Here is a 71,096-nt window from a genome sequence, read left to right on the forward strand (position 1 = left end):
AACTAGATTTTGTTTCCTGAATATCATTTGTGCCAGAGCTTTGACTTGTAAAATTAATAGAATACCATACCCTCAACCCCACAGCTTAGAGGTGTTTCCTTTCCTTCCCCTTCCATCCCCAAGCTTGAAATCATAAAAATGAACATTAAATGGCAACTAAAGAAAAAATATTTTTTTATTCTCTTTGAAAGAGTTGTTTAAGCTTCATGGCATCACTGTACATGAAATTTTCTCACTACAGCCCCAAGAGAAACATTAATTGCTTTGTTAAATGATTTCCAGTCTCACTGAGGATTACCAGACATGTCCTCCCTGTCTGAGATGTGATAGGAGCTTGCTGCTCCCAGCTTATCCCCATTTGTCTGCCCCATACTGCTTGCAAGAATCTGCAAGGCAACTTTAAATGTAGCTATTGCCTAATCCTTTGTTGCCAAAATCATCTACTTTAGTTGAAGTATTTTTTTTTTGCTGGCCCCTCCTCCCCACCACACATTGGACAGATGCAGGACCTGCTGTCCTTGCAGATGGAAAGGGCAAGAGATGCTTGTAGATAGGATAAGAATAAAATGTAGGTTGATGACTTCTTAGCCTGTTTTAGCTGCAACCCTCAGCTATTTGAAATTAGTGTCAGGATTGGTAATGCTCTTCAGAAATGATGACTCTCCTCACTGCCCTCCTCACAGACTACTCCGTGGGTCTTTTCCCAGGACTCTTTTTTGGGAAGCACATGATGCTGAGGACCTGTTGGATCACACAGCCAAAGCCAAGGCGATACCTTGTGGGTTCATCCCATCATCAAGTGCATTATAAGCAAACCAATAAAAGGTCACATCTGTTAGTCACAACTCTTGTGGTTAGGCTCCTATTGAACAGCAGGCTGTGTGACAGCAGGGCGTGTGTGCGCTCAGTCCCGCTGTAGAGCGTGCTGCAGAGAGGATGTGTGGTGTTAAGGCAGAGTGGCAAAAACAAAATTAAGGCTGTAGCTATTTTTCACATGGCTGTTCATTATAGAAATGTCTGTGGCAACATTGTTGATGCTGTCAGTTTGCCTGCTGTTCAGTTCTCGGAGACGATGCTGTAGGACAAGGCCGTAGAAGAGCCCGTTCCTCTCACAGAAAGCACACAGCCGTGCATCTGCACCACACATTGTCTTTGGGGCAGGGAACAGACACCTGTGAATTAGCACTTGTCTGTGTAAGGCAGAGTTTTCTTTGAAAACCATGTTCTTCTTTTCTTGCTCAAACCACAGCTAAAAGGGGAAAAGGAGCAATTCAATTTTCTCATCTGTCAACCTGAACACAAGTCTTTTGTCTTCAGATCCCTTTTACTGCTACCTTATTCCACTTGGGCAAGCTGTAGGGCAGGATTTACCTTATCTAATTATGAAAGCTAGGTGTGTTTTGCATGGACTCAGATAGCTAAAGTTAGGTAAAATTAATCCCATCTAATTCTTTTATCTCTTTCTGCTGGGCTAATATTTCTAGTTGTCTTTTTTTGCCTGCCCTTGCCATATATTAAAGTCTTCCCAGTAGCTGTGCTCCTGCATAACATATCTGGAGGCCCTCACTCTCAAAGACTATTTTCTTTCCACAGAATCCTCACTTCTTCCTAATGAGGAAATTAAAGAGGACCTCCCCTTTCCTTCTGGTGTGGTGGCAGGGGTCTCTTCAGCTCTTTCCTTCCTCTCCTCCCACAAATGAGAGTCCAGCCATACATCAGGATGGTCACAGTAAATCTGTGCTGTGGCAGTGATGTCCCTCAGTGGTAGTCCTGAAGCTAGAACCACATGGGTACGACAATGACCTTTTCTTTCAAAAACCTTATGCAGGAATTTGTCCCACACCTGAAATGTCTTGTCAAATTTTGATTCATAAGTATGTGAGTAAAAGTTTGGGGAAAGATGCCAGCTTGTAGGATAGTGTTTTAGTTTTTTTTAGAAAACCTGGGAATTTCACTTAAATGGAGCATGCCACCTGAACAAATATGTCAGGTCACCAGACCCTTCACCTGAAAATTCCTTAGGATTTTTGCTGGCCCGTGGCAAACAGCTGAAGTACAGTAAGTCCCATCCTTGCTTTGCAGCCCATCTACCCACAGTGATGGTCACTGCCCAGCTATACCATGAGTCACAGCTTGGGATCACCACTCAAACTCCACTTCAGCAACGCTCTCTCTGAAAAATAACTAACTGTTGGCTTGAAAAGCAGGTGCACAATGAATGACAATATGCACTTTTAATTATTCATAGATTAACCAATTTTGTATTTTGGGTAGGTATCGCACTCATCGTGCGACACATGAGTCTGGGACAGGAAATATGTTTTTGTATGTGTTCATAAGCTTGCAGTAAAGTCTTGTCTGCAATCTCTAGGTAATGATTTCATGTTCATAATAGTAAATCCAAACTAGTAGAAGCACTGGGCAGCAGGTAAGGTTCGCAGTACCCCAGTGAGTCTTTGTTTTAAACATCTGGAGACAGAAAAAAGAGACGCGAGAATACCTCTCCTACAAACACATATGGCAGCTGTTCTTATCTAAGCTTACTATGGATATTGACACAACTTAAAAGTGTTAAAGGATCCCAGCATGAGCTAATGAATTTACATACTGGTTTCAGAGTAGCATCAGCTTTTTCCATTCTGAGACCAGATGCAACTTGGTTGTAAAGTTACAATTTGAATTCTCTTAACAAGGAGTGCATCAGGTTACCAAGCTTCACCAGTATAGTGAGTGCATAATTCACAAAACGCTCTTAAACAGTTTAAGAAAATTTCACTATTTTACCAGTTTGGTTTGTCTCCTTTAAGCACTTAAAAGTCTCAAGTGTTTTCAATTAATGAGTAGCTCTCCAAAAGACAGCGTAACTATTTGACTTACATGTTCCATGCGACTGCTCCCTGATTGCAACTAATTGCGGCTTTTAATGTCTTTAAGGACCCCGAATTACACGTGGTTTTGTTCAGCAGTTTCCTGTCTGATACCTGCTGTAGGCTGTGACAGCAGAACAGAGCAAACTGCACGGCGCTGCGGCTGCCAGAGGAACCTTGAACCGTGAGATCAAAATAAAATAAACCCCAACTTTAACCGGCACATCCCTTCCCCCGTGCTACAAGACCCGTTGTTTGGGCCGGGTGCGCCCCGAGCCGGGCCAGCGTCTCCCGGCCGAGCCGGGACCGGGAGCGCCCCGCGGGACCAGGGCCGGCCGCCCGTCCCCGGCAAGGGCCTCCCGAGCTCCTCCATCCTCCCCACTGCCTTTCTTTCGCTCAAGGTCAGAAGAATTTAAACTTCCTGACTCCGCGGGACGGGAGGGGTACCCCGGGCGGAGCGGGCCGGGAGCCGGGGAAGGCAGGAGGGCTGGCCCCGCTCCACCCGGCCCGGCCCGGCCGGCTCTTGTCTCGGCGGGGAGGAGCCAGCCCGGGGCAGGCTGCAGCAGCAAGGGCTGGCCGGCCGCCAGGAAGTGTAAAATCCTGGCCGGTGGGTGGCAAATTTGGCCAGATCGCGGCGAGGAGGCAGCGCGTCCGTGCGTCCGTCCGTGCGTCTGTCCGTCCGTCCGTGCGTGCGGGCAGCGGCAGCCCGGAGCCCGGAGCCCGGCCCGGGGTGAGTGCGAGCCGCGAGCTCGGGCGCCGGCCCCGCTCGGCCGGGGGGCTCGGGCCGGCGGCGGTGCCGCCGGGGATGGATGTTTGCCGGGGGGCGGCTGCGGAAGGGAGCGGGCTGGGCCGGCTCCCCGCGCTCCGCCGTGCCTCCGGAGCGCAGTGCAGGCAGGAGACCTGGGTAAGTTCTCCATTTGAAAATATTAAAAATAGACCCTCCGGCTCCATAGCGCTGCCGAGTGAGTCATTTCCAAACCAAATGTCTTAGTCTAACCCTTCCCCCCAGGAGATGCAATAATTCTGAAACCGGGTGGAGGGAAAGAGATTCTTCTCCCGTCTCTCTCTAAACAAATTGAATTAGCACGTAGAGACAGAAGCCAAAAGAGTAGCTGGCCACCTGTTTAACAAAGTGAAGCGTAGCTCCATCCCTTTCTCTCTTCCCTTGTACCTCTGCCGTGCTGTCGCCGCCCATTTTTCCTCAACGTGCACTCGCAGCCCCTCTGCCCTAGGAATATTTACAGTGCTTTCCAATTTCGTGGGCATAATCTACTTTCCGGTTCCTTCCACTGCCAAACACATTCACTGCCACCGTCTTCTCCATGGGACATCAGCCACAGCCTCGCATCATTCCAGCAGTCCCCCAGTCAGTGCAGCTCCTGGCTGTCTATGCTGAAGAGAGTAGTCCAAAGCACAGCTATTTTTTTCCGCCTTTTCCAGTCATATGATGATTTGTTCATGTAAGTGAGCTGTCTTGACTAGAGGGATGTTTCATTTGTCAAAAACAAGTGCTGAGCGTATTTATAGGCGATGCTGCAATTTTGTGGTGTGAAAGACCTCGGTTATGCAGAGCTCGCTGGTACCTGGATCAGCATGCAGGACCTGTTCACATCTCGCCTGTAGTGCTCTCTGTGTGTGCATATTTCATGTATATACCCACAGATCGTATTTCATGGTGAGGCAGCATGCACAAAACACAGGAACTGGCACACAGGTTGCATATTTCTTTTTCTTAAACAGATGCCACAGTCCAGCTGTGCAGTAGCTCCTGACCGTATAGCTCTAAATCAGAGGAGACGACGCTGTGGTCTACTAATGAACTGACTGTCCTGAAAACCCCCTAGCTGCAAGTAAAATCCTATCCTCTTCCCTCTGTGAAGAACTTTGTTAGCAAAAATTTTGATGACCAAAGTTTTTTTTGTCTCAGGACAAAAAATGACCTACAGTTGAAAATCTGTGCAGTAAATTATGTCGGCTGTTTTACAGCCATGACAAGGATGTTAGATTTGAGAACGTGATCTGTGGCAGCAACCCAAAACTTAATGGCATGTCTGTGTAGGAGAATTGTGATGTAAAAGCACTGGCATTCTTTTTTTACTGCTTAGATTAAAGTTCTCCTATTAAAGCTACGTATACCTTTTACAGCCAAGAGAGACCATTGTGATTGATGGACCTGTCACAAAGGTGAAGAGTGCTAAGAAATTCCTGCAGAAGGCATGCAGCTTTTCTCTTAGCTGTAACATAGAAGAGATTCATTAACTTTGGGATGCTACCAAAGTACTGAACTTAAAAAATGAAAGGGTATTATCTTGTGCTCCAAAACACAAGAAGAAGTAGACTTCAAATCTCAAGTAAATGCAAATTTCACAGCAATCGAGGATGAGGTATGCTCTTCATGCACAATTCATTAGCATTCAGAATGGCATTCTTGCTAAGATACAACATCTGAGGGAGCAAAGTTCTTGGGCTTGGGTCAAAAAACATGTGCATTTTGATGAAGCTAGGAGGAAACTTTTCCAGAGGTGGATTATTCTTGGTCATCCATGAAGGGGGTATCCTAAATCTCTGGCTGAAGTAGCTGTGATGTCAGCTGTGGTGTGCTGCACTGGCTTCTGCATGGATGGCCCTGGCAAGCTGGAGTGACAGGGGTGGGCAGCGAAGTACGAGTGCACTCAGGCCCTTATTGGGAGTCTTTTTTGATATGTCAGCTTAATAGTAATATCTCCTTTTGGCAGTTTTACAGCACAGTTAAGGTGACAGTTTCGCATTTGTCTTCCGCCTTCAAGATAAAATTCTTTGTAATAACTTCATGCAGTGTGTTTATGGGTTGTCTGATATCACCTGAAACTCCGATAAGGCTTTCAACGTTCGCTTTCAAAGTTCAGCTGGAACACAGGTAGTGTTTACTGAGTCCTTACTCCCTTTTGGAGGAATTTCAATTCCTTAAATTTCCGGCAACCAAAGACAGAATAGGTGAGATATTTAACCTTCTCTTTGATGTAGCCTCCGTTCTTATGAAAAGAGTGGAGGGATGGGACTTGCATGCATCAGCAAGGATTTAAAAGTAGCACACACATAAGTACTAGAATTCTATCCTTCTTGTAACTCATATTCAGTGAGTTCAGTTTTCATGTGACTTTTTTAGGCGCCTGTAGTATTTGTGGATTTTTTTTGCCCATAATGTATGGCCTTTTGTACTCATTGTTTCTACTGATGTGAGTTCAAGCATAAATATACACTGACTAAATATGTGCTGGGTTCCAGGGCCTATTCAGTAGAGCATAACAACCTGTTTGTACTGCACAAGATGAGTTTAAGTGCAGCTCAGAAGATGGACTGAGGATTTTAGCAAAACCCCAGTTACACTACAGCTGGCTGAGGATGGGCTGTGATGTATAAGCAGCTGCTTAACTGCCACGTTTTGTAGCCCCAGGGTTAAAAATGAGGGGCATACTTAGGTTTTTAATAACAACAACAGGAATTTGAAAATAAAAATCAAACAAAAAGGAGTAAGAATGAAGGGCAAGAAAGCACAAAGATAATAGATACTCATTCTAGTTGCAGTAGAGATAGTTCTGAAGTCATTTTGGTGGCTGACTTATTGTTTGGTTAAAGTATATCTTGCATGCTTCTGATTAACATTCCTAGAAAATTAAACATGTCATTGCATTTAGAGTGATAATGACCTTTTTGCTTCTGAAATGACCTTTTTCGCTCACTCCATACTTTTGCCTGGCATACAATCATAGAAACATAGGATTAGAAACACTGGATTAGAAGGGGCCTTAAAGATGATCTAGTTCCAAGCCCCAGGCATGGGCAAGTATGCCTTGCAGTAGATCAGGTTGCTCAGAGCCCTATGCAACCTGGCCTTGAACAATTCCAGCTTCTCTAGGCAACCTGTTCAGTGTTTCATCACCCTCACAGTACAAAGTTTCTTCCTAATGTCTAATCTAAAGCTATTTTCTTTAAAGCCATTCCCCCTTCACCTATCACTGCATGCCCTTGAACACAGTTCCTCTCCAGCTCTCTTGTGAAGCCACCTTTAAGTTCTGGAAGGTGCTCTAGCTCTCCCTGGAGCCGTCTCTTCCCCAGGGTGAACACCCCCAACTCTCTCCCACCCTGGTCCGCTGCTCTGATCATCTTCATGGCCCTCCTCTGGATTCCTTCCAACAGGTTCTTATTGTGCTGGGGCTCCAGAGCTGGATGCAGCACTCCAGGTGGGGTCTCAGGAGAACAGAGTGGAGCGGGAGAATCCCCGCCACTGGCCTGCAGGCCCCGCTGCTTTGGGTGCAGCCCAGGATGTGGTTGTCTTTCCGGGCTGCAGCTGCACATTGCTGGTCATGTCAAGCTTCTGGTTCACCAGCAGCCCCAAGTCCTTCTCCTCAGGGCTGCTCTCAATCCATCCCCGGCCCAGCCTGTATTTGTGCCTGGGATTGCTTTGACCCGGGTGCAGAACTCTGCACTTTTCCTTGTTCAGCTTCATGTTCAGGATCTAAACCTGTCTAGGTCCCACTGGATGGCATCCCTTCCCTCCCTGTGGTGTTGGTTGCACACAAGCTTGGTGTCATCAGTGAATTTGCTGAGGACGTGCCCAGTGCCGCTGTCCTGGTCACTGACGTTAAAGATGTTAAACGGTGCCTATCCCAGGACTGGCCACTGCTGTCCACTTGGATAATGAGCCATTCACCGCAACTCCTTGAGTGTGGCCACCTTTAAGAAAGCATCCTGTGGCTTGTCTGTTCCTCTCTTGGGAATTCCCTTAGGAATTTGTTTGTGAATTTCACCACATTTGACCAAGGAAGGAATGGTCTAAAAGGTCAAACTGTCTAAATGGTCAAAGTTTGTCTGAGATTTGTGAAAATATTTTTAGAGCCTGTGCTGAAGGAATGGCTCTTCACTTCCCATGTGGGTGAAATTCAGAAGGGAGAGCAATGCTAAGTTAGTTTCTGGGTTTGAAAACATATTTGTCAATTCAGTCCAAGGGCCTTTTCTACAGAAAGAGTTTGATAGCTTACTCATACTTGTGTCATTCAAGTGATACATTCTTGGGCTGTTTTTCTCCAGTAGGGGTGCATTTACTAGGGCATCTGTTGAATGCAGGAATACTGCCAGTGGAAGGAAACAACTGTGTGTGTTTCATCTTCCTTGTTTTCATGTGTGTTCTCATTTAGCTGTATTCCTTGAAAATCACCTGCTAATCAAATTAGTTTAAGACTGGTAGGAACAGCATGAGGGGGCCTGAGATGCTTGGAGCACTGCTTTGCTATTAAATCAGCTGTGTTTTTGGAGTGTTAACAGCTTGAGTAAAGCCTTGCTATAGAATTGGAGATGAAGCAGTGGTGATTTTGCATTTGCCATGTGTTGGTGGGTGAAACTCAAAAAACAGTTGCAGGTAAGTTTGGTGCTGTGGATGACGATAGCACCGCAGTGATCCATTTTGAAAGGGTGGTTGCTCCAACTGTCACAGATGCAACTTAAAATACCCTAAAGCTTTCAGTTGATCAGAAAATGATGATAGATCTTATATTTCCCCCTTCTTATCCATTCCTCCTCTCTGCTGGATTGTTTTTTCATTGTACCAAAGGGGTAAGTGTATTTTTTCATTCTCAAACCACTCCAACAGTTTTATTTTTCTCAGCCTGTGTGACATTTTTGCTTCTTGCCTTTCATAGCTAGGTTTTGGTGTTGTAATTCCTCATTAGGGATATACAATTTATTTTAACCAGATTAAATAATCTGTTAGTGCATTTAATTCAAATTTGTCTCTACCTTCATTCTGGTCAGCTAAGTGATTCTAATGAGCTCTTATTCTCACCCATGCACGTCATAGTGTTTTACAACCATATCGTGCCTTTTAATAGCCATAAAAATTTGCTCCAATTTTTGAATTATGTGAGTCCTAGGAATTAAAATTTCTTTGAAATAACAGAGAACATCTATGATAGAAAACAAAATTACTTTGCTGTCTTAGATGCTAGTCCTGTATAAGATATTTATTTTTCTTGTGTTCTTTACTCTGAGCAGATCTCTTTAGTTCACATTGAACTGGCTTGCTCTGTGTTATTATAGATTTCTTACATTTTTAAATGAGTAGTTGTACTGTCATGTATATAGATGTGAAGTAGCAGTCTTGCTTTGAACTGGCTGTAAACTCCAAGGGGACTGCAGGGGTCTCTCTGCTACCGAGAAGGTTTCTCAGACCATGGTGGGGTATGCACAAAGGTTTTTTCCCCTCCTCATATATTTACTCTCACTCTTAAGCAGAGTTTCACTTTGAGTTTCAGGTTTGATTTAACCTCAGAAACTCAGAGCACAACTGAGTGAATACCACTGAATGTCTTCATAAATGGTTCTGTTATCAAAGCCAAGTTAGATCTGTTTGTGAAGTTGTTTGAGATGTATGGTGAATAAAGGCATCGTATGGGTCAAATTGGAAGAAGGAATATGCAAAAGGTGGGGATGGAAAAGAGGGATGCTGTTGTCTCTGTTGTGGAGATGGGTGTGTACTAGGAAGATAAGGAAGGGGAGATCTTGTTTTGGGTAGCCAGTGTTTTGTGCCAGTAAAATTGTTGATTATATGATTGCATACCAGAGTGTGAACTTTGTATCAAGAGGGCTGTTTTCCCCAGTTCTGTTGATGTCTCTTTGATAACACATTTAAGCTCAATAGTTAAAATCTATCCATTTTAATTACAGATATATCAGGCCAGTGGAACACCTCAGGACTATTTATGGGACATCAAGTTGCTGCCTTTGTGGTGGTGAAGCCAGGGCAAAAAAAATAAAAGACACCTTTTGGTATTCAATCAGCTTAGGAAGGGAGAGGTAAGGAGAGGTAGATCAGATTCATACTTTTCTCTCCAACCCTGTCAAATAATTTGAAAGGTTCATTAAAGCAGCTTAGAGGGATATTTTTGTTTGATGAATAGGATCCTGGCTTGCAAGGTTGAAGACCAGGCTAAGTCACTTCACTTGCTTAGCAACTTTTATTTCCTCAGCCAGAAAATTGAGCTAATTATTTTTAGTCTTATTAGCATGCCTCCAAGAGCTCTTGATGAAAGGAGTGATTTGCAGGACTGAGTGGCCCATCTGCCTGGGGCTGAGCCTCCCTGGGATCCCTCAGGGCTTTCCCATGGTGCAGGGAGGGGTGATGATTTTTGGGATTCAGAAACAAATGCCATTAATTTATGGGTGGAAGAAGCTGTCTGTTAAAGTTTGCGACTTGGATCAATCCTATTGACAAGACTGAGAGACCTGAAGGCTGGTCTCACACTCTTCCAGTTACCTTCCTGAACTGGGAATGTCTCCTAGCATGGGCTGTGCTCCTGGTGCTGGCATGAGCACACCTGGAGATTAACTTTTCCCTATTTGAGGAGCTGCTCACAAGACAAAGGGTCACCACTTTTCCATGCTGATTCAAGACTTGATTCAAATCATATTAAGATCAATATGTAGTTCAATTCCCGTTGTTTTCTGGGCTGTAGATTAAGCACTAAACTTTTCATGGGTCAGATAGCCAAAGCTGTGAAGGCATGAAAGCATGAGGGTGTAGGAAGGAGTATGTCTTGAAACTGGACCCTAGACTGCTTGAACATTTTTGAAACTGTTTCAATAGCTTCTGACAGGTTTCTAAGACACAGCTTCTGATCATTGTTGACCAGAAATAACCTCTGTTAATTATTGAGTGAATCTCAATTTTATCATCTTCTCTCCTAGAAAGTAGGCGAGATGATGATCAAACTTCTTTTAAGAAACTGAGCAATTGGGAGCTATAAGAGGAGCTGAATGTGCTGTTAATGTAGTATTGGCAAATACTGCCTGTGTAAGAATATAAATGAAGTTCATTCATGTGCCATGTGTAATTATGATGAGCTACAAGGCTCAAAGTTACAGGTTGTGATCTGCTTTTCCACTTCTCAGTGTGGCTGCATAGCAGGTAAATGAGGGATTTTTGTCAGAAGTGGTGTCTTCAGATCTTGTCAGCTGAACTCTCATCAAGGGTTTTGCCAATCACATACTTTGTTAAAGATTTATTGGGCTGGAAGAAGAATCAGCTAACAAGAATCTGGTTAGCTTTCTGCATACTTTTTGTGTCTGAGGCAGGATGGGACTGCTCATTAAGCACTGTAGGCTCAGTACAGTGGGGCATTTTTCTAAAGATTATGTGTCTTCTACACTCAAAATGATTACAAAACACTTAAGTGCATGTTGCAGTGTCCAGTTTGTGTATTTTATGATCATAGGTCATCAATGTCACAACTGCATGAAGCATATGAGAGGCAAATATAAGCAAGTGTGTATTTTTCTCCTTGAAGGGGCTATTTTTAACACTAAAAATAATTAAATGGCAAAACATCAGTTATGTCAGGATAACCCATCATTCTCTATTGGTCTGTTTCATTCTCCACTATTTCTTTCCCTCCTGTTTTAAAGTTACTTTTGGACCTGTGGCTTTTTGGTGTGAATTTGTTGTGAAGTAATATTGGTGAAAATTTTCTTCTAAGAAGCAAAAACAGTTGTAGATTTTTCTGCCATGTCACTTCTGTTAGCAGTTGTTGCTCTGAGTTTCACAGAGAAGACATCAGAGGAATTTTAAAAGGTCTGTTCTGTTAAATCTCAGTTACTACGGGCCTTTTGTTTGTTTGGCCCAAGATTATCATGAAGACTCATAATTTGGAGACCTTGGTGCCAATTTTTACTTTGGGTTCTTCTTTCTTTAGTAGAGATGTTGAAGTAGGGGTGGCTCCTGGTCTTGCTTTTCCTCCAGACAGTCAGATATATTATGGTCTGTTGGGAGGGAGAGGTCAGTTCATGAAATCATTTTATAATGATTTCTCTGTTGTTTTTCATGGCTAACAGAAAACAAATAATAAAAGTTTCCTAGCTTCATGACTGTAATGTTTTTATAAATGTCCGTATCTATGTGTGTTGGAAAAGGATTTGTCTCGATGCTCAGTTATTTTCTTTGAAGATTCGTATTAATCCTAAAAGTGTTTACTCAGATGTGGTGAATTACAAGTGGATGAAATTACATTGTTGTCAGATTGACTCATGGTCCTGCTGTGCCTCAGTTGGGGACATTGACTTTCATCTTTGCAGAGTTAGCTCCCTTGGAGACCTGAGTTTTACACAGATGACATTTCTGCCGTGTTAGAGCTCTAGAGGGTTTTGGTAGCTGGACTTTGAGATGATAATCAAGGCTAAGGAAAACAAAAGAACTGGGGGATAGGATATCTGGAAGGGAAGGAAGAGCAATACCCATCTCTCTGACTTAGTCATGACAAGTGTCTTGCCAAAAAAGGCGTGCAGGGTCACTAAGCAAGATGAGGAGAGTGGGGAATGTTTTAGGATATATCAGCTGGCAAACAGTCTGAAATCCCCTGATGCCATGTAAAGCATTATCCCAGCAGATGAACCACGTGGCACTGAGAAATTATGTGGTGTGGCTGTATGTTTATGCTGTCACTGCACTTCAGTCTCTGGCTCTTAATGTCTTTTATAATTGATGGAGAGAATGTTGCTTGGTGCCTGGAACATCCTGGTGTCTCCTATCATTCTGTGTAAAAGGGGAAAAGTATTTGCTTTTCTGTAAAGCTTTTTCAAGTTCTGTGACTGCTAATAGGATTGTGATTATTAGAAGTTGTTTTATTTTGTAGCCTTCTAAACCACTTTAATACCAGCAAGAAGAAAATGCAGATGTGAAGGAGTGAAAGCCTCTAGAAGAACAGTGTGTTTCTGAACATTTCTGCATAATTCTGTGAGAGTTTTCACAGCAAGATGAAATTGTTCCTTGCTCAGCATTTTGCTAAATGCTGTTTGTTCCCAATAGCTCAAATAGCCTGAATACCACGAGAGCTTCTCACTAACCTATAACTATGTTAATGCCTTTCTTGCCACAGGGGTAGTTTCTCCCAGTAAAAAGCCAAAAAATTGCACACTGCAGAATGCACACCACAGATATTGCCAAGAAACTGCTGCTGCAACCTCCCTGTGAAAATGAAGCATTATTTACAAGGCTTCCTTGCTTTGGGGAAAACATTCAGTGGAAGCTAGTTGCTGTGACAGGAAAATCTGGAGTGATGGAAGGGTTTGCTTGGGTTCAGGTGCTTTGTTGTACTGTCAGGTAGGTGCACAGGATCTGCAGAGTACATGTTACAAAAGTCAGTTTTTTAGTAAACACTCTGTTAGTTTGGGCTTTTTGTGCCTCTGAAAACAGTTTAAATGGGCTGTGGGCATGGGGAGAGAATGGTCCTTCTCACAGACTGGCATTTCCAGTTCTGGTAACACCAAGGTCAGTTGTGCTTGGATACCATTTAGGGTTAGCCTGCCTTCAGAGTAAGAGTTTGGTGTGCCTGCCATTTAATACTTACTGGGTTTAGATAAGATAGGAGAGATTTGAGTCTTTGAGTCCTGAAGAAATAAGACCATTAATCAAGTCCTAAAGCTGAAGATCTTGCTTTAAATTCCTAATGAGATTCTAAAGTAAGGTTGACTTGACAGTAACACAGATTGCAGGCTGGGTTGGGAAAGGAAGGCTTGGGGTGTCTTATCTGCTCTTCCCAGGCAAGAGCTTGTTTTTATCTGTCCTGGTGACTTTTAACAGAGATAAGGAAAACAGCACGTATGTTTCAATGAGTTTAAGCACATTCCCTAGGTAACCAGTGCTCAGGAAATTCATCATGGGGCCCAGTGTAATGCCATGGTTCTGCTGTGTGGAATCAGTCTTGAAAATCCCTAGCCCAAGCTCAGAAGAGACCTTCCTCACTGTGCTGTTTTACTGTTTGCACAGAACAGGTCAAAGAATTTCCTACTCATACCTGAATTTATATATGTTAAGGCACAGAGGTTGTTATATTGTTTTACATTTCTGAATTTAAGCTTTCCCCTTGCAACTTAATTTAATTCAAATGAATATGAATGCATCCTACAAAATGATTTCATTGTTGGGGAGAAGGGTGCTTGCATGCCTTTGTGGCACCTGGGGTAGTGGTAAGAGGAGGCTTGTGGGTTAGCACATCTTAACCACTGCTTTCTAGCCCTGTTCAATGCCTGCTAGAAATAATGCTTATATTGCATTTTACACCTCTGAAAGTGAAAGGTGTCTCTGCCTATGGCAGGGGGGCTGGAACCAGATGGTCTCTAAGGTCTCTTCCAACCCAAATAATTTTGTGTTTCTATGTGTAAAGATTGTTAAGTGAGAATTTTTACAGTGCTGCCAGGAGAAGTGATCTGTCACTCATTCAGCTCCTCATGCTCTCAGCTTTGGAACTTGTAGACAAACATTGGCAGGAGCTCTTGTTTTGCAACAGAAGCAGCCTCTATGCTTGGGCTGTGCCTTGTGGCCACCCTTCGGTCTGCTATGAAAAGAACCTGCCTTGGCTCTCCAAGGTGCTGTAGCTTTTCCTCTGGTGCTTTCTGATGTCGTTACAGTTGTCAATGGAGAAATTGCTGGCAGATTGAAAATGTGTGGGCAATGTCAAATGAACTGGTGCTACAAAATGCACACAAAAGATCCTGCTGATGTGGTTGTACTACTTTACGTTTAGTCTTAATGTCTAAAAGTTATGACTTTGTTTTTGTTTTTATTTTAATTGTAACAGAGCAGGCAAAGAATCAACTGACTGCTGCCCTTTCAAGCAACAACAGTTAAGGCTAAGCTTGTGTCACCAAAGACTGTCTGGGCTTTGTCATCTCTGAAGACAGCCAGTTGTTGTCTAAAGGAAGGAAAAAGTTGCACTTGTAGTCATGTTCCAGTTCCACAGAGATCTCTGCAAACTGTATTTAGCTTGTGAGGGTATAACAATGGTATTTATTTCTTGAATAGCACCAAGAATGATAGTACAGTGTGTTTCAGTGCCTAAAAAGTGGAGTGTTTTCTCCATTAGCCTCGTCATTGGCAGGGCATGGGGTGTCCATGGCACAGCAAAGGCGTTGCAAAGGCTTCGTGGTGATTGATCAGAATCTGCCAAAGCTGTGCAGAACTGGGGTAGCAAAGTGAGCTCAGCATAAAATGGCGCTGGCCAGGTGGGAAGAAAGCTTTTTCTTATATGTAAGAGTTAATTATAGTTTGGGCAGTGGAAAGATTTTCCTGGGGCTGAACACCAGTCAAATTAGTGCACACACATAGCATTGTTTTTGTCTGACCATCTCTCTTTTCACCTCGTTCTGTAGATGTAGTAGAAAAGAGGTTTTGCTTTACATCTTTCAGTTACACAACTCTTTTGTTTGTTTCTTTTCCCCTCTGCTCTCCTGTGTCCCACATCTCATTCTCAAAACTGCCAACTACATCTATTGCTTGTATTCATCTAAAGTGGGAGGATTTCAAAGTACAGAAGCTTTGCCAAAGTTTTTTTTGTGGCTTTTATTCAAGCTTGCTTCTTCTATTTCTGTGGTTTACTTGGGGCTACACAGTCATCTACACAGAGATGGTGATCAGAGTGGAAAATACGGGCATTTCGTAATTGGCCTAGCAATTACTTCTCATGCTGTAGAAAAACCAGAAACATAAAAGCCCTGCTCATGCTCAAAATATCTGCATGTTAGAACTCTTTTGAAGAAGCTCCTTATTATATTCTTTTTGTAGTGAACTGATAGCAAGTGGGTTTATTCCCTTGCACAACACTTCTCAAAAAAAAAAAGCACTGTGTTAGTCTATTCATCTTTTTTTCTGTTGTTCATCTTTTGTGCCTCTCTAGTGGAATAGTTTTCTCTTTCTCCTATTTCTCTTTCTACTATTTTATATACAAGCTGAGTGGCTAACTGTATTTAAAGGTATTTTCAAGTACCTCTGGCAGAAGAGTTGAGGCATCTTGCAGCTCTGCTAATTGAAGCCAAAAGAGAGACCATGCTTGCATTTCTGACTGGCTCTGTTGGGTCATTGTTTAAGGGCCAAGATGGGAAATAGGGCTCTTGAAGAACTCTGGAATTCCAGAGTCTTCCCAAAGCTGCTGTTAATGGCACAGGATATTTTCATCCCTCCCTTCTGTTCCTTACTCTTTTCTTTTCTCTTTGCATTGCAGGACTGCTTCAGTTCCTTCATCATGCAGCGCATGTCACAGCCCGGCACGGTGGGGAATTGCTAGTCCAGGGCTGACCCTTGGGTTTTGGCTGAGTCCTTGGGCTTGAAGACTCATGTACATTGCTGAGGTTGATGCTTGACCCTTGGAGAGAAGAGCCTTTCTGATGGTCCTGCTCCGCTGCACCTGACCCTATGAAAGGAGGGTTCACCGTAGCTCTGTCCTTGGCGCTGCAGCTCCACAGGATGGGCTCGTTCCGAAGGCCCCGGCCGCGCTTCATGAGCTCCCCTGTGCTCAGCGATCTGCCTCGCTTCCAGGCCGCCCGGCAGGCCATGCAGCTCAGCTCCAACTCTGCCTGGAACAGGTCAGCTCTCGCCCTGCAGCAGCTCCTCAGTGAGGGTTACGTGTATCTTACGCTTGTGCCTCTGTTGAAGCGAGGGGAGAACGACCAATCCTTTGATGCATCGAACTCGGTTTATTGATCGATCAGCCAGTTTAAATAATAGTGTTAACGAACTCCATGCATATTCCAAAATCCAGGTTTATGATAGGCTAACAGAGAAAACTCTAACCACACCTTTTGTTTTACTACACCGTTGATTGTTTACACAAAACAAAACCAGTGTTCCCACTGTGATATGAACGGTTCCCAAAACTTCCACATCTGTTCTCAGGGTGCCATCTTTTCCCAGAGAGGGTGTTATACTTGCTATGGGAAGACTGCCTGAGAACCTTATTGTTTATAAAGTGATGCCTGAGAGAGTCTAATTGTTTATAGAAGTCAGGCTGGGAACTGCTTTGGAACTGCTTTGCAACTACCTTTTACTTTTCTCTCAATTGTATGCCTTCATGGCCTTTTTCTTTAAGCCATGCTTGAACTAAACTCCCGACATGCCTCACACCATTTAAGACTAAGCTCATCTGTTTATAAGCATGCAGAAATTTTTGGCATGTCCAGGCTTTGCTGGCATTGAAAGCATCTGTGGAGATGAAAAATTTAGACCTACTAGTGCTCAGTTGTTTTTCAGCCATACTGTCCTGAAAAGCAAAATTGCTTTTTGTAAACAGTTGCATCTTTTAAGTACCATTTAGGAAAGCACAATCCTAGTACTGTAATAAATGCCAGTTTATTAATTCACAAAGGCATGTATTTGCATATTATGAAGCTTTTATCACAGTCAAGTTCCTCTGACAACTACTAAGTTCGTAGCTTCAATCAGCATTTCCTACTGATAGCTAAATCTTGTCTGCTATGTGTGTCATGCAGCAATGGCAACTGGAAAAACAGTGTGAAAGGTGAAGAGTCCTGTGTCTTGATCTGCTGTAATGGTGTGCTGCTACCAGAAATGGGTGTTCCCACCTTCCCTTCTGCCACATGGCACCAGCTCTGTGCTCTGCAGACTGTTCTTACTTGCTGACCTAGCTCAGTTTACCAATGTCACACAAAAGTAGCCTGGCAAAAACACTGCAGTTTTGTGCCATGATAGTGAGCTGAGGTCTGTGAAGCATGCAGATGCCATAACTAGCCCACAGAAAGGAATGTCTGCTTAGAGAATGACATATGCCCTTGTTAGCCATGGCAAGATTTAGAACTGCTAAACCTTCTTGTCTGCTGTCACTTTATTACTTCCTCTGTGCTGGTGAGAGAATTAGAAGATACTCCAGCAGCATCTTACAGGCATTAACAGTGCTCAGACTGGGATCTGACTGAGGTGATGCTGGCTGCAGAACATCTCCAGCATGGCCAGGGTCTCGCCAGATGCTGCAGCGTGGGTGGCTCATGGCAGGATCACTGGATAATGCAGTGTGATGTGTTTGGCAGATATTACCAAAAATCCTATGTCTCCTCATAGCAACTAGCCTGCAGCACCCAGCAAAGATCCCCCAAACAGTTGTGTTCAAGAGACATCTGGCACGAGCAGGACCCATGTGACAACTTTCCCTTGCTTACCCTATGCAGAACTTGAGGTTGGTTCTGCTCTGTCTCCCAGGGGAGATGCAGGTAATTAAGAGTAACAATTTCAAGGTGAGATAGAGTGGAATTATTTCAGGGCAATTATCTCCACCTGCTTGTAATCTCTCTGCTTTTGGTGCCTTGCTCATGGTGTGCTGTGTGGTAAATCACACTGTTATTCATGGATGTTGTCCTGTCTCATTTCTTTTTTTTGGCAGCGTACAAACAGCAGTGATAAATGTGTTCAAAGGGGGAGGATTGCAGAACAATGAACTTTACACTCTCAATGAAAATATCAGGTAGGTTGCTGAGATGCATGAAAATGGATTTTTGTTGCTGCTTGCTTGGTGTTTGCTGGGATCTGTTGCCTTCAGAACCACAGTTAAAAGGTATTGGTGGGAGGAGAAGGGATGAAAGCAAATTTAAACACAGCTTTGGGATTTCTGGCTAAGTTACTTCTTTCTTGCTATCGAGTGACATGAATGGCATGGGATAATTTGGATCATTTTTCTCCAACTTGTGTAGCTTTGATAAGGACAGGTTGTGTATTGGCTTGGGTTGTAAGGATCTTGTTCCCTCCTAGAAGCTCTGCCTCTTTTGGATGTGTTTTATATATAATAATATTGGCATCTCTTTTCTTAAACCAAACTTCTCAGAACTGTGGAGTGTTTAAAGCAAACCACAGCATTTTGTTTAAAGGCTTAATCTTCACATGATAATTGCAGAGCAAAACCTGAAAGTATGAACAGTAAAGATAAAAACAACTAAAAACCTAGCTAACATTTTTTGTCACTGATGCTAGTGATGGTTAAAAGTATCATTTTCTTTTAAAAGCCGGTTTCATGATTATCTGTGGTTTCATTCTGATTAGTTGGAAAGTTTGATTAGCAATAGATAGGACTGTGGAGTAGATAAAGAACTATTTATTCTTGCCTTGGTTTCCAAGTGCTGCTGAGAGAAGTATTGTCAGGGCTAATGGATGTAGGTTCCTCCTCCTCTGTTTACCAGTGCATCCATATTAATTCATCAAGAGTGCTGTCATGTGTCTCTCTTCTTCTTTTGTTTGCCCTCCCCTCATTCCTATTGCATTTTTTTGAGCTCCAAAAGATTCAAATGACAGTTTGAGCTAAGTATGTACTAAACAGCAGTCTAAACTACCCCTTTCCCCACTTTCAAAATAAATGCAGCCATCAGGGCAGGAGACTCTGTCCAATTTGGTCTAGTCCCAAACCCAAAAAGTTTAATGTAATTCCTTTTGAGAGTTGAGCAAGGGCAGCATCTTGCACTTTAATGATATTTTAGTGTGTTCAGGTCAGAAGTCTTCAAGTTAGGTTTAAGCACTTGGAGCAGTCTTAATTCTCCACGGGATGAGTATTTGTGGACAAGAAAATAAAACCAGATGTCATAAGGCTTGGGAAATACCTAAAGCCCCAGCTTGTTAGCAGACTTGGGGAGTGGCTTTGGGCTTTGGGACTCGCCTGTTGCCCATAGCAGTGGCTGCATCCTGCTTTTCCCCTGAAGTGCAAGGAGGTGCTCCTTCCCACCCTTCCAGGGAGGCAGAACTGGGCAGAACTGCTGTGGGGTCTGGGCTTGGCCCCAGAGGCTGGACCATGCTCTCTTCATGCTGGTTGCTGAAGCGAATGCAGAGTGGTGAAAACCAGGCAAAGAACAGGAAATTCTTTATGTACTATGTGTGCTTTGAGGGCAGTGCTTATGGTGGGAGGGGAAATGCCCTTTTTCACAGACATGCACTGCCAGGCTGTACTTGGAAGCACTCACCTTGAATTACATGATTAATGTTCCTGCAGGTGCCCTGAGCATTGGTTACATCTCCAAATGTCACTCTTTAAATAGACCATTTCAGATCCACATTAATGCCCATCTAAGGAGCAAAGGACAGGCCTCTGCGTGTGTCTGCATGAACACCTGCAGCCTCACACCTGTGGTTCTGGATGGAGCTCCCAGCACAGGGTGAGCTCTGTGCACAAGGGGAATCCCTAGCTTGACACTGGAGAAAAGCCAGACCTCTGAGACAGACAAATCTTGTGGGCCATGAAGTTGAGCTGGTGCATTTTCCTTGCCCTTGTTTGTAGTTCTCCACTCAGCTCCTGGGTTGTAGTTTGCAAATGCAGTAAGAGGCTCTCAGGTTCTGCACAATGCTTCATCATTTGGCAGAGGGGAAGCATGGGACAGTTTTCAAGAAGGATGGTAATGACAGGACCAGGAGATGAGCAGGTGGTAACATTTTGTTCTGGATTGCTGCCACCTAGATTTTATCTTGCTGTTATTTGATAACATTTCACTGGCTAATTTAATTTTTTTTTACCTGCTCTGAAAGTCAGTTGTCACAGCAAGAGGAAATGTAATAAATGCCTTTGTTAAATGGAATTTCTGTAAGTGGGAGATGACTTGGCCATGCTTAGGAAGAGACTCCTCCCTTGATTTTTTTCCCAAGGTGCAAGTGTCTGGTTGCTGGTCTTACCTGCATGAAGCCAAATCCCGCTGGGCTTGTCAAGTCAGGTGGATTGGCTGAAGCCAGTGGAAAAGCTTCTGACAAATCAGTCCCCAAAGACTTACCTGATTTATTGGTCTCATGGACATAGACATGGGCTTTGATTTGGGTGGGTGAATACAAACACTCAGAGAGAGAAAGAGTAAAGGCACATTGGCATGCTCATAAATGCAGAAGCATTTTAAAGTGGTTAGAGAGGAAGGCTGTCAAATTTGACTTTGAGCAGAGATGAGGTAAAGGGGCATAGTTTGGTGGTAAAAACCCAGCCTAAGAGCTGGATGATTGCTGATTCAAATGCTGTTTTCAAGAGCTCTTGACTATACTTCACATTGGTAAAAAGCAAAACTCTTAGAACAGAAAAAAAATTGCAGTGTTTGGCATTGGCAAATGTTGGGCAACCTTTAAATTTTAGGCAGAATTTACTGCTACGGAATTTATTCTCAGTCACTGAAAGCTTAAAGTGCAAATGCACTGAATATCCTGAGTTGTTTTTTTGATGCTGCCTCTGATGTAAAACAATCCTGATTTTTGAATAATTTTTTTAAAACCACAAATATGCATTAGAATTTAAAGCTTTTATCATGGCCTAATTTAAAAGCCAACAATTTTCATCAAAAAGACTTCTTTAGAGTGGTTTTTGCCTGTATGTATTTGAAACACCTCTTGTTAAGTTTCTAGAATTTCTTCCTTGGAAAATATGCCTTGTTTTTTATTGTTTGAAATGTGGCAGTTAAAATGTGGGTGCAGCTTCTGTTTCATTTCTCCTCTCTTTCTACTTCCAAAAGAAAAGGAAGTACAATATTAGGGAGATATGCTGTCTTCAATGACATGAAAGGCATCTTTGTTTAAACAAGAAAGCAGAAAAAATTATGGATTTCAATCTAAATAACTCCAGATTTTCTTCCCAGCTTTCTGTTCATTCAGGGAGGTAATTTCTTTTTTCACTTGTTCTAGGTGTATGGTTTATAATATCGAAGACTTCAGAGAAACTGTTTAATTCCTTTATAATTTGAGCATAGCCTTTGTAAAATACGTATGTAAGAGAAATCTGTGCCCAAAAGGACCCATTCCCATACATTGCTGTATCTTTGGTATGCCTGGTAGTAAAGTGCAGTTATAGCTGTAAGAAATGACCAGCAGTGGCTGCTACTTCATGGTTCCATTCCTTCTGTCTACAGACGGCTGCTGAAGAGTGAACTTGGATCCTTCATCACAGATTACTTTCAGGTATTGCATGACTTGCTTGCTTTATTTTGAAGTCTGCTCCCTTCAGCTTTTTAGCCTATAACAAAACTAGGATCCCTTTTTCCATGTGTGTAGCCTACAAGTTTTGTTTTTGTTTTACTGAGGAAGACGATGGAGGTACTGGACTTTTAAAATGTGGGCCATATAGCCCTGGGAGTAAATATTTTTATCGATGTGAGTGCAGAATTAAGGATAATCTTCCTTTGCACTTAAGAAATGCTGCTAGTAGCCTGCCAAGATCAACGAGGAATTCACTTGAAGTTTTTAAAGAAGATGCAATGCCTTTTCTGGAGTGTAGAAAAATCAAAAGGTTTTCTGCAACAGGGGCCAGCAAAGGGAAAGAGGAGAGATAATGACAACTGCCTGGAGGCAGGAGGGGGCAAAGAGAAGGAAGTTTCTATCAGCAGGAAATCAACCTGGGTGATGTTTGCCTTTTAGTCCCACAAATATAAATGCAGTTTCTGAAAAAGAAAAATGTGCAAGATGAAGTAACCATGACAGACCTGAACAATCACAAATGTGAATACGTGTAGCTGTGTTTAATTGACACTGGTCAGGTAGGCAGAGGTTCTTATGTAACCGTGTGAAAGCCTGCTGGATGATTTTTAGAAGGCACTGATGGTTTTCAGTGTTTTAATTTGTTCAGTTTAATTTGTTGACTACTAAAAAAAAAGGGCTGCTGGAAACAAGAGGGTTTTCTTCCCTTTGAGTAAGGGAGAGAAAATTTCTGTACTTTCGGAAGCAGCTGATGCTGCTGTGTGCGTGCTAACAGCTTGAAAGAGGAAAAAGAAGACTAGTGTTGTTTCCTATCAGATTACGTGATTTATTAGATTACATGCCTTTAAAAAATCCCCCTGCTGTGCTATCGAGTGAGAAGAAAACTCCTGCCCCAGGGGCAGTTCTGTTTCACTTCCCCAGCCCCTCTGTGCACAAGTTGTTTACTGCAGAGGCAGCTGCTGGCGGCACAAGGCAGGATGTTTCCTAGACCCTGAGTGGGGTGGCAGCCACCAGCGCTCACATTTAATTTCTGGGGTATTTTTGCTCAGTGTCAAAAGGAGCAACTTGGCATCTGTCAGACTTAGCCTGAGGTAAAACTCTTGGTGCAGGCAAGTTGTGGGACAAACTGTGAGATAAAGGCTGTTGTTGGAAGTGAGATTTTTCCCTCTGTGAGGTAAGATGCAGACTTATTTCTGATTCTAGACTAACGGCATATGGCCATGATAAAAGTTACCACTCCCTCCTGAATGTCTTTCCTCAGAAACCCTCTTTCCTGAGAAATCCTAGGGCCACGGAGTGGGGAAAGACTGTTCATGTGCCAAAGAAGGGCTGACAGCATTATTTCATTTGTCTGTGGGTTCTGTTTCACTGCTGATGCCAGCTGAATTATGGCAGTACTGCTGCCACCAAGATGAGCAGAGTTGAATCAAGCTGCTGATTTGGCTGAAAAATAACCTTGAAAGAAAAAACCCAATGTTTCCAACTACTTCCTTTGACGTGTTGTGGTCATCACCTCTGACATGGGGGAGGTGCTGGGAGTGGGTCGCCAGGATGCGGAGCGGAGTGGAAGTGCATCTTTTGGCCGTGACTTCCTCTGACATCTGTTAAAGCCCGCTGAAAACTATTCCAAGAACCACGTTTTCTGTCCTCCTGCATTGAAATGGACCCTGAAGAATATGCTCTCTCTGTAGCCAGGCAGTTTTAAATATCCTAGCAGCAATTAGAGCAACTAATGGGATCATGTAATATTTAGATGTGATAAACTGACTTGAACGTTTTCCATTTCTTATGCCGTGGCACTTATAACCGGAGCCACTAAGAGGAACTTTAAAATCACATTTGTTTTAAGAGTTGGGGATTTTACATTATGTAAATTTTATACACTCACACATGCACATTTTTATAAGCATTGAATATTCAAGACTAAAATGGAACAGAGCTTTTATAGTGAGACAAAGCTACCTTTGTGATCAACTTGACTTAATTACTCACAAGTCCTTTTCATCAGCACTCATGCAAATTAACAGTTTTTAGCTCCTGAAATTGCTAAAGGAATTTTTAGGAAATGGTTGGAGTTTACGCAGTCTTTTTCTGCTACCAAGCCATCATCATACCAGAGTTAATGAGTCTGTTTTGTCTTTGAAAGAGAAATATAATTCCCATAAGGGCTGCAGTACAAACTCAGATGTTTCATTCTGAAGGAAAGTTGTGTTTATAAATCTGCCGCTTTAGCAATCCTACTGTATATACAACCCCTCTCCTTGGATTGAAGCCTGAGGGAAAATGCCAGATAGTTGGGACTTGCAGCGTTTGTTGCAGATCTGCCTTACAGCAGTGCTTCATGCTCAGGTTTTTCAGGACTGACTTTGCCCATGAACTGATTCTAGAATTTCCTGAAGAGGGGCATTTGTACCTACCTCTCTGCTCAATAACCCAGCAGGGCACCATTTGCTCTCACTGCTGGGTTCCTTTGCTGCAATAGGTGGAAATCTTATGACCATGGAAGGTAAGAGGCTGGGATTTGGAGGAACAGGGTGTACTGGCAATTGGGACTTCTCTGGTGGAGCTGTGTGATTTTTCAGATAAGCTCCCTTCATTTTCTTACTGTCTGGCCCTTGTTTTGGTGGAGAAAAAATTTTAAATATAAAATCAGCAAGCGTTGATAAATTGATGCATTATCTGCCTCATTCTACAACAGCCTGAAAAAAAACCTCTGGAAGGGATGACTTGTTAATCTTGAAACTCATGGGGGACAAAATGGAAATGTATTTGTGTCTATTAACTCCAAACTGTCTCCTCCCAAGGCAGAGAGACCTGTTCCATTCCCAGGCACTGTATCCTCTCCCAGAACCCATAGGGTGCAAATGCAGAAAGTCAAATGCCCAGAGCTGATGCCCGATGTCCACTCCCCGAGCTGGGAGACCTGGTAGGTGAGGAATGGCAAGTGGACTGTGTTTCCTCATCAAATCCAATGAGATTTTTGATGTCTCAAAACCAGAGGCAAGCTGTTACATAATTTCCAGCCTGCTGCAGTGGAGAGGCGCCCGCAAGTCCTGACTCAGAATTAGACCCAGCTTGCTGTTCGTGCGAAGCTGCAGCGTGTGAGAGCACACACTGCTGAGGTGTCAAGCAAAGTCCAGGCAGCAAGAGGATAATAAATAGCTGAAAAGCAAGTGGTGTCAACAATGAGGCGAGCCTGGGTCCAAACCAAAACTGATTTTATCTTTGCCTTTAGAGCAGTCAATAGTGGTGCTGGTGAACCTTTCTGTGGTCAGAGTTTCTCTCGCTGTAGGCTCCACAGCTGTGCACGGTGGCTGCAGTGATAGGGGGAAACCTGCTCTCCTCCCTCTCTTGTGGCACCATAAAGATTTTTTTTAAGGTCCCACTGCATGTTTTCCTGGAACTCCAGCCTGGAGAGATGACTCCCGCATCTCTCACGATGTTTGCTTGCTCCTGTGAAAGGCTGCTTTGTGAAGCGTAGCTAAAAGGCCATGTGGCTGCTGAAAAGGCCATGTGGCTGCTTAGCTAAAGAGAAAAATACAGGGGGTGTGATGCATCCTTCCTTGATGACAGGTTTCTGTGTCTACCTGTTTCACAGCAAGGCAAGGAAATAATTGTGTAGGCTATTGCAGTGATGGTTACTCCTGGATACAGGCAGCACCAGCTTTTCTCTAGCCAAGTGCTGTCTTGTGCCTGCTGCCAGGGCCTGCAGCAGCTCAGCTGCTGCACAAGGAGCAGAATTCAGACTTGTGTGATTTGCAGAGCTCAGCTGTGAGTCTGCAATACTCTTTTGGGTCAAGCTGGTCTTTATTGTTGTATTTGTCTGGGAACCTCTGTTCTTGCAGGTCTGCTAATTATTTCTGCTTCATCTGGCACTTTCTAGAGCAGCTTTGATGGAGCAGCTCCAGAGGCTCTATGGCAGCTGCCCAGGTTCGTTATCATGGATGGAATCCCCCAGCAGCTCAGCACTCGTCCTGGGTGGCAGCAGGGACACCTCCTTTCGGGCCCCAGCACTCTGTAGATGTGTGTGAGTCCTTCCAAAGGGAGCCAGGTTGCTCCCACTCAGAGCATGGCCAGGATGCCATGGCCTGGCTGAGCAGAATCCCCCCTGGAGCAGGGATAATCAGGGTGAATTCAGGGGCCCTGGCTGTGGGGTTTTCCCAGAGCTGCTCCCTGCCTCGCTGTGGTCTGGATCATAGCAGTGCTGCCTACTTGGTCTGCCTGCTCTGCTCCACTTCTTACCCTCCTTGCCTCACTTTCATCTCTTCAAGTGGGCTTTCTTTTTTATCTGTTGTGAACAAAACCAGCTCTAGGAAGAGTCATTTTAGGATGTGATTTCATATTTATCTTGCAGTTTCTCCCCTATGTGGGATCGAAGTGATCTCTCTACTTCTGTCAGTATTTCCCCTCTTGTTAAAGAAAAAAAGATGGGGGTGGGAGGATGCTCTAGATATGAGATACTGCAGCTCACACAAATTTGTATTTTGTGAAACACTGCCAAGAATTAGGTTTGTGTGCAGCTGGCAATAACTTTGTAGAAAATACTTGCCAAGTAAGTTTGGGTGATGCTTCTTCTCTCAAATTTACATCAGATTATCCACAAAGCAGTGGCTATGTGCTTGTAGAGCCTGTAAAAGTGTGGTTTAGCACTAGAACACAAAGCCTCAGCTGCCTGTAAAACATGGTGCATTTAAGAAATGCAGTAATATTCTGTAGAAAAAATTTTTTCCACCCAGTAAAATGAGGTCAATTAATTTGAGTATGTTCTGCATCAGTTTACTTCTGTTTCAAGCTTATGTTGTTTGATAAACTAATATTAATTTGTTAATATGAAGGTGTCTTTTAAAAGGCATACTAGCCATGTTGGGCTTGGAGACATTAAGGAAAAGCAGAATTTATCCGTAATTATATGGATGTTTGTGTAAGCCTTTTTCCCTCAAAGCTAATGACTGACTTGTTATTAGCAGGGGGATTAATTTGTACTTTGCTGTACTGCAGACATGGCGTTCAGGCAAGATGTGAAGTTGCCTGGGATGGCTTGAGCCTCCTTGATGATTTCTGTGGAGTTGCAGCCAAAGCATCTCAGCTGTTTTCCACCAGGCTTCTGCTTGCATGCAGCACTCAGAGCAGAGCAAGCTGTGCTGGTGGCATGGCTGTCACCCCAAATCCTTCCTGTCGGCTCTGTCTGGGGGCTGGCACCACACCCACGCTGCTGACTGCGTGCTCCTGACAGGCAGCATCTGATCTGCCTCAGGCACGGTCCGAGGGCACCGTTCTGCCCAGGGTGTGCTGGGGCTGTGCACAGGAGGGGCCCCGCTGGCAATGCCCAGGTCCTGCAGTGGCAGGGAGGGAGGGAGAAGGTGCTGGGCACTGCAGGCTCTGCTGCTTTGAGAGAGGAGCCCCAGCTGTTGGGCCTGGGACAGCTTTCACCTTCTGGGAGGATGGTGGCGCTGGTATTACTCCATTGGGCACGCATGGAGAAATTTGCCTCAATTTCTCTAACAGGGAAGGGAAAGAGGAAAATATCTGTGCCAGAAAAAAAGGAAGGAATTATCAGGAAAGTGTGTGGGTTTTATAAGGTGGTGGCTGACTGCCTTCAAATTTTTTTTTTATTCCAAATGGTTTGAGGATGACTTACTTTAAGGAGTAGCAATCACAGATATGTTGTGAGAGTCTCTTTACTGAGGAACAAATGAAAACTGATTATTTTCACTTTGAATCCTGTCTTTAAAAACTTAAGACATTTAAAAATTTACTTGAGAGCTTTCTTTTAGCTGCCCTTCTTACTGGTGTATCTGAGTCAGCTATTTTGGTTTACTGCTCTCAGAAAAGGAATCAAGCTGTGAGATTTCACAAGGTGACTTCTATCTGCTGCAAAACCTCTCTCCAGATTTCTCAACTGCACGTACATGTTTTGAAGTTGGGACTTTGTTTCTCTGCACAGCAGAGTAGCAAAGAGTAAAGGCAGGTTTGTGCCTCCCTCAGTGAGCATACAGCATCCCATGGTGTCCCAGCAGAGGGTGAGGAAAGCACCCTGGAAACCAGGAAAAGCTCATTTGGGGAGGGAAGGGAATCCCTGCTCCCCCAAGCTCCCATCCCTGTTCAGCTGTAATTGCAAAGAGATGGAAGGTGGCAGCTGAACTTTTTCATATAAATGTACCTTTCAAGGTTACTTGGTATGAGTCTTTCTCTGGTCTCGCTTTAAATAGAAGATTTATTTTTCCTCTTAGCTGTGTGCTTCTGGCAAGTAGGGATGCAGCAGCAAAATGAGACTTGTAATCTAGACCAGGTCTGAAACAGACCTCCACTGCAGCTGGAGTAGCTTGTATTGATTTGTCAGCAGAGCCTGTGGGGTTTGGTAATGACAATTTGCCTGTCTGGCTTGCCCTGAGGGATTAATGCTTGGATTGAATCAGTTTCTAAGCCTGTGACTTCTTGCAGAAGAGAAGGAGAAGAAATATTGCCAGATATTTTCAGGACAGGGAGAAGGGAAATAAAGTGTGGGTTGATTTTACTTTTTTTTTTTTTAAGTCTCTTCCAAGGAAAAGGAAAAATCTGAGAGGATAAGTGAAAAGTCTGCAGTAACTACAGTAACTATATAGCCCTAATCTCTTTTTTAAGGAAATCCTTCGAGTGAGATTATGCAATCTCTTTAGCACATGGAATTGCTAAAATACATTCATAGGGGCATTATAAATTTGTTACCACAGAGTAATGCTTAATATATCTATTTTGCAATAGATACAGCTGTGCTGTTCACTAGCATGTACAAATGTGTTCTTTGGTTGCTGACATAGTTGCAAAAGAAAAAAAATCCTCCCTGGAAGCAAAAAATATCAATAATATTAACTTTTAGGCAAAGCATCTGGAAAATTGTATCCAGAGCGAGAAACATATGTAAAATTAAATCTAATGTTCTACGGCAGATAGAGAAGGAATTCATAGTTCTTGAGAGAAACACAAGAAAATAAGAATCACATCCTCATATGTGTGTATATATACACACCTTTATATTACAAAGTAGTTTAAACTAAAACAGTATTAAAGACCAGCTGTAAATTTCCCCTGCAGTATATGAGAATTGCCTTGAGCTACAGGTTGAAAAATAAAGGAGTTCAGTACTATTTTTAATGAACTGAAAGCAGGATTAACATGCCATATCACTCCAACATCTATTGTTCAAGCAGAAAAATATTTCTAGTGTAAGTGGGTTTCACTTTTTTCCCCTTATGGTTTTCTTCATTACAGATTTCTTTCTCCCTCCTTTTTCATACTGTTGGTTTTTCCTGGAAAGTTTTTTTGTTGTTGTCGAGATCAGTTTATGTGTAGCCATTTATTTCTGTTGAACAAATCTAAAACTTGAATGGACAGCCTGGTAACTTAGTATTTCCCTCCAAAGCCCATATTTCTGCTAGAGGATCTTCATAAAACTGTCACCTTCCACTCATTGCTAATGTTTGGAAATGTTGTAGGTTTTTCTCATTATGTGACCATATTTATCCAGCTTGTTAATTCCTGTTGTCATTGCCAAGAGAAAAACATCTCCCAGCCTGAGAATGTCACAGAGGATTGTTTCCTCTTTTTATACCCAGCTTTGTGATAGCTTCCTGTTGAAGGGAGGATGCAGAGGTGTGCTGCTCTCTTGGCTTGGGGTGTTCCACAGATGCCTGTCTCTGTGTCAGGGTGAGCCAGGCTGGTGTGTGGTTCCAGAGGCAGGTTTCCAATGCAGAGCAGGAGCACCGGGGCAGGATGCACTAAGGCAGCTCATCAGGAGGCTGTGGTGGTGTGCAGGCAGTGGGGTAACAGCAGTGTGCACTGGGAATGACAGGGATGTGCCGTGCTCCTTGGCTGGTGGAAGGTTCAAAAGTGCAGCCTTGACCTGGTTCCCATTAAAACCAGAGACTGAACAGTGGGGGAGTCATCTCTGACTGTTGTGGGCTACCCTGATACTGAATCCTTTCAGAGAGGCAGAAGGCCTATGTTCTCTGTCAATGTGATCTCTGTACCTTTTTTTAGGATGCAGTAATAGTGTGTTATGTGGGATTGCAGTGCCTTTCTCTGGCATTCTCAAAGCTTTTCAGAATACCTGATTCACCTGGTGCTGTCGGGAGAATAAAAAGATAGCTGTTGTTTTTGCACCATTCTTCTGTTTGGGGAAGTTGGAACAAAAAGCTAATCAGGTATTTGGATGTCCTGAACTGCAAACAGGCTTATTGATGTCTTGATCTGTCTGGTCCATGAGTGTTAAGTTTATCTAGAAAGACCAGGTCCAGCCACTTCTGCAGCTTGACACTGCACACACAGATGATCCAACTTCTCAATACAAAAAGAATGGCCTCATGGAAAGACAGTAGGTAGGAATAGAGAAGTGGATGTTAGGGAGCTGAACTTGGCCTGCTGTGCAGTAAGACAAGCAAGTGCAAAAAGCAAGTGCAGAAAAGAAGAAAAGAGTGGGACATTTTCATAGCATTTGACTCTTTGATCACCTCCATCCTGTAATTGAGTTATAGCTTATGTGGGTGCACCATTATGGTAAGAACTATTTTATTTTCTTGACTCCCTCCCTGTGACCCTTTCCATTTCTGGGAGATGTTTCATTCTCTTCTGTTGCTTTCTCATGTCTAGCTGAACAAGAAGGGGTTAAGGAATGCCTAGCACTCACACTGAGACCAGTGCTGGAAGAGGTCACTGCAACATGACTAATCTTAAGATTAATGCATGCAGAGTGGGTAGTATCTGACAAAAGTGAATTCTTCCATGTTCATTATAATAAATAAAAGCAAATGCATATCTCTCTTTTCCCTTGGCAGAACCAGCTCCTTGCGAAAGGTTTGCTGTTCGTGGAGGAGAAGGTCAAGCTGTGTGAAGGTAAGTATAGTAGGAAACCTGTTCTGGAAGGGAGTTGTGCTTTGATGTTTGGTCAGATGAGGTGATTTGCATGTCTGGAAAGCAAACAGCCCTGTCTGGTGCTGTCCTGGGGTGTCACACAGCCCCTTGGGAGCCCTGTGAGGCTGAAGAGAGGGAGGGCTGTTTGAATTGCCCCAGAGCCACGATGCTCCCACCAGCACAAAAGCAGCAACGTGGCTCTCATGTGGCAGCTGAACCTGGGCTCATGGCAGCTCTGGTCTGGACATGGATCCTGTTGTGAAACTGCTTGGAGCTGCCTTCTGCCTTTCACTTCTCAGTGTGATTTGCAGCTTGATGTAAGCATTATTTTGGTTTCTCTGTCATGCCTTTGAGAGCTGAACTATCATTCCTTGTGTAAATTTAAAGAAAAGAACAGTCTTTTGGGTGAGAATGAAATCCTTCAGGAAAGAAGTCGATCACGCATGGAGCTGTGTTCAAACTACTGCTGCAGAGCCTGTGGGCCAAGGCAAGTGTGGTGTGGCCACTCAGTGCTGGACCTGTGGGGAGCTGCTCACATTCAGAAACTGTGTGCTCAAGTGAAGCCAGCACATCTTTATTCAAAACCAAGCTGCTGTTTGGTTTGACCCAGTTTTTTAGCCTGCAGGGAAGATTTCTTGCTAATCACCAGAGTGTTGTATGTGGGTCATTAAATGCCAAAAGATGCTTATAATCTCACGTCATTGCTGGGCCTGGATTCCTCTGCACCAGTCTTCACCAAGTGACCTCACCCAGCTGGCAGGCTGTAGGATTTGAGCCCCAAAGGAGTTAAGGGGTTGCCAGCCTCCTGCTTGGGGTGTGCTTCCTCAGCATTGACCCTGTGAGGGAGGAAAAAGGGCAGACTCCTGTATTTTCCAAGATGTGGAAAAAAGGCAGACTCCTGCATTTCCAAATGTGGGTACCTGCCCTGCCACTGCCAGCTCTTCAGAATGAATGCTGCACAGCTTACCAGAGACTTTGGTTTCTGTACTCATATAAAACTATTCCAGGGTCTGCTTTAGCATTATGAAAATTGAGCTTGACTCTGTAATAAGCTGAGAGCTGCCCAAGAGGGTTTTGCAGGTGCTCAGGTAGTTTGGGTCAGATGAAGTTTCCCAGGCAGACAGCAAAACATCTTCTATGCCTCATTTTTCTGTCCCTAGCTTGAAGTGACACTGGAGCCAGTTCACTGTGCAGGCTGGCATCACTGCAGGAGATGACTCATGGGCACCTTTCTTTTATAATGTGTGGGCTTGTTGCAGGTCGTGTGGTCACAGCAATGAGGATTTCTTGTACATGCTTCTTGGTTAGTTCTGTCTTCCTGGAAAACTTACACTGCCCTGCACCCAGACAGAGTGGCTGCAGGGCATGGCAATGTTTCATCTGAGTCTATTTTTCAATCACACCCTCTTTAACGTGATTTTTCTTTATACAGTCTGTCAGAATCTCTTTCAATGCCTGCAGGATTTATGATTTCTTGAAGAAACAAACCATTCCTGCTTCCCCTTCAGAAGAAGTGATCTCTGACATTTCATTGTGTCTCCAGACAGCAAAGCATTGTAGTCCTGGGTAGGAGGCAGAGGAGGGAAATTTTAAACATTCAATTAATCTGTTTCCTGTTGTCTTTTTCGCTTGCACTTGGCTGTTGTGGTAATGGGAGGCTGTTGGGGGGGTTTTGTGTCATTTCTTGTCTGCCTGCAGTTCCAGATTTGAAGCCATAGTCATACCTGACACAGTGAGGCATCTCTGAAATTTTCTGTGGTTGCTAGTGGGCAGGCTCTCTGCTCAAAGGGAAATGTCTGCAGGATCTGGTCCTGCTGGCTCTCTGCTCTCTGGCTGTGTCCTAAGCAGCACAAACTGGGCAAGCAGAGTGAAAGTCTGTGTGGAAGTCTGCAGATGAGGAAAGCACTTCAGTACAGAGTCATAAGGCTCCTTTGAGTTGCAATTTTACATGTATTCCAGTTCCTCATGTTGGGCCTTTAGTGACCTTGAGGATGAGCCCTCAAACCTTTCATGAGTGACCATCTTCCATTACTGCTCCTTGAGTCTAGACTGCCTCTGAGGTCCTGAGAGGTATCCTGGAATATCCTTTTGTCAGAAGCTTGGGGTTTTAACCCTGAGTCTGTTTGCACCTGAGATTCCAGGGATTCCTCTTAAACTTGAAATAAACATTGCAAACTTTAAGCTAAAAAACTGAGAGGCTTTGGGCCCATATGCTGAGGAGTGCCCAGCTCTGTAAGTCAGACCTATGAGCATAATTATATCACAACTGTATTCCTGTTATGGGAATCCCAAGATTCACAGCTTAGTCTGCCTTGGTTTTAAGTACCCAGTTACACTTGGGGATGTTTGAATTAGTCATATAAGGGTTGGCCACAAATGGATTTCATTTGGGAACCTTCACAAGTGCCTTATTTGTCATTAGTACCTTTGTTGGGATCCCTGACAGGTACCTGACTGCTGCTTGGTGCTGAGTGGATGCTGGAGGGGGCTCAGCTCTTCCAAATGCTCTCCCTGACCTTGTTGCAGGATGATGTTGGAGATCAGCTGATGTTGGCCCTGACCTGCTGGTTCTCAGATTCAGCTGCTTTTGTGTGGTCTGTCCTGGGCTAGTTGAGCATGTTAACTGTGAACTCTGCCGTTGCACAATCCTGGGCTGTGGAGTTAAAGCCTCTGGTTCCAGAGGGGCTCCACTCTTTTGTTTGCATTGGTCTCATGTTTTGCACAGACAAATGATGTCATGTTTGCACAGACAGCCTTGTGTCTCTGTTGGTTAAGGGGAAGCTTAGCTGGGTGATGTCCAGTTTTGGGCAGAAACTGCAGAAATGAAGTCCCTTGCCTGGGGAATTAGGGAGTACTTGGAAAATCCAACTTGCTTTTAGTGTCCCTGTCACTAAAGCTCTTACTCTGATCTCTGTTTTCATAGGTGAGGATCGCATTGACGTTCTGTCTGAAATCTGGGATCACTATTTTACAGAGACTCTTCCTACACTCCAGGCAATATTCTACCCAGTCCAGGTAATCCTAATTACAGTTCACTCAGGTGAAGCGAAGTGACTGCAATGCCTGCTAATGGCAGGTTATAACTTCTCTGCCAGCAGCACTGTTTGGCCAGTGGCTAAATATACGTCAAAACCTTTAAACTAAATCTTGGAGAAAGTAGAGTTTATCCAAGTATTAACTATAAGAAGGGCTGCTAAAATCTACTGCACAAGCACAATATTTTGGGCTGAATTTATTTCCAATTGTCTACTCTCTCTGCTTAGCTTAGCTTGCACACTGAAACTGTTGGACTGTGCCTTGTCTAGACTGAAGCTCTGGGCTATTTGTATTTATCATTCCTTCTTTTTTAAATAGCTGTGGCTGTTGGTGCAGATGACAACACTGACAGCTTGTCTTAGAGGTATAAATCTGAAGACTAGCTCAGGAGAAAATGTGATTAACTCACCCTAATGACTTTTGAAGGGCTTATATCCCATTTGTGCCTTTGGGAAATCCTCAGGTTTTGAAGCTTCAGTAAGGGGACATGTAAGTCTATGGGTAGAGGAAGAATGAACACTTTATGTAAAAGCTTTTACACTGGGTATTTTGAAGGCTGAGTATCCCATCAGAAGTGTTGAGCTGTATCATTTTTTAATGTAGTTTTACTCAGAGTTTCTATATGAGCAGTCTAATTACCTCCCCAGCCTATTTTGACTTTTCTGCCATCAGAGAAAAAGAAAAATGTACCTCATGTGGAGAATGACGTTCTTGGAAATGCTAGCCTCCTCCCCCTGACTTTTGCCTCTTCTGGAAGACATTATTTCCAGAGCCTTTTCAAATTATTTTTCACTTGTATTATTTGAAAGGCAGCAGGTAAAGCTCAAAGCTTGCCCTTTTCCTCTAATCCTATTAAAGCTGGCATTTCCTAAAAGAGAAAAGACTTCTACAAAGACAGACACTAACCTTTCTGCTGTGTTTATTTTTGTTCTTTCCTTGCTCCAGATGCTTGAAGGTAGGTGTTTGACAGGTAAAACTGTGCAACTATAATACCCTCCCCTTCTCTCCTTTTGCAGCTAACTCTCAGTGAGGGAGTGACCTGTTTAGGCAGGGGTTTCTCTGCACAGCAGCTACCTGTGTACTGTGGAAACAGTTGAGCTGACTGTGTCATATCCACTGATGCTAATAATTCTGCCACTTAACAGAAAAATCTACTGCCCTGCTATTAAATGTCTGTGATGAAAAATGGGACAGAAGTTACAACACTGTGGGTAAAGCTTTTGGAATTAGCTTAGTGGCGAAAGGATGACTATGGGACGTTGAGATTCTTTGAAAGCATAATTGTTTAGCTGTATTTGTCTTGTTGCAATATCTGAGTCACTCAAAATATATCAGCAAAGCTGTAAAGTTTGGGAAGTATTGCCACTTTCTGAATGAGGAACTGAAAGGTAAACAGGCAGGATATTTAAAGCTTTGTAGGCACCTAAGTACTACACTGTATGTATGGATGGGTTAAGCTGCCTAAATACATCCAAGAATTTAACTCAGAGTGAACTGCTCTAGGCTACCACAGAGAGAATTGCTGGTGCAGCAAGAAATAGAAGTTGCTCTTATGCCAGGCCAGTGTCCTAATAACAAGACTGGGCTTTTCCTAGAAAAAGGGAACTGTATGGGACCACTTATGTGGTGTGTCACAACATGTGAGGAGAGCTCATCCAGCGAGTGCCTTCCATCACGCTGCAGTTCTTTGTACACTGCTCTGGTAGATGGGAAAGTCAATTTGTTCTTGATTCCTTATCCTTTCCTGCAAATACCAGCAGGATTTTTTAGTTGTGCTCTTCTGTGATCCCAGCAATTACCCATTCAGAATGAAACTGAGTCAGCCACAAGAGTGAGTGTATGTTACCAAAGGTAGTAACTCACACCAGCCTCGTGTGGCTGCTATCTCAGCTAAGTTTAACCCCAAGGCTCATAGCTCTTGCAGAAGTATGACCTTTAAGCAGCCAAGTTGGTTAAATTGCTGTACAGAGGGAAACTATGTAAACAGGTCACTCATTGGCTTTCGTAGAGTTGCAGCTGTTGATGTGACTATTGGTGTGGAAAAAAGAATAGCGAGTCTTGTTTTGCTTGGCACAGAAACATATTTGCATTTTGAAATAGGGTATGAAGTTAATGGGACTAAACTGCATAATATAAATAAAAAGTTTGCAGCTGCTGAGATGTAGTTTCAAGATAGGTACTGGTCTTTCCTGCACTTTTTTTCCCTACACAGTGATGGTTTAAAACAGCAAACTGCTTTATTTATGGCCAAGGTCCCCTCCATACTATTGGTTTTAATTCATATTTACATATTGATAATGCTGTTAATTATGACCTGCAGCCTGTTATGAATTAATGATTACCTGCTGTTAATTTCTTCTAGCTAAATATTTGCTATGTTATGAGTGCTAGATATTTGCTATGTTATGAGTGTGTTATGGAGATCATAAAATGATTCCCAAGCAGACCATGGGGCAGAGATTAACATACTGAGAAGAACAAAGCAAACTTTTCAGGCTGGAAAGTGCTAGGCAGAGTTGGGAGAAAAATTTCTGCTGCTGAGTTGCACTGGGGCAAGAGAAAGTCATGCAGATATTAAACATAGCAGAGGGAAGGTGGTAACACCAGAATGCCAAATGGAGTTAGACTGTGTTTAAAAATGTTGAGAAATATTATATCATCTGTTATGCCTGCTCACTTGTGTTGTTGATGTAAAATAGGAGTGCCTTGCAGACGATATTAAAGCTGTTGCTTTTTAAAATTATGTTTGGTTCAAGCAGTCTTGCTAGCTTTGCTCCAGGCTAAATCCTAAAATCTGTAATGAAATTACTTGCAGATTTTTGTCATATCAGCAAGTGCAGATGTTGAGCAAAAAGAGGATACAGTATAGGTCAGAGGTAGGTTTAGTTAAGAAATATTCTGAAACAACATCATTCCCTACAAAACCTTGTGTGCTTTTTCTCCAAGTGCCAGAAGCACAAGCTACATCCAGCCTGGGGTTTTTTGTGAACAAATTGGATGGCAAGTGGGCTTATGAATACATACATAGTCATTTGGTAAACTACAGGCCCATTTCTGGCTTTGCTCCAAACCTAGTGGTGCCACAGATGAGACGGTGCCCTTCAGAATGAGACGGTGCCCTTCAGAATTTGTGAGACTGAGAGGGAGGAAATTAAAGAGTATCATGAATCCTCAACATGAATGACTGGGGGTGTTCTGCCACGGCAGCAGTGGGCAGAATAAACCCTCCTGTCTGTGTGCCCGTGTGCTGGTATGATGCTCACACATCCCTTTATCTACATTTGGATTTTGCCTTTGTTTTTTTAGGGTCAGGAGTTGACTATCCGTCAGATTGCTCTTCTTGGCTTCCGAGACTTGGTCTTGCTAAAAGTAAAGTTGGAAGAAATCCTCCCCCTGGTCCAGACTAAGGTTCCAGCTTCCATTGTGCAGATGCTGTTAATTCTGCAGGTGGGGAACCTCTGCTCTTCTTCATCTGACTCACTTGGGTATCTTGACCTCGTTGAAATCATACAAACACTGGAGGAAAAGTGGGGAGAGTGGAGGGTGTGATGAAGGGGGTGTGATGTGTGCTTATTTGGGAGTGGTCAGTGTTAAAATGAGAGCTGAATTTGGATGCCCTGAGCTTTCCTGGGAACAGGTAAAGATGTTGCCTTGAAAGAGCTGGGTTTTGTTGTTTTTTTTGTTGGTTTTTTTTTTTTTTTTTTGATACCTCTCCTCCCCATCTAGGAACAGTGTCAGTACTCCCTTTTTCACACAAATTTTCATCTTCTAGCTTGTCTGAATGCCTCTTTGTGCCCTAATTTTCGTAATTTCTCAGCTTTGCAAGGACCAGGGCAAGTCTCCATCACAGCAGATAATGGAATTTGAATGGACTGTGGCTCTAGTTGCTTGACATCAGCACCGTGGCTGGCTGGGATGCTGAGTAGTGCCCATTAGAGGAGAAATACCTTTTGGCAGCAGGCAAAATGAGAGGCCATCTTTCAAAGGCCTCTCCCAAGAGATCTAGAGCATCTGTGGTAACTATCCTCTTTTTCCAGGTCTCAACAGAATACTTTCCAAGCATGTCAAATACAGCCAGTTTTGGTTTTTTCTCATATTGCCCAGCTTGACAGTCCTGAAAAATGCCATCTTACATGTTAGAGTTGACAGAATCATAGAATGGTTTGGCTTGGAGGGGATCATACAGTTCCAACCTGCCTGCCATGGGCAGGGACATCTTCCGCTAGACCAGGCTGTTCAGAGCTCCATCCAGCCTTCCTCTGAGCCACGTGCAGGACCTTTCATTTGACCTTGTTGATTATCAGGAGGTTTGCACAGGCCCATATCTTGAGCATTTCAAAGTCTCTCTGGATGGCATCCCTTCCCTCCAACATACCACACACCCTGGTGACTTTTATTTCTTCTCCAACATAATGGGTGTCTGAGAATTAAACTTTATGAGGCACAACTAAAATTGCAAAGTGGCTAAGCTGGTAGTTCTGTATGAACTCTCACTGTTCTGATGCTGCAGTGACCCAGACTGGAACATCAGGTGATACTAAAGTGCTACCTCAGTTTCCATGAATGTTTTTAATACAAGACTCTTGAGAGCAAAGAGAATCTCAAAGCAACACATTTGAGGAAAAAAGCTTATTGAGGCTTTGCAGGAAGTTAAGTGTGAAAGGTTTCTGAAATTGCTGTTAAATTGGTTGGTGTTATCTGCCATCTTCACAGCTGTAAGCTGAGCCACAGAGGGTGCTTTGCCTGCAGTCCTGCCTAGCGAAAGAGCAGTGCTTTGCCCAGGGTGTGTTAAGGCTTTTCTACAAAGAGGTGTTTTCTGGTAGAACCACCCTGGCATGATGTCACTGCTGCAGTGCACTGTGCACATCCTCAGTGTGAGCACATTTTGTGCCTTCCTGTCACTTGCTCAGAAAAAAGATCTGTCTGCTCAATGGCCATAGGGCGTGGCTGTAACTTCAACAAGGAGATTGACCTGAAAGGCACCCAAACCTCCATCAGCTCCAAAAGCTTCACTGACACAGTTGGGATATTCCAGCACACAGAGAATTGACAGACCCCAGGCTTTATTCCAAAATCTTTTAAAGGTAATTTGACTTTTTGTGTTTGATTTTCAGAGTGTCCATGAGCCTACTGGTCCCACTGAGGGCTATCTGCAGCTGGAAGAACTGGTCAAGCAGGTGGTATCACCATTCTTAGGTCTGTGTGAGGATCACAGCTCCTCTGGTAGCTTGCTTGGTAAGACATGCACATTGTACTGGAGCTGTTATTGGGGTGCACAGGTTGGGTGACGGGAGGCATTGGTGCTGGAAAAGGAAACTCCATGAGAGACAGAAAACAAAGGCTAAAACACCCTTGAAAAGGCCCTGATTAATGTTTCTGGATACAAGTTTGTGTGACAGACTTTTTCTTGTCCATGACCTAATGAGCTATTAGTGCACCCAGACCCCCACAATGTCTCCCCTCTCTCTGGACATGGACTGGATTCTAAAACCCCTTTGTCCATGCTTGGTGTACTGCTTTCACCACAGTGAGGGACCTGGTCCTTTGCTGCCTGCTCGCTAGCCTGCTTCAGCTGCTGAATCAATCAGCTTTTGCAAACAGCTGAACTGTTGCATATCAATTCTGAGGGATGACAGGGATTTTGCATAAAGTCTTCCTTCCATCTGAGGATTCTGTTTACAAAAAACCCCAAATTAAAATTCTGTGTTTAAAGTGCAGATAAACATATCCAGGTGAGAGAATGGGCACATTCCTTAAGGAAGAGCATGATCATTCTGGCAACCTTCTTCACATGATGCAGGAGCTCTGCTCACACGTGTGGCCAGTCAGAAGAGCTTGGCCAGCTAATGGGCATAGTGTTACTGATTTGATGGTCAAGAAATTTAAATAGAACAAGTGAAGAAAGCTCTAGTCTCCCTCTGTTTTTACTACCTTTAGCCTTTGATTTGATGCAAAATTGTAGCAAGCTGGAGACCCACAAGGTGCCTTGTAGTACACTTAGCAGCATATGGGCAGAGATGGTCTTGTGGTAGGAGAACTTAATTGGAACTCAGACAGTCTGTGCCTGTAATAAACCCATGGCATTGCTTTAGGAAAACTGTGGCTCAAGATTTTTATTCTTGTGGTTGCTGGGCAATCAGATATCTTCTGTGCAAGTGAGCATGGTTGTACAGTTCAGCATGGATTAGCTGATCTGATCCTAGGGCTCAATCAGACCAAAATCCCCTGTAAAAGTTGGACTTTGACAGATTTGATTGCTTTGCTGTTTATGGACAAGTGCATGATGCTGGGATTGTTTGAAAGGCAGCTGCCTGACCTGTGCTGAAGTTTCTAGCCATTCTGGATTTCTGCCAGCTGAACCAAGATTTGTGCCATTAAAAAAAAAAAGAAAACCTACACAAGCTGGCCTTGTAAAGATTATATGCCTTAAAATAATTGAACTTACTTTGATTTTTAGCTTTCATGTATTTGTGTATATTTCCAAGGTGCCCTTTTACTCTTGCTCCACCCTTTGGTGATCATGAGGAAAGAAGGAATTTCTTTTTGCAGTACAAGACAGGGACTGCAAAACTGAACTTTTCTACAAATAATCTTGGTACTTTCACAGTGCTGCTATGGAGGGGGCTTCTCTTCCTTATTTTTCATTTGTAATCAGACTTCTTTCTCTTCCCTCTCCCTCTTTCAGTCATCATTTTGCTTTCTCAGAACCAGTTTCTTCTCTCGCTGGGCAGCCTGTAATGATGGTGAACCCCAGTAGGTTCCCCACAGTAGCTTTTGGGAGGGGCTGTTGGGCTTTGGGTGTGCTTGCATTGTACACAGCTGCTCTGGAGGCCAGACTGCCTTCTGGACTGGAGCTTCAGGGTACATGAGTGTTGGGAAATGTGACTGAAGGTGTCTGCTCCCAGCTGGGACTCTACATAAGGCTTCAGCCTGCAAGGCTGCTGTCTCTTAAGCTGATTTAAAGCAGAGGGATGTGAAAGGGACAGGACCCCTCACAGAGGGGAGTTGTAGATGGCAGCATTTCCATCTGGTCTGTTAGCTTTTTGACTTTTGCTTTGCCTGTGTGAATTAGCCACAACCTGCATGGTAAGGATGCAGTATGCCAAAGGGATCCAGCTGGCCAAGAAACAGGGTTTGTATTGGGGATAGGAGAGAAGATAAAACAGCTACACATCACTGCTGATCTGAGGTTGGTTGCAAAAAAGTCCCAGAAAAACTCCTCCCAGTTTATATTCCTGGTCAGAAGGCACCAAAATAAAAATAAAGTTTCTAGTTAAGCTATGCAGAACAACTCCCTTAAGAGACTTTCTTTTGTGGCCAAGAAAGTAAAGGGGGAAAAGTAAAGCAATAAATGCATTGCTTTACTTTTAGAGTTTAGACTAATTTCACCTAATTTTTTTCTCAAAAGTGTAATATCCTAATGCCCTTTAACACTACAGCTTGCTGTGGCTTGGGCTGCACATGAAACCTAAGAATGTATTTGCTGTAACCAGCCTCAGAAGTGATTTTTGTATACTCATAAGTGTGAATGAACCATTTTGAATTGATGTATTCCTGGCAGTAACAGGGTGAAGGCTGCTCGCCTGTTCCTCCCTGCAACAAATAGTTTGTTTTTTGCTTTTCTTCCTGATACAAGCTTCCAAAACTCTTATAACCTTCAGTGATGAGTGCTTTGCTTTGCGTTTTGTTACTCTTATCCTTCTGCAGTCTTGGTTGGAAGCCTTTTATATGGTTTAAAGGCTTCTGACTATGAAATGAGACCCTGCACTTCAGTGAAGTTTTTGAGAAACAGAGGGACACATAGCTGCTGCAGGGATAGACCCACAGGAGGTGTCCAAAACCATCTGGAACATTGCAGGAGGTGGAAGCCAGCAGGGAACAGTAACAGTGTCTGATTCAACCTGCTGGGATGGGATTACAGTGAGCCAGGGCAAAACTCTGACCCCTGCCTTCCTTCAGGCTTTCAGTGTCAGAATTGACATGTGCTTCATGGTACTGCACTGGGGACTGCACCTTGGGGCTGTGCTTTAGACCTGGCAATTTTCCTCCTTGACATTTTGCTGAGCAGACTGTACAGCCCACACCCAGGCATTCTGTGCCACCACAGATCCTGCCTTTCCCTTGTGCCCCTCTTCCCAGGCTGCTGTGAACTGTTCCTGTGCACTCTTAGGTGTTTTCTGTGTCCAGCCTCCAAAACAGATGTGATGCAAAGTGGATGAAATGTCCTTTTTCTGGCATGATCTTTAAAAAATATGGTGGGATAATGCCAACAGAATAGCCTGTTCCTAGGCAGATGTAGAGACAGTGTAATGTATGCATCAGGAATTTCACATTGACAACAGCTAATGGCACGTCCTGAGAGAAATTCTTCAGAGACAGGCATGGCAATTCAAATCCACACTGAATGTTTTTTTGGAGACTTGTGCCACTTTAATGTCACTTATTTTAGTGACCCTCCATGTGAGGTTCACTGCCTACTTGGTTTTCACCCCTTGATAAAAGAGAAGACTCTGAGGATGCTCAGGAGAGTCCCTTGGCTGCACTGGTGACATTTTGGCTCACCTCTCTTGCAGGCAGCAGCCCCTGCAGCAGGATGGGAGGTCTCTCCTCTCTGGGCAGAGGCAAATTTCCTTTCCCAACACCTAGCAGTATGAACTAGTGAGCTCCTGACTGCTTGCCAGTGGTAATGAAGTGGGCACTCTGTAGCTGCACGCTGAATTCTCTCTGTCCCCGAGACCAGCCCAGCAGTGTGGGCAGCTCTCTGTTTGTGTGCTGTTGACCATTCCTGCTGCCTCTTTCCCTTCCAGAGAGAAGGTACTCCAGATCCTGCCCTAAGGCCCTGACCCCGCTGACGGAGCAGGAGGGCGAGGCCTACCTGGAGAAGTGTGGGAGCATCCGTCGGCACACGGTGGCCAACGCTCACTCGGACCTCCAGCTGCTGGCCATGGCCTCCATGATGCACACGGGGATGGTGGTGGAGGAGCAGGACACTCCTGACAAGTGCCTGCTGCTGCAGCCCAGCTGCTTCGGGCCCCGGCAGTGCTCCAGCGAGCCCAGCATCGCCGACGGCCCCGAGGCGCCCGCAGCCGGCAGGCAGGACCCTGCCGAGCTCAACTGCACCTCTGTCTGCTAGGAGGAGGCTGCCTGAGGGGCGGAGAACTGCGTGCACCGAGCTGGACAAAGGGGTGTGTCATCCCTGCTGGGGAAAGAGGAGAAAAATAGGAATTGTGCTCGTGTCATTGAAATGGGCCCGAGGGTTCATATGGCTGAGAATGGTATCTAGATAGGTTCTTTTGCCAGCCTGGGATCATTGCTGGTGGAGATACCAGGCTGCTCCCAAGTGACCGCTGAGGGCTGCAAAGGTTTTGCTGTTGAACAGCACAGTCTGCCTTCTGTAAGGTTTCTCTCTCTATTAGTATTAACTTCTTGGTGACACCTTTCCTTGTTTTTGTTTGGTATGATACAAATTGAGTTCTTTCTGCTTTTCTCCCTCTTTCCCAATTGTGCTTCTTCTTTGTTCTTTGTCCCTGCAGCGGAGGCCTCTGTGCTCAGTGTTCTCTTTGCTTCTGGTGCTTCGTGGTGAAGGCTGAGCACTTAATTTATCTTTTAAAGTTGAACTCAGGGTTGAAGCCATTTGCATCCTGCAGAAAGATCTGCTGAGGTGGCTTGTGAGAGAAGATCCTTCATTTTGCTTCCCATGGGCATGGATGAAAAGTCCAAATCAGAATTGATCAGACTTGCTTTTTTCCCCAGGCCTGAAGAGAACCAAGTATATGTGGAATCTGAGCTGAGTACTTCATATGTAGTTTATTTGGTTCCAGTCATATCCTGGGGCTTCTGGTATAAATTGGGTGCAAAGGATGGCTGGGGTGTGTAAATTGGGTGCAAAATATACTGAACATCCTGGCATTTGGAATCAATTTGCTCTCAAAATTTCAGTGGTGATAGGGCTAAGATGAAGGAGAAAATCAAATGGGTAGGATATGTAAAGGTGCTTCTCAGCACTGGGCCATCGTGACTGCAGATCAGGAGGTGATGATCAGTATTTCATCCTGAGCCTACCCTGGTACTTTTAGCACTTGTGGATTTCATGAGAATGAGGATAATCAGTGGGTGTGGAAAGGAGTCCTGGCTTAGTGCATTCATGAAGTGCTCCTGACCTCCAGTGGTATCTGACTCAGTGCAGTATTGCTTTTAAGATATAGTGAGGGCTCTTTGCAGTCTTTGGTTTTGTTTTTGTTGTGAAGATTAGGAGTGGGTCCATTAGGATTTGCAGGTGTCTGTGTCAGGCACTGCAGCCTGCAGTGTCTGCTTTGTAGCATCACTTGGTACCCCAGTGCTGCTTCTGTGGGGACAGAGCCAATCTGTTTCAGCTGTCCCTGGGATGCTCTGCTGGTGTCTTGCTAAGCAGATTTGCAAGTGTTATTATAGGCTTAGAGGTGAACTGCAGTGCTGCCTTAAATGTCAAACCCCATTGAAAATATGGACATAACACAACTACCACTTGAATCTACTCCAAGTGGTACTTGGTAAATAAGTGTGTCTTGACAAGGAAACAGAAGGTTAGGATGAGCCTCTGGGATGTTTTTTTGCATGCTATGACATTAACTGCAGAATTTTCCATGCTTCTGTTAGGCATTAAACATCTTCTGCCCCACTGGCTGCACTAGAGCACAGCTCTGACCTGGCAGGATTTGGCATTAGTAGCACATGCAGCAAAAGGAGAGCTGGTTATTATATGGCAGTAAAGCATCAGAAACACCAGCTATGAGCACAAGCCAGGCTGCCTTGGTAAATTAGAGTGTTGCTTTGTCTGCTGTGCTTTGCAATGTTGAGAGAGGTACTTGGAAGAGCCTTCTTTTCCTCCTGTCACCAGAGCTCTTGGCCTTTGGGGAAAGGCCCAGTGATTGGATGGATCAGCAGCTGTGCTTTCCATGCCGGGAGAAGAAGTTCAGTGGTGCTGGCTGCCTCCTCTTCCTCAGAGCACCCACATCCAGCAGAGGCCAGGGAGATGTGCCTTTAAGCAGCATTCCCTTCAGGTGGATTGTAGGATAAATTTCTTTCTTGTTCATAAATTGGCCTGACCAGGCCAACTTACTGCCATGTGCCCCAGGGCAGCCATGGATTGTGGTGGAGCTGCAGAATCTCTGTGGTGGCAGCCACACCATGCAGGTCTCCCTTGGCACAGTCCCTCCAGCGTGGGGCAGATGATGGTGTCCTGCTCACAGTTAATTTCTTCAGCCCTTGCTGTGACTGAGTCTTCTCTTAGTCACACCGAGGTGTGTGGGGAAGTGGTCACCCTGCAGCATTTCAGTTCACTCTCATGAATGCTTTTCTTTCTGTTTCTCCTGTGGCCTAGTTGCCTTCTGTAAATACCCAAACCATTTCGATCAGAGAGCAGCACCCTCTTTTATGGTGAAAACTAGAACAATGTATTTATTTCCTGACATATTCTTGGATCATCTCTAGGGCTAATAGGAATTAGTCCTGGTTTTAACTTGAATTTCTTTTGTTTTACATGTATGTATGATTTTAATTATTTTGGTTTTGTATCTGTTACTTTGCAAAAATTTGCACCAAGCCCTCTGAATCATGCACTTGCCCCATTGTTTTGTTTTTATGGAGAATTAAAGCTGGTGGCTTTACTTTGTGAACTGAAGTAAACACAACCTGTTCTGTAAACCACACTGAGTGTATGGTCATGACCACCACATTTACAGCCACGTGGGGTTGCACAAGCCTCTGCAAGTGCTCTTCTTTTCCCTGCTGGGTGAACCTGAAGGTGGCTGGAAAGCTGTGCCATGGTGAGGCTGGCCTGGAAGGGCCCTGGGAGCAGCTCTGAGGGGCAGTGCTGAGCAGTGCTGAGGAAGCTTCCAGTCCTCTGTAAGCAAAGACCCTGTCCCCATGCCAGAGCTGCAGCATGAGAAACACTTGCATTTTGGTACAGGGTTCTGATTTGGGTTGCACTGTGGTTGCTGACCGTGTCACATGGCCGTGACAGGGCCACAGGGTGGGTCTTTCCTACCCTTGTGGTCACCAACCTGAGAAAACCTCCTGGAGGAGCTGTCAGAACAGAAAGAAGGAATTTCTCTCACCACCTCTTGGAGTCTGTTACCTTCTACTTCAGTAATGACCTAGACTGAGCCACTTCTCATCACACTGAATCTGTCTTCCCTTTTTACTCTGTTTCCTTCTTAAGGTAAGTGATTTATTCTCTGTCCATGCAATTCTGACATAAATTTATTGATGGGGCTATTCTTAGTACCACTGGCCTTTTTCCTGATATTCCCCATAGCCAAGCACATGTTTTTATTGCCAGGAAGCAGAGCTGCTTCTGGTCCTAGCCAAGTGGACAGCAACTTGGTTTATTTTTTAATCTTTTATCAATCAGAGAACTTGCAGTATATCTTGCTGGCACTGATGGGAGCAGGGTGAACACTGCAGGGTTTGGGTTGCCTTTTCTTTTTAGGTCCAGGTTCACCTGGAAGGCCTTTTGGCACTTGCCACTGAGTCAGCAGATGGAAAATACTTGGCTCTTAGAGGCAACCTGTGTCCTCCAGAGGAGAAACTGCAGGTCTAGTGAGAGACAAATTGTGGTATTTATGGTGTGCTTAGTTATGCAAACTCCTTAATTTTGCTGTAGTCTCAGAGTAGAAAACCTTCCTAACTGGATTCCCTGTTCCTTCCCAGCCTGGCTCCTTCCCCATGGCAGAGCAGGACTCCTGGGCCTGGCAGAGTGCAGCTCCCTCGCCCTGAAGGAAGGTTGTGTGTTACACAAAGCCAGCAAATGGGTGTCTGAGCTCCTGAAAGAGGCCAGGCTGGCTGGCTCCCCTGGCTGCCCCTTCCCCGCTTGGGACAGGTCTGCGCAGAGCCAGCACCACTTCCCACTCAGGAAAGCAGGTGAGAAAGCAAGACCCACCCTGGCACAGATTGCCCACAGTGCCCAGGGAGTTTCCCAGGGGTACTGAGCTGGAAATTCAGCCCACAGTCAACATTCTCTGTAGGAAAGTCACTGCAAATTTTCCTGTTAATTAAAAGTGTGAAGGGCAGGGTATTTGGTATTTCCCTGAGCAAAGAGGAGGTAATTAGTCATCCTATTCACATTTCAGATATGGAAGGTGGATCTGGCAGGACAAAAATAGGTTAAGTGGGATATTCTTCTTTGCCCACACGTTTCTCTTCCCCCTGCTATCCCAGCAGCTCCAGGTAAGGGCACCAAGCATTCAGCTACATAAACAAAAGCTTTAAAACAGAAGTAGCAGCTTTTAAAGCAACTTTCCAGCAAAGGTACAGCTCATTCTCAACAATGTGGAGCTCAAAATGGCATGCTGTAAAATAAATGCCACTTGCCACCTGAGAATTGGGTGCCTTTTATTCATTACTTGCATCTGAAATTACCTGGAGTACTCTTGTTAGTTATTCCCACCTGGGAGAGCAAGTACTGTATCATTGTTGTGCCAGTTTACATCTCTCCTATGTGTAAGTTCATCCTTCCAGGGGGCTAATCCTGCCCCAAGCCCTTCTTCAGGTCTTGTGAAAGCTGTCCTAAGTCCACAAGGAATGGTAGCTCAGATGTTTGAGTAGTTTGGGTGCATTTCTCCAAACCAAGTGATGAAAAGAAGTGACAACTCCAGTGCAGAAGTAAGTGAACTGAAAATTGTCATTACTTATCAACAGTTGCTTGCTGTGCATGGCCAGCACCCTCTTGGGGCCACAAATATGGGCTGGTGTGTAGGAGACTCACCTCTATGGGAGAGAGCAGTAAAGAAGAGGTATATGCAGGTAAAGGAAATAGCTGGTTAGATTAATTTTCACCTGAATAATTGGTATAACAGAAGGTAGAGGCTTGATTGTAGTTTAATCAGCAGACTTTGCAATGAGGAAAAGGAAAGCAAACTCCTTAAACAAAAAGATAATGGCTTGAAGGATCTTACCTACCCTGAACTCCTGCCATAGCACAGAGCAGATTTTCAGTAGCTGTGAATTGCAAGAGTATTCAGGGAGTTGCTGTTTGAAGTGTCTCTCATTTGGCTTCAAAGCTAATTCCCACTTATGCCAAGAGCTAGTTGATAATTCTTGTGGCATAATTATTATAGACTGTGCAGTTAACAACCTCTGTTACATTGGAAAATAGATTGGAGTCAGAGAATCAGTCTTTCTGACCTTGAAATTTATGAAGACAGCTGCATTGGCTCACACACAGGACTCCTCTCTGGTTGTTGAGTTGTTTTTGTTTGTTGGGGTTTTTTTAAAACTTTTTAAAAAACTTTTTTTTTTTTTTTTTAACCTGAAAGAGTGAGTTCTGTTAGAATTGCTTGGGCTTCTCAAAGACAGACCAGTTACAAGACACTCAGTCTTCAAGTCAGTACTGCAATATGACTACCTAGAAAGTGACAGAATTTATTTATATTAAATGTCAGTAAGAAACCACAGACTGTGCCACAAATCAGCTGCCCTGCAGGCCTCTGAAACTGATTTACACCCATCACTGGTAAGCCAGCCCTCTTTTTCACTGGGGATTTTTAATCCTATTCACACGAAAGGCTTATTGACTAACATATCAATGGCTGTTAGAGTAGAAACTTGTTCCCTCTTGTCCCCCGTGTATCTGTCTCATGGCTTCACTATGACAAGTGCTAAACCTGTCTTTCTTCAGGCACATCTCAGGCTGATGGATTGTGTATTTGCTGTGTGGTTGGATATATAAGAGATGAGAGGGTGGGAGAAGCTGTTCTGCAGGAGAGAACTGACAGTATGTGTGAAAAGCACTTCTTAAGTGGTGTATGCACCACATCTACAAAAAACTCTCTTCTAATTTTTTTTGTGGGAATGGGAGGAGAGTTCTGATGTGCATTTGGAACTTTGAATCTCAGAGATTCAGAACCACTGTCCATTAGAAGTTTGAGTGAATGCAGAGGATTTCTTGTGATTTTCCTGCATCCTGTTGCTTTTTTCAGAAGACAGCAGTGGTTGGTGATTACGTGCTGAGCATGGCTGTGTTCGGTAGTGCAGATGGAGCTCCTCTGAGCTCCTCCATTCAGCCTGTCACTGAATGTCATCAGTCTCTTCTGGCTCTTAAATGTTCAACACCTGTCTTCCCTGGAAGCCCTGCAGCAGCTGGAGAGATGCTGCCTGCTGGACCCACAGTCCTGGTTAAATGCAGTGGTTCATCCTCAACAGCACTGTGTTAAGGAATCTTCCCTGTCCCACCATCCAGGAGCTGCTCTGGCAGTCACACTCCCACCCCCTGAGCTGTGGGAAACCCAGAGCTGAGCTGGTAAGGAACCCTTTTCTCTGACTGAGTGTGAGGTGGGCATCAAGCCAAGAGGGGCACCCATGGGGTTACTGGAGCCACCCACTGTGAAGGGGCTTTGTTCCCAGCAGGGACAGTCTGGAGTGGTGGGAGTGTGACTGCCAGAGTGACTCCTGAATGGTGAGACAGGAAAGTTTCCTTAACAACTTCAGGGAAAAGCAGTTGCCACCATCTAGCTATTCTCCTGTCTAAGAGTGTCCTGTAGTTGCTAAAAAAGTCCTGCTCTTTGAAATCAAAGTAAATGGTGCAGTAAATGAGACCTGAGAGCATTTGTCATGAGCCTCTTCTAGCTTATTGAAATGTATGAGCTGCTGTGAACAAGGCACCCACGCTTGTCAGGCAAACAAACAAGAAAGCTCATTTTCAAAAGCTTATTTCTTTGGCTTTTTCCAATGCTTAATCTAATCCACTGTTTGTCTGCATCAACATAGCTGTCCTCCTTTGCCTGGGGTTTACAGTGTGGAGAGGAAATTGTTCAAGATCTGGACCTCTCTCATCTCTTTTCTTGTTTTCCTGATTAAGTGTGGTGGTGAGCTGATTGACTCACAAAGCTGATGATGCCTTCAGAGGGCAGCAGCAGCCTCTCTCCACTCCTCCTCTGGCTTGGCAGTGCTTACAAAGACTCAGCTCTCTGTGGAATAGTGAGGGTCCGTTCAGAAGCAGACACTGCTGTTTGTAGGGTTTGTGGAGAGACCAGTGGAGCAGGACTAGGCCTTTGAGGGAGTGATACTGCAGATGTACTCTTCCTACATTGCTTGTTTGGGATTGTCCTTACTGGGGAAGCCTCCAATGGGCTTTTGAGAGTCTTAGAAGAAAGCGAATTCACCCCTGTCTCTTACCCTCCAAGCCTGCCCTCCCTTCCCCAGGCTCTGCCTCTGTCCCTGCTGGGTGCTGTGGAGCCTCTGGCTCGGGTTGTACCTGGTGTTACTGCAGAAAATGTGGGTTTGGGAGGAGGAGGACAGCAGAACTCATGAGCCAAGCCCTGAAAATCTTTTTTGCAGTGAGGAGTCCAAAACTGAACATAGGATTAGACATGCGGCTCAAAGGAACTATGAGTAAGTACAATTCCACGGGAGAAAGGCTTACCCACCCTTTTACCCTTTCTCATGCTGGTAAGGACATATGATGGTGTTGGATGCACAGTTCTGGCTGAAAAACCGGAGGACAGTTGGACTGGACTTGTGCAATTTTTGTTAGAATTTATTTTTCTTATCTTTGTATAGATACATTATGTATTATACATGATCTATTTATAGTATACATTTGTATATGTTTAATACAGTACATCAATATAATACTACATTTAATAATTTAAAACATGTCTCTTTATGTATATATTTTTTATTTTTGTATTAAGTTTGTTATCTTTATAATTTTATTTATCTAAGACTGTTACAACTGGACTGAGAATATACAGGAACCAGAAATAGGCAGAGGTTAAAATACGGCTCCTTTGCATTCACAGCTTGGCTTCCACTGCTGTTTGAAAGCAGCCAAGAAACCAAGAAATCCACTGTGGCAGTTCATTGCTGTCCTGGGTGTTTGGTGGTCTGACCTCCCTTTTCCCAACAGTACTGACTTACCTTTCAGGATAATTATATTCCAGGACAATTTTATTTCTACCTATATAAAGTCTAAATCCCTTCCATTCCCAGAAGATCCAAAAGCACACACTGTACATATCACCGAGATGAATTTAAAATATTCAGTCCCTGCATTTTAACTAGAAGGATGAGTACAGGCACATGCCCATGTAAAGGACTTTTGCATGAAGAAACTCAAGCTCAGGGAGTTGTTTCTAGAAGGTGAATCACACTGGAGGCACTTGCTTAGGCAAGTCTGAACTCCACACTGTGAAGTTTATCACATCTGGGTGTGATACTGAAACTAGGAACACTTGTATGTGTCACTTTTCCCTGGCAGTACCTTCGCTCCTTAACACTGTTAGCAAAGGCCAAGGTCATACCTGGCTGAAACGATTTCTTTATTAAAGGCAGCAACAGAAACAAAATTAAATCTTGGAGAGAAACAAGTCCATGAAGTCAGGAATAGCAGAATGGAAATACAGGTGCTAACTCAAGCATACTATTGTAGGATTTAACTCCTGGACTTCACACCTTCACCTGAAACCTGCTGTGCGAGCATGCAGAGAGAGGAGCAGCTGCTGCTGAAGGGGAAACCAGCAAGTTACTAATACTGATCTGTAGCAGGAGTCAGGACTCTGCACATCAGGTGAGAGAAGGAAAGGTTTGTGTTGTTGCCTTCCCCCCCCCCCCCTCCAGTGTGTCAATTATCAGCTGAGTTTCATGGAAATCAGGTTCTGTCTGAGAGGACTAAGAAACTGAAACCTCACATTTTTGGACAGTTTATCACAGGGCTAGAAAGAGATCTGTCCTGCTTCTAATCAGCTAAGAGAATGGAGGGTTTTTTTCAAAACTGTCAGTACCAAACTGTTAAAACACTGCTCTATGTATGTTTCCTTCACTGCTGAGTGGGATAAGTCTCTGGACAAAAGCCATGGCCTAAGAATCCATTCTGCCCCAAGCCAACACCTGTCAAGTCTGGCCAAGTCAAGTCAAACCTGGTACCTCAGTGAGAAACTCTCAGCTGGAATCTCCAGGACCAGGGGCAGACCAGAGCTTTTCCCCTGCTTCATCAGCGCGTGACTGGCTGCAATAACCACCCCCTGATGTGGCAGAGCAGCCAGCTCCTGGAGGCAACAAAGGAGCAGTGTGAAACCACTGAGCTTGGGAACACTCGGGCTGCATGGCCTCAGAGATCACTCAGAGCACAAACCAAAAGGAAAAGAAGGCTCATTAGTTGAGGCTGGGACTGTAGCTAATAAAGAAATTATTTTCCTATTGCACAATCTCCTCCTTGCACACAGTTTCCTATTCCATGGAAGAGGAAAACCCCCAGCCAAAATGCAGCTTTCAGAGCTGTGAAATGCAAGTGGTTGTTTCAGTGGAGCAAACGTTCAAAGAACATGATCACCAGAAGAGCAGTCAGGGAAGCAAGGCCCCAGCATTTGAGCAGGAAGATTATTTTCACTATGCTGTAGCTCAGTCTTTATTTGCTCTGCATTCAGCATGCACTAGCAAGGTAAATTTTTTTTACAGGTTTTTTTTTTTTTGATATAGAAAGAATTGCAGTCTTTTGAAAGTGTTGAGAAGTGGTGGCAACAGGTCCACTTGGGATAATACCTGGGTGAGGAGGGACTCAAGATATGACCACATTTCAGAATCTTTCTGCTTTTGTGCAGACAAGAAGAAATGAAAAAAAAAAAAAGAGAGGACAGGAGAAACAAGGACAGCTCTGGCTGGGGGTTGGCTTTTTTAATGCTGTTGCAAACTGGAAAGGACTACAGACTAGTGCGAGCTCTTCACCCATTCTGAGCCCTGACAAGCTTAAAATAACTTAAGCACGTATCTGCCTGTGTGCTCAGAGACTTATATTTATCAAGGTGGTTAGATTTAATTGTAATAACTTAAAACCAGTAACGGAAGAAGACCTGAAGGCCACAGCTCCTTACATTTGGTACTTCAAGGTCACTAAGACTGTCAGGTCCTGTGAAGGTGGTGATGGCACAAGGGTTGACTCAGTCCAGCTGGTGAAACTCTCCCTTCCAGATGGAGTGGGCAAAGTCTCAGTGGTGGTAAATGATGAGGGTGAGACCAGTGCCAGGGGAATGCTTCCTCTGGTTAAGTTTTTGTGCTAGCATAAAAATTTCCTATTTCAGTGGTATGAGGTTTTTGGTTTTTTTAATCCCAGATGAGTAATAGGCAGAATTCATCAGCCCTCTTACTCATTTCATCCAGACAGCCCTTAGATTCCCTCTGCACCATTTTTGGTCCAATAACCTCCCCTTGTATTGCTTTCTATCTGCTGCATATGCCAATACCACACTTGACCTTTTTCAGGGCTAATTCAGGAAGTTTTGTTGACTTCTGTAAATGCTGTCTTGGAACAGATTCAATAAGTCATAGTTCCTAAATGAGTGACAGCACAGAAGAGCTGAAGTTTAGCACAGTGTAATAAGGAATGGCACAGGGAGTTTCTCTTTCTTGCCAGAACAGCTGGAGTGTTGGGCTCCTACTTTTTGGGGATGAGTAAGGTAACAAAGCAACTGGTTTGGCACTAGTTAAAGATTTTAGCTAAAACACACTCTTGTTGTGAAGTTACTGCAATGAACTGGTATTTGTTCAGCAAAATATCCAGTCAGAATATCCTGGTCCATCTCTAGTTCAGCCATTTTTTTTCAGAAATGTACAGGTACACGTACATTTGTACTTACACAGGTGAGAACATGCTCCTGTATTGCTGCACTTCTGCTTCTGCACATGGACTTTCCATTCCTGGGGCAGCTGCAAATGCCAGCTTTTCCTGCTTAAAAAAAAGGTTATTATTACTGCATCTCATCAAATGAAGATTTTAGTGCACCTAAAATATGGAACACTAAAAACGGATTAACCCAACAGATAACCAATGTCTGAGCAAGCCTTCCTATCCATTACTGATGGAAGCTATTAGGACCAGCCTGGATGAAAGACAAAGTCATAATTAACTTGACATTAACAGCACATTGCTGCAATACCAATAACGTTACTCAGAAGAATCTTAAGATTTTGAATATACCTTCCTGCAGATGCTATTAAAAAGAGATCCAGACTGAGATAAATGAGAGATTGCAATAAAGACTGTCTGTACTTCTCTTACTGAGAGAGGAATTCCCTCTAGTTTTTGATCTCAGTCTCTTGCAACAAAGTTTCAGCCCATAGTTGCTTTTATGACAAATAAAACAAGCAAGCAGATATGGCCAGAGAGGTGAGAGTGTGCAGCTTTTTTGAGAGTTACATCTTAAATTACAGGATGATTATGAGAACATTTATTTTATTATCTATTACATGAGCTGTATCTTCTAGTAATGAATAAAACTGTCAATACTCATTATAAATGCCAGAAGGTTTTTATCATGAAATATATTCCTTTTCACCCATCTCTAAAATCCACAAGACAGAGAAACTACCAGAGCAGTTCTGTACCAGTTAATATTTCTGAACAGCCCTCTATGTGAATAAAGATGCAACATGCAGTGCACAGTTTAATTAGTTTATTTTTTAAAGTTCTGTCAGAAATAAAGGTGTGCATTAATTACAAAATATATTAAACTATAAATCAATTAATCCAGGGGAACAGGAGTACTTTCATTTTGTTCAAATGCAAACCAATACAAACCTTTAACATTGACACAGAATAATCTTTTGTATCCCTCATCAATGTATCTGATCTGCTGCCATCTCTAAACAACAACAGAAAGGTCGCCCTGATTTGATTTCATTAACGAGTTTAATCCCTTGATAGCAAACATGACCCTACACATCGTAAGACTGCTTAAAAAACAACTCTATACATCTCACATTATCTGAGCTCCCACATATACATTACAGACCAACATTTCTAACAAAATATTTTTCCCTGCCCTGCAGGGGAAGACATTCAGAGGCAAAGAGATAACACGTTCATAATATATTATAATTGGAAAATTTGTGCCATAGCAGCTTTGCAAATACACGTACTAAGAGTTGGTGACTTAAACCATGTTAAAGACAACAGAAATCTGGAAGATAAAAGAAGCTAAGCCACTTTTTAAACCACCTTGAGATCTAGTAATGCTGCAAAGCATTGATTTACAGAATGAAACCCCACTGCTGAACAAATTACACAGGACATGGGTTCATCAAATATTTCTTTGATTGAGAGACAACTCAATGCTGCAGACCTTTCTCCTTCCATTTAAATAGTTCTAGCAATTACACCTCAGTCCACCATGGAAAAACAAGTTCTCAAAAGAAGATTTGAAGAAAAGGGAAAGAGGAGAATGGAACAAGTATATGAATAAATATTTCATAAACATTTATAATCTTTTTTATGACAGTAAAATTTAACTGATACTTAGAAAATTATCTCTTACAGTCTCCCATGTAATACTCTGATATTACAGTAATTTGTCATCACTCAGAGTTCTAGTTGGTAGTATAAAAATACAAAACCAATAGAATAGCAGCAGTCAATAAAGAATCCATATTACTGTGGCCAGTACAGAATTATACATGCAGTAGCCTTCTATTCCCTATTGGCTTATGCTATTGTACAACTTTAACCTGAATTTAAATCCTGCCACCACAGGGAGTTTCCTCCTCAGAGGCAGAAGTACATCAGATCTAGCAGATAAGGCTCGAAGCAAAAATTCATTCAAAACTCAAATCTTCAAAAGCAAAGAAAGTGTTAATGCATTTAGTGGGCCTTGGGTATAAATGATTTGAACAGAGAATAAGGACATTTTTCTTATTTCTAGGGTAGAGGAAGGACCTGGAGTAGGAAGAAGCTCTCAAAGTACGAGTGTTTTTTCTGCCTCCCCCTCCCTTCCCTCCTGCCCCCCCAAAAACAAGAAGAGAAACAAAAGAGAATGGCAGCTTTAGAGCATCTTGAAAAAACACAGATAGGTAGCACAGCCTGAAAATGGAGAACCTGTGTACAGTGCCTTCTGTGCAGAGCACCTCTGTGCACTGCCATGGACATTGACAGCTCTTGGTTAAGAATGGCTTTACTGGGAGTGCTCCAACTGAAGACACTCCAGAACAATTCAGCTGATAGGATGAGGCTATTCATAATAAAATCTACTTTGGTTTGAAACCTGAGCTCTTTCCCTATTTTGAGTAACATATGCTTACCTGTCCCCTAATGATAGAGAATCAACTAAAGTCACCAACAACTAACTGCAATTACCATTAGCCAGGAAGTTCATGTTTCAGTAGTGACAATACTCCATTGAACACAATCCCTCTTCCATCTAATAGGTTCTACTAGCAGAAGAAATTTTACTCATCTGGATTTGATGAACAAAGTGGTAGGTTGGGTCCTGGAACTTTTACCTCTCATGCAGGCAGGCAGAGTATCCTCCCAAACCACTAAAGTATAGTAGTCTTTCTTTAGTCTTTTATATTAAGCAATGCACCCTTTCCCCACTGGTATTGCTTTGATGATGCCAAATAGTTGGAACACTTTTCAGTCTCTCTTAAGCTGCAATGTCTCCAGCCTTTAGGTTGTTCCACTAGCTTGGATAAATAATAGACATAAGCTCATGCATCTTTAGTTCTTTCTTCAGTATCTAGATATGTACTTAGGTTATGGGCTAAACAAAACTTTTTTCTTCCCTCCTTTTAAAGACAAGATTCAGGACTTTATCAGCACCATGAAAGTTAAAATTTTTAGCACCAGTGAACTTGAACTACTCAGCTTTGACTGGTCAAAACTAACATTTACATGGCATATAATCAGCACAGAAAACAATAATACACACAGCATTAGGAACCTCTTTGACAGTGAATCTAGTGTTTGATAAATAAGTAACTATGAAAGCCAGATTTTCTTCCTAAAAGCAAAGAGGATTATAATTTTTCCTCACACTGCTGAATTAACAGGCTTTCCTTACCATCCCAATTGCTGAGTTGGCCCAGCTCCTATTGTCTAAAGGGACAGGAGATACCCACAGCAGTTGGATGCTGATATGGCAAGCTGCCCACAGAGAATTCACATTGGGTACATGAAGACTTGGGTACATTACCCACAACACCAAGAGATCACTTGAAGAAATGCAAGTCCCAAGTTCAGCTTTGGTACAAATTCAGGTTTCAACAGTGAAACAAATTCTGCATCACCCTCTCTGTTCATCCCTTTGCTCATGTGTGCACTCACAACTTGAAACATGTGCAGCACTAGGAGATTCCACCAGCACAAAGGGATTTCATTCAAATGCTAAACTTTCATATCTCTTGATGATTGTGGTTGACATTCTGGGTCTAGAGCAAACACTTCTAGAAAGATTTATCAAAATAAAGAGAATTAGGGAGGCACCTTCAGACCACATTACAAATATTTCTTCAGTGAACTCAGCTCAGAGTCATTTAGCCTTCTCCACAACACTACCTCGTATCTTTTGGAAATACCAACATCAACTCTGCATCAACATGCAACTTCCTGAAGGAGGAAAGGGTCAAAGCATCCCTGAACCCTTGGTGACATGAACAAAGTCTTAACCCTAACTTCAAACTTCAGGAGACACATAACCAATTCAAAATTCTAGATAAGTCAATATAGAAACTCGCTCAACTTTCCCAAGCTCTGTGAAACGAAACAAAACAAAACAAAAAACAAAAAAAAAAAAAAAGGAAAAATCCCTCATCTTTAATAATTTTGTTCCTTCCTTGCAACAGCATCTATTCCAAGGCACTGAGGTGAAAAGACTTACAGGCCTATTCGATATGACTAAAGTTTTACCAAGCTGAGATGCACAGGTTCTGCAATAGGATTTTCCTGTGGGCAGTTAAGTTTTGATTAACACTTCATTTATTTAGCTTGCTACAAAAGTAGCTTATTATTTTAAGAGAGAACCTTACCAAATATTTAAACGTATGAACCCATATAGAGAAAAATACACCAGCAACAACAAAGTTCCACTGGCAACTATGATCTTGTACAAACCCAGCCTTTGTGGACACTGAAGCTCTTTGGTGATCCACGTGGATAAACACGAGCGAGGCTCCGTTGCTGTGGTTAAGCTTTGCAGGCTACATGGCCCCGTCAGTGGTGCGGGGCTGGAAGCCTTCCCTGCGGACACTGCTCAAGTCCAGGCGCGTGAGCACCTCGCAGCGCACCAGCACCGTGTCGTCCTTGATGAAGCTTCTCTGCTTCAAGGTCTCCAGGTGCATGAAAGTCACGTAACCAAAACCTTTGGGATTGCGGTGGATTGTTGGTCTCTGGAAGGCCAGTAGCTCTGGCTTGGTTTCCATCACCTCTTCGTGGTTCTGCCTTTCTGGGCCTTCTGATTGATCCAAAATAGAAAGTCGGATGGTGCCTTGGAAAGGCCAGGGCAGGTGGCTGTCATATTCCCCTTGCATAGTGTGCACAAACAGAGAGATATAATTAGCACAGCGCTGAGCAGTCGGTAACTGGATATGCAGGCGCAAGCACAGCTTGTAGCCAGGCTTCCCTGTATAGAAGCCAGGACTGTGCAGCACTACAGGTCTCTCTTCTTCCTGGGCTTTCTGATGTTCACTGAAGTTCTCAATCTTCCAGATATAAATACCATTACATTGTTGTGCCTCCATTTCAGTAATCTTTCCCTCCAAATTTCGTATAGTGCGTTTGAGTTCTGCCACGTGAGTGTTCTGAGTCTCCATTTTAGCAATGAGTTCCCTGATTTGGTGATCTTGTCTCACCAGACGACCTTCCAACTGCTGAATAGTTTCCTTGAAGTTTTCAACTTCTGGATTGCAGTTGTATGCAGCATGTGACATGTGTGAGAAGAGGGGCTCAAAGGGTAGGCCATTGATGAAGGGCACAGGATTTGCAGCAGTAACACTGATATTCTGAAAGCTCTGAGCCATCATCCTCATGTGAACCTGAGTGAACTCCTGCATATGCCGTGCCAGTTCATTCCTTTGCATCTAGGATTTAAGAGATACAGCATTAGGAACACATCAAACATCTACAATCACATTTTAAATGTGGCTCTGAAGAAAATCAAACAAGTAGTTGCTTTTATCATGTGAGAAAAGCTGCAGTAAATCAAGGACAAAGGTGTGACAAAATAGCACTTTACCAACAGAGAGCTCCAACTTCAATACCACTGTTAGGAAAAATGGAAAAAGAAGTTCAAATACCAGTGGGCAAATCACAGAATCATTTAGGTTGGAAAAGACCTTTAAGGTCTTTGTGTCTTTGGCTTGATGCTGATACAGCTGGGGTTCAAAAAACCATAGATATGAGGTGGTTTCAGCATAAAATTGTAAACCTGGGAAGTTAAGATAGAACTGACATAAATGACTGCAATATAAATCAGATATGTGCATTTTTGGTTTTGTTGGCATGGGACTTTGGGATGTCACAAACATATTCTTGTTAGAATAATTATCATTAGTAATAGCATATTGTATAGTTGCATAATTCTATGTAATGCTTAATAAGGGAATCTTTGATTGTATTTTTTGCAGAAGCTGCAGCATCTCCAGGAAAACAACAAAATTTAAATTCTCTGGAAAAGACTGAGAACAACTTCTTATTAAAAGCCAACACCCACACTTCAAATGGAGGCAATTTTGAGTAAAAACATGAATATTTCAGTAGTACATACAGTGAGAAATAGGAACAGTATATATCAAACTGTGCACCTGAAAGTAAAAGCAAGATATGAAGAAATATGGAATATTTTATACTGAAAATATTCTTATCAAATATTCCAAAGGCAAGTGCTGTGTATTCAGGGTCACCTTCTTGTTAGTGAGCATTCATGACAAAAAAATTCAGGTTTTGTGAAAATGATAATATCCCTATGAATCCATCATTAATTATGGTGTACACTTTCAGTAACACTGTTCAACTCCAAACAAACACATGCTGAAAGACTGTTAGTCACAAATATACTTAGATTTTTTCTGTGTTCTAAATTTGCTAAAATGTTCCATGGTACTAAATGGTGTATGAAAACTGCTGTGGAAATGAAGGGGAAAGACCCAATTTTACCAAGAGGTATTAAAAACTAGAAATAAAAGTATTTAGAGTAATAATTTTAGAATTTAATAAAATTGATTTTCTTTATGGAACTCTAGGAGTCATAAGCGTATTTAGCCATAACTTTGGAAGAAATGCTAGAAGCTACTTTTTGACATGAAAGCTGAGAAAACATGAAAGAATAAAAGCAAGGTCATCAAGCAAATTGTTCACAGAGCTTTTTAAATTTGAAAAAGCAATTTTGAAATGCAATGTATCACCGTGCACTGCTTTACAATTAAGATACCTCCGAACAAAAAACCCAAACCCACAAATCACTGAGGATTTTGGGTTGTTGAATGAGACTAGACTAGGAAAACACATTACAAAAGTGACAGACAAAATCATGCAGAAAGTCTGCAATTCAGAAGGTATTGATAAAAGTCTTACCTTTTCAGGACACCCAAAGGCACTGTAAAAACATGGCACTGGGGCAGTAGGACAATCATTGTTATAATGGTTAGGCATCTAAAACAAATGAGATTTGATATTACTTCTCCATCAAGAGTATTTTCTTATCCAGAAAGGATACAGCTGGATGGATTTTAAACAGAAAAGTTCAAAATGTACCTGAAGTCAGATCAGTTTATACCTACGTAAGTTCTTAAGGGAATATGGAAGTTTTGAACAGAAATGTTAGCTGATGATAGAAATGATACATTCCACTTGTATGTACTGTAACAATTCATTGACTTTGTTCCTATATTAGGCCTCAGAAAGCATTCAGGTTTCCTTGCTAGACCAAACACTTTTTGTTTCTAGCCTGTCCTCCAGCCAGGTCACATTCAGTTCCTTCCCTTCTGAAGGACTACTTTCACAATGCTTATTGTGTCACTCTTTATTATCATCCTCAAAAAGTTCAAGTTTCTTCCATTTTTTTTGTGGTCCATTTTTTCCAGATCTAGATCTGTCATCTCACTGCTCTGGATCCTGCCTATCCACCCTCCCTCAAAAGGACAACAGCTTCAGCTGATGCCTTATGAGCCCTAAACAGAGCAAAGGATAATTCAGTGTTTCACAGGCAGAATCCCTGTTTATATAACCCTGGGTGTTTGCCTTGTTTAAATGTCATGATGAAGCACAAGGCTAATAAAGACCAGCTATTATTACAAATGTTTAACATTCTTTGTTCCCCACTTCTGCAATTCATTATTCTGCCTAACAACAGACATTTTCCTTTGTCATTACTAAGCTCAATCCTGTTTCTCAAAGCATTTTGCAATTTTACAAGATCATTATTTTAATCCAGGCCATCAACATAGTTGCCATCCCAAATTAAACAAATCAATATTTATCATTTTTCTGCCAATAAAGTTGTTATTGAACAGAAGAAATAATAATGGTTATTACAGCAGTAATGGACAAGTAGTAATGGACAAGCAGCATCACAGTTTGGTAGTGAATTTACTTATAGCTACTTTCCAATAGTGTCTTTCCAAGTACAAAAACTCCCTCTCTCTGCCCAAATCAAAGCCTTTTCCTGTAATGTCAGCTATAACCACTGGCAGCTGATGGTATTTTTTCAACTCCATCCAAGATTAAAGATGTGCAGCATGCCCCCTGTCAAAAAGCAGTACAGCTGAACAATGTGATGTGCAGCCAAAATCATAGAGAGGTTTGCCAGACTGAAACTGCAAGCTGGAGCAGCATTTAAGGGAGTATCACACCTGCATTGGACATTTTCAAAGAGGCAGATAGTGCTTTAGCAGCTAGTAGACAAACTGTATCTCCAAGTTTAATTTCAGATTAAGGAAGCAATGTAGAAACAAAGCATCTGAGTTGGAACAAACAGAGAAAAAAGGGAGTCTCTTACCTGCTCCCTGATGAGCACTGTGTTGCAATATTCACAATATATATTGGCAAGTGGACAGGTTTGGTCATGAAGCTTAAGGGATCAAACAGAAAAAAGAAAGGGGAGAAAACATCAGTAGAGTTGCCCAATTTAAGAGAGGGCTAATCACCCTTGATCAGACATTAGATTTTTTATCTATATACCTAATTTTGCATTTAGCTATATGCAACTGTGAAACAAAGAGAATCCCTTTACCCTAAACAGTATGTTTTACATTACTGCTTTATCCTGGAGTTATACAAGAGATTCATGAAGTTGCAGATATTTTATTTCCTAAAGCTCTTATGCCTCAAAGAAATCTAATTTTAACCATAAGTTTCTAAAATTCATGTTCAATTGTACCGAAACTATATGAAAGCACTTGTTTGTTTTTTAATTGTATTGCTGGACTATATGAGGTACATTTGATTGACAATTCACAGTATTAATATCCAAGAACATTCAATAGTCCTTGAGATAAAACACATCCATATAGGGATAAAGAAATGGTAACAGCAAAAGGAAAGTATTATCCTCAGTATCACCCAAGTGAAAAATGCATAGCCAGAAGAATTATTCAGAAATTATCTTGGTCTTGTACGGTAGCAGATATCCCCAAAATAGTTATCTCCTGGTACATCCTCTCTCCCAGGCATAAAAACTGCACATGTTAATACTGCTTTTTGTGTTCCATGGGCAGTAGATACAGCCTGTCTGATGTAAGGTCAGAAATCAGTGGTTCTTACACAAGTCCACATGTCTCCTCACACCACATGGCTCCACATAAGTTTGTACTTAAGGACAATCTCTCCCCAGCCTTTGCCTGTTCTAGGCTCATGTCCCGAGTTTGCAGCTTCTCAGCTGTGCAGAGAAGAGCTCTTCTAGACCAAAACCTTTCAGTTGTTTTTTTTTTTTTTTTTTTTTTTTTTTAAACTGCTGTTCCCTTTCCAAGCAAACCCATGTGAATAACAGACTCCTGCTAAATACCTCTTTATCTTCATAGGCCATGGACGTGGCACAGTTTGGGCAACACACTTGACGCCTCGGACACTCTTGGGTCATGTGCTCCTTCAGTCGGTTCTTTGGGAAGGTTCCTTGGCACTGTAGGCATTCCACAGTGGAAAAATCACATTGCAGCTGGTGGTCCTGCAGAAGGGCAGAAGAGGGATCTGATACTTCAAATCAGAACAATCATCTCATCCATTTTCAAGAGAAATCACAGTGCAAGACAAACGAATCACAATCTTCCCTTCATGCAAGGAAATCCTTATACACTTATGCTAACTCTACCAACAGCCTGTTGCTGTCCCACTACTAAGGTCAAGGCTTTATGCATTCAGATCTTTAAGAAAGCTCTCAGTAAAAATTTAGTTTTATATTTATCCTTTTAATGGCATATATTATTTTCCAAAATAGTTATTTCAAGTATTATATGTAGCTACTTTGAGAGACTATTAAATAGCCTCTCAAAGTAGCTACCTATATTAGTTGAATATAATAAACTTGTGTGAAGCATGGACATAGTTGATCAAAAGACAAACATAAATGATCCTCAGCAGCAGGCTGCATTAGTACGATTGTCATGCACTGTGATGTTCACTTGAGAATCACCTAACTACAATTAAATACTCATTAAAAAACAATACCTGTAGTTATAGTCTTGAAAGAAAAATGCATGGAATCAGCATAAATGAGTACCAGATATCTATTTAAGTAACTTCAAATTTTTACTTGTCCATGAAAGCAAGGTTCCATATTTTCAAAATGACTTCTCACCTCTAAGTGCCTGAGCTCCATCTTCATGCTGCAGCCCTTGTTGGGACATTTGACCGTTAATGAAAGGATTTCCCGTTTGGCAAAGTTGTCAGGAAAAAGTTGATTTTCAAGCAGAATTTCATTGTCTACAGGACATTTGTGACCTGCATCTCTACAATGCAGAAGAGCAAGGAAAGATATTCCAATATTACCAACAGATTTCCAAGCACTTAATTTAAAAGATACCAGCAAGACGTTAGTGGCCAAATAATAACACAGCAAGAACTTTAAAAACAATGGTATTTATGTGGCAATGACCAGAAAATATGATATGAATTTCAGAAAAATTAGAAACACAGTTTCACTGGAGGTGGCATGACTGGGGTTGTAGCACTTTTCAAACTCAAACACATTTTATTTACACAAATGGCATGTTAAGTACTCTGGAAACAAACTTGAGGAATGTGTAAAGACACTAAGAACTTAACAGTCCTGTTTCTGCAAGTACTTCACATAGCTCAAACATCAAAGAATATTTCACATACTACTTCAAAACAATTACTGAAACTTTGTTAGACCTCCTCTCATTTGTTTCTCATTTTATAAACAGCCAAGGTGATCACAGCTAAGAAAAAAAGCAAAATTGTCTTTTTTTTGAGACTGACTTCATCTGTTTGGCATTACATTACACACTGCTCAGTTTGTTGGTTTTGTTTTACGACCATTTGATCAGTTGGCCATCCATCAATTTCATTATAGAGCAAACAGGGTGAAAACCTCCAGACACAAAAATTATTAGAAACTATGAAAATTACGCTGGACTTGGAATTGAGTGTTGTATCAGAAGCCATTTTAACAGCAAACAGACTGGAAGTCAGTGCTAACTGGTGAAGGTTTGGAATCTGACAGAACATGGATGCCTGCAACCTGCACAAGGTAACTAACAGCCTGTTCCAGTTCATCAGGTTCTGCCTACCTGCATGTAAATACAAAAATCATTAGAAATAGAGTAAAAAAGGGAATCCTCTCCATCAAACTTTCCAGTATCACCTCATTCTGAAAAAGGGGATCCCCTCCTTCAAACTTTCCAGTATCAGCTCATTCTGAAAGCAGTAGGCTAACATATTGATTCACAATTAAGTAATGCAGTTAAAGAGGCATGAGGGATCAAAGCTCCCGAGTGCTAATGGAAACACCAATAAAATGGAAAAATACATGGGGTGGAAAAATGTCAGAGAGCACTTGTGGTGCAAGGATCAAAGGCCAGATCATTGTCACTGCCTGCAAGCACAAGGGGAAGTAGAACCTAGTGGGCTATGGAGACCAGGAAGGAATTTATGTTCTTTGCTGGAAAAGGAAATAATTGCTCAGCAACTACATCAGCAACACTGCTAGAGGAAGTGGAGGTAAAGTTGCCACTTCAAAAAGAGGTAATGAACTTCCTTTCACAATTTTGCTTGCAGAGCAAGCTCACCACATGCCTGAGAAACATACTCCTAAACAAGCAGAAGAAAGAAAACAGCTAGCTTGCCTTGTTTCAGAGCTCCCTGAGCTATGACCAGTGTGATCTTTGTCACACGCTAGAAATGTTCCCTCACTTCACAACAGGAAATCAGTTTTCACAGGTATAGCTTGGTTACAAACACCCTGTTTAGTGGAGTATGAATACAGCTCAATAGGCCTGCTGATAAGACAGCAGTTTTATTTCTACAAAGAAAAGCTAATCATAAATAAGAGCAGCCAAGAACAGATTAAAATGGAATAATGATTACCAAATCCCCAGTTTAAATAACTATCAGATAAAGGGAAAAATAGGAATGAAATGCAATTTTCCAAAACAGGAAAGTGTAGTAAGGAAAAAGCAGTAACTCATTTTAGGATATTAAACAGGCTTCAAATACTATTTACAAGGCTCAGGATTGTGTTCAAAACACTGCTAAGATCCATCTACAAAGATGTTGCTATGTATTTCCTGTGACAGGATTGAGTTTATGCACCTCAGTTCTAGCTTACATTACAGTGAAGGCTTTCCTATTTATCACAGTGCACTCTGCCACTCACAACAGTACCTGTGTGAGTGACACAACAGCCATCTGCTACAAAGTACAATGAATATTCCTGTAAATTCCCTCGAGATTAAAATACAGGTATCAAGAGTAAAGCCAGAATAATTTTGAAAGAAAAGCCTGCTCTGTGATTTCAACAAGTGAGTGGTTTAGCTGAGAAGCTGAGACAGTTGGCAGAGACTTTAACTGCAGCCATGCCAGCTGCTGGATGAACTGCCAGCACCCAAAGATGTCCCTGCTGCCCCTTGATACCTCACAACTCTGCTTTTCCAATAAACAAAGGTTCTGATATTTGGCAAGCTCTACTACACACCCTAAGTCAGCTTTGCCCTAAGATACAGGAGAAGACTGGAGTGAAATTGAATTAGCTACTGCACCTGCAGTTAGTTCTTCTAAAATTTCCAGCAATATATTTTGTTGACAAGTAACATTTGTAAACACATTTGTAGTTACTTAGGTAGATAAGCTTCTCCTCTTCCATGAATTATAGTACTTCAAAGCACTTCAGACAGCTTTATTAAAAAACTTGCCAAGATTTTCTGGGAGGCAAACATTTACTGTGATCAAATCTCATCTAATCATGTCCTTCACACTGTAAGATCGAAGAGTCCAGTCTTTAAAAGGTTTTCAAATTATTTTTTTCTAGTTGCAGCCACAACTTCTTCAACACGAACAACTACAATTGTTTGTGTAAATCACAACAAGCAATCACTCAAAAAACGCTTGTCCATCCTTCATCATTTAAAATCCTTAACCTCTGTGTTCACTTGAGTTAAGACAGTGGGGAAATGAAGAATAAAGAGAAGCAATTTTTCCTGGTCAAATGAAGGCTGTGACAATCACTCGGTGAAAAAAAAGCAGTACTTAGAGAATGTAAAATATCTCTTTCTGTTTTCATTGTAGTTGTGTGGAAGCTTCTCAATACCTCAATCAATCTGGTACTGTAGATAGTACACGCTGCAAATCAATACCATACAGTAGACACTACATGATCCAAATCAATAGCTTGATCTATGGATACCAATTAAGCATGCAGTTCAGCCCTTCAGGGATTCAGAGAGGTCTGGCACTTCAAGCAGTCCTCCCTGCTTTCAGAAACAGTCACTCAAATTGTCCTCCAAAGACAGAGTTCAGTGGGGAATGAGGGAAAACTTTTACTAGCAATGAAACATCTGAAATATTACACTGATGGTCTACAGTCTCAAAAGCAAAAATTGCTTTCCACCTTGTTTAGTAGTCACTGAAACAGTCATCACTATTCATAGAAATGAAGTAAAATACAGAAAAGGTATAAAAGAAGCAGAAACTTCTGGTCATGGTCCTTTCCATGGAGAAATTCTTCCAGAGAATTTATGTAGTAGAAACTACAGAGAAGCCACAAAACTGTATTCAGAGAACATAACTCCTGGCATACTATTCATTTAGTGAGCTACAAATGATGGACAGGGAAGAAAAATAAATGGAATACACTATGGACAAATGGTATTAAAGACCAATCAAAAAAGCACTGTCCATTTTGCATGCTATAAGATAAATGCCAGGGAAAAACAGTAACACTGATGTGGGAACTCAGCACAGCAGTCCTGATGTGCAGAGTCACCGAGACAACCCTTGGGGGGCTTGGAGGTCCTGGAATGTTGCCAGAAGTTTTTGGTGGTTGGACTTTGATCCTGCAGAGGACGTAACAGCTGTATGAGGATGGGAGGATCACATGGGGATAAATGGTGAAGAGATAGATTAATTATAGTGTGAAACACAGGTTTTGGAATTTCGGTACAGGGGGGTTTTTAAGGGACAAGATGGAGGAATTAGGGCGTGTCCTGTCCTTCTTCTTCTTCTTGTCATCCATCCTCTGTGGTGATGGTGGCACTTTGAGATTGGTTCTTACTGAATGTGCACTTGTCAATAAGGGTGAAAGGTATTGGGGGGAAAAGGTAAATATCTTATATGTAGTTTTTGGTATAAAGATAAGTGACCGCCCCGAGGGCAGGCAGTGTGCTCATGCTGGCGTGCTGTGCAGACCTCTGTCGGGTCGGGAGAAAATATTGTAGATAAGAATTAATAAACAACACTGAAGACCGAAAAACCTGAAGACTCCTTTCGTCCTTTGGAGCGCGGGCTGTCCAAGGCCACCCCGAGCCTTTCCAGGCCATTAGAACAGCCGAGGAACGGGACACACTGAAGACAGTTTAATGATCTTTACAAAAAGTGTGCAAAGTAAGGTTGAAATGAGCCAATTTTACATATGGGTCACACAGAATATATAAATTCCTACCAAAGTGACATTTGAGCTATCTGAGCAATTGCTGAGAAAAAAATTTGGCTTATGCTGAAAAGGAAAAATCCTACAGCATAATATCTATCAATACTCACATGTGTGGGACACTGATGACTTCATTCCAGGTTTAAGGCAAGTGCTCTCTTACAAGGTACTCTCTGCCCTTTCTTGCCTTTTCAATCATCCATTTTTATAAGCCCAGCCTGCTCTTCCTTTGTTTCATATTCCCAGTCCCTCATATGCCACCTGGATTCCTCTCTCAGTGCTTTGTTCACAACTATTCCCTCATCACATTCTCTCTTCCAGCTCAAGAGGGAAGCAGCTAATTTCAAGGGAAGAACTAAAAGCATGAATTGCCTTATCTGCACAAAGAAATCAGGTTATCTGTAGTTTCCTGCAGTTATCAAGGGAAACAATCATAGGCAAAAGACAGGTAATTTTATAATCCTGAGCTGGAAATGGAATTTATTTGGGGGACTTGTCTACCTTTCATTTTTAAATTATTATTTGAAGTTTAATCAATTTTTTAGATTCATAACCTGGGCAAATTTGTGAAAATGGCATACCATCTAAAGCTCATAAAACTTCCAAACTTGGGACATTCTGGCCATATATAGCACTTTTAATGAATAATAAATTTCCAGAGTTCTATTAACACTCACTGGTAATGCATCTTGGGCAGCTCTATTCGGTTTAGATCGACCTTAAACTGCCCTGCTGCATTAATTTCTTCTTAAAAACAGCTTCCGCAAGTTTTCCTTTACCTTATGGATTTGACAATGCACGCTTTGCAGAAACGGTGGCCGCACGGCGTCTGCACCGCTTCCCGCAGAGCCATCAAGCAGATGGGGCACTCGTATTTGCTTTCCAGGGGCGGGTCGAACTCCACGTCGTAGCCCTGCGTCTCGTCGGAGAAGGAGGCGGGCGCGCTGCCGGCGCTGCTGCCGCCGCCGCTCTCCTCCTTGCCGGCGGCGCTGCAGGCGCTGGCCATGGCGGCGCAGCAGCCGCTCTCCGCCTCGCGGGCCCCGCAGCCGCCCTCGCTGTGCAGCAAGCTCATGGCACGGCGCGCACCTGCAGCGGGGCACAAGGACGCGTTGGTTTCGAGTACTTCAAACCCTCCCTCCCTCCCCGCCGAGAGCGACATTTATTTCCAACCAGAAATACTGGAACGCGTCGGGTTCTATTCAAAATCACTGCCTTTGTTTTGCCCCCGTTATCTTTTTTTGTCCTCTGATATGTGGGGAAGGACGCTGCATCCTGTCAGAGTAGTTCAAACGCATCCCCCCCTTCCTGTAATGTCTTTCATACGACTATGTGATTTCTGTAAAAAGAGGAATCATTCCTTTTTGTCCTTGCTATGTCTACTGAAGATATTCCTTTATCCTTTCCATACTATTTACTTCTAACACATTCAAATAGATTTTGTGTGGGAAAAATGCCATACAGAATTATGTTTTCTTGGAGGACAACAGCTCAAATCCATAATCTCCTTGCAGTGTATATATGTTATTTAGCATTTTCTCTCTATCAAGCAATTCACAATATAGATTTCAAATTGACTTAGCTGCAGGAACACAAATAAAATATAAGTCCAAGTACCTAAACCAAGCACCTGATGTGCTGTAAATGAAATTCAAATATACAGCATTGTTGATAACATTTTAGAAGTGCCAACAGGACTTTAAATTGAGCAAGAAGCTCCACATGAGATAAGGACAATAATTCCACACCTCAAAAGCTATTTACAAATTAGCAGTACTCAAGTAGAGGTCTTGCTCTCCTTTCCCTCTTGCAGGCTAGCTGGCAGGGAGGACAAGGCACATGATTGTACAAACATAAGATAAAAGTCACCTTTCCCTGAAGAGTGGTTGTGGATGGCATACTAAAGCCTGTTTTTACAACACTCCTCCAAAGCAGGGTGAAATTTCATAGGTATGAAATGAAAAAGTGCAGGTATCCCCAAGCAGATTGTTAGTGTTCCTACACAGAATGAGAGAACCTTAAAAAAAAAGGTCTTAACAACAAATAGAAATTCTAAAGACCAAGAAACCTTCCTCTCCCATGATCTTTTTTAATGGTAACAATAATTTTCTTAGAATCCTGCTGTGGTTAGTTTTCTATAAATGACATTTCTTTGAAACACAGAGATTATCACCAGGTGCAAGGCAGTATGAGTAGTCTGAGGGTATGGAGTCAGGCATGCAAAACAAGCCCAATAAGCCCAGATTTGATAATCTTTTGCACAGCAGTACAGGCAAAAGTCTCTTGCAGTGTTCACCTAATGAATCCACTGTAATACCATTGAGTCATTTAAAATATATTAGGGATGGAAATCCAATCAAGAGAGGAATCCTAAGAACTGTTTATCTGCATCACTACTGCAGATGCTGAAGGCAGAATAATTAATAGGATTATCTTGACCAAAACTCACAAAACTGAACGTTTTCTTGCCTATATCACACTTGAATAGAACAGAATTTGAGTATCACACTTATTTTTACAAAATGTTCATGGATAGGAGGATGACATACAGGTAGTTTTATTTGGGTACTTATTTTATGACATCTTAATGTCATAAAATCAACAGAAACACTAATCACACAAGGCCTCAACTAGTATTTATGGGAATATATATTTTGAACACATGCAAAAATCACAGGAATGTGCTTTAGGCCATCTACATGATAAACAACTGGCAATACTGCCCATGATAACACACTATGAGCTATTTTTTCCAGCTATCCAGACCAAAAAAAGAGGCATTATCTATCCAAAGAAAAACAAAGTTACCATTTTTTTGTTAGATATAGTTAGAATAATCAAACCAGAACGTTTATTCTGTTGTATAAATAGATGACTTTCCATCTTGTTGGGGTATGCAGGGGTATGAAAAGTATCTGAAGAGCAGCATTCTTGACATTTCCAAAATACCACTAAGGTGCAGAGGCTCAAAGCACAGGCTGACAGTTCTGGGCTGGCCAGCAGTGCTCCCTTTCTGCAGAAATAACTCCGGAGCAGAGCTGTCTGGAACTGCACCCAGAGAGTGCTGCTCACTTCCACTCCTGTTTTCCACTCCAATGTATTGTCCCTATACATTATCCACCACAACAGGCTTTATCACTGAGGCTCCTAAACACAACAGAAATGCAAATTAAACACAGAGCATGCTCCCAGCAGCTGCTCCAGCCATAGTCCAGACATGACCAGTTTAATCCCATAAAGTTCCCCCTGTGACTGAGAGTGGATGCAGAGGAATCATGCTTAGAAAGATGCTCTGGTGACAGAGATTTATTTTTTAGACTGCCATCAGTAGATCTACTCTCTCCAGAGAAGAAACCCAGCTTGTTTCCACTGTTAAACTAACATAACTAATTTAACAACTGCAGCAGAGGATGATCAGTCCATGGGCCACATCTCATGAAAAATCACAGGAACTAAATTGGGTCAATGGAATGTTGGTATGCAGCATATTAAAATCCACAGGCCAGCCTAAGACTGAAAAATTCACATTACTCTAAGCCACAGAGATATATTTAGTGAGACTAAGAAAGGGAAGAGGAACATACGTCCCTTTAATGTAATGTCACAAAGGAATTCAGGAAGTCACAAGAAGAAATATCAAACAGCTTTAGTCAAATTCAGCTGTCACACATTAATTGCAAAGAATTGCAATTACTGTGAATTGCGTGACTCTTCTCTTGGGCTGTTCCCAGGAAAAAAAATCCCACA

At 42.7% G+C, this 71,096-nt stretch overlaps 2 protein-coding genes across 3 annotated transcripts; one reads left to right on the forward strand and one right to left on the reverse strand.

Moving 5' to 3' along the window:
• Nucleotides 1–3,556: 3,556 nt before the first annotated feature.
• On the forward strand, nucleotides 3,557–45,203 carry PRR5L (proline rich 5 like). 2 transcript variants are annotated; one of them, XM_063158802.1, is made up of 9 exons: nucleotides 3,557–3,597; nucleotides 15,890–16,250; nucleotides 18,059–18,139; nucleotides 21,531–21,579; nucleotides 30,405–30,462; nucleotides 33,404–33,495; nucleotides 36,823–36,963; nucleotides 38,631–38,751; nucleotides 42,324–45,203. In XM_063158802.1, exons 2-9 carry the CDS (start codon nucleotides 16,081–16,083, stop codon nucleotides 42,647–42,649), a joined length of 1,038 nt encoding a protein of 345 aa, XP_063014872.1. In that variant the 5' UTR covers nucleotides 3,557–3,597; nucleotides 15,890–16,080; the 3' UTR covers nucleotides 42,650–45,203. The 2 variants fall into 2 exon arrangements, with proteins under 2 accessions (XP_063014872.1, XP_063014871.1); XM_063158801.1 differs by lacking the exon at nucleotides 3,557–3,597 and adding an exon at nucleotides 3,686–3,771.
• Nucleotides 45,204–53,924: 8,721 nt separating this feature from the next.
• On the reverse strand, nucleotides 53,925–68,424 carry TRAF6 (TNF receptor associated factor 6). The gene is made up of 6 exons (XM_063158800.1): nucleotides 68,132–68,424; nucleotides 63,045–63,195; nucleotides 62,256–62,414; nucleotides 61,251–61,322; nucleotides 59,828–59,905; nucleotides 53,925–58,335 (listed from the first exon to the last, which is right to left on the reverse strand). The coding sequence occupies exons 1-6, from the start codon at nucleotides 68,422–68,424 to the stop codon at nucleotides 57,457–57,459; spliced, it is 1,632 nt and encodes a 543-aa protein (XP_063014870.1). The 3' UTR covers nucleotides 53,925–57,456.
• Nucleotides 68,425–71,096: the final 2,672 nt, after the last annotated feature.

The sequence above is a fragment of the Melospiza melodia genome, chromosome 6 (assembly GCF_035770615.1).
Source record: "Melospiza melodia melodia isolate bMelMel2 chromosome 6, bMelMel2.pri, whole genome shotgun sequence".
In the NCBI taxonomy this organism is placed as follows: Eukaryota; Metazoa; Chordata; class Aves; order Passeriformes; family Passerellidae; genus Melospiza; species Melospiza melodia.

Coding starts and splice junctions, on each gene's coding strand:
- PRR5L (XM_063158802.1), top strand. CDS start 16,081: ATGAAAGGAGGGTTCACCGTAGCTCTGTCCTTGGCGCTGCAGCTCCAC. Junction 18,140..21,530: donor ACTCTCAATGAAAATATCAG/GTAGGTTGCTGA, acceptor TTCTGTCTACAG/ACGGCTGCTGAAGAGTGAAC. Junction 33,496..36,822: donor CAATATTCTACCCAGTCCAG/GTAATCCTAATT, acceptor TTGTTTTTTTAG/GGTCAGGAGTTGACTATCCG.
- TRAF6 (XM_063158800.1), bottom strand. CDS start 68,424: ATGAGCTTGCTGCACAGCGAGGGCGGCTGCGGGGCCCGCGAGGCGGAG. Junction 63,196..68,131: donor TGCATTGTCAAATCCATAAG/GTAAAGGAAAAC, acceptor TCTGCATTGTAG/AGATGCAGGTCACAAATGTC. Junction 59,906..61,250: donor CAGTGCTCATCAGGGAGCAG/GTAAGAGACTCC, acceptor CATTTGTTTTAG/ATGCCTAACCATTATAACAA.